A 53,755-nucleotide genomic window follows, 5' to 3' on the forward strand; every position below is an offset into this window, starting at 1 on the left:
TCACTCTTATGTTAATTTACTTCTTTTTTGCTTTCATTTACAAGTTTTATATTCTAATTAACAATCTATATTTTATCTTACACTTATTATCGGTTTGCATGTTTTATATTGCATTTGTAAGTTTTTGTTTTGTTTACCAATAATACACCAATTTACCACCCTATGTTAATTTACTTATTTACCCTCCATTTACAAATATTACGTCTTCTTTACATAATTTATGTTTTATTTTACACTTAACATTGATTTTAAGTTTTATGTTAAATTTATAAATTTTTATTTTTTTACTAATAATACGTTAATTTACCATTTCTATGTTAATTTATTTGTTTTACCTCTTATTTATAAATCTTATGTTTTGTTAACTTAATTTATGTTTTATTTAATACTTATTGTTAATTTACAAGTTTTATATTATATTTATACATTTTTGGGTCGAAACAAGAAAATTAATGACTACACTCATGCGTGTTTCAATCTTTAGGGAATTAAGAGAATTATATATAAGAAATTAATAATGAAAATTACATCAATTAATCCTCAATTTCGGGTAAGTCATCATAGAATTTTGCAAAGAGACTACGATTCATAATCAACTCATCGAGGTTTGGTATTGGTCCCGGAATCTCAAAATCCTTCAACAAAAATGATGAACGATTTTTGGACAATGATGGTAATGAAGATGTAACAAATTTCTCACAATCTCCTTTTTTTAGTTCTTCCTTTCTTATAATGCCATTGTGCCAAAACTTTCGTAGCTGCTTCGAAACCTAAGGGATGTTTAGGATTTTGTTTTACAATAAGTTTTTAGAGCATTTTTTTATTTTTTTATTTTGTTTATTCTTCAACAGTCTACCTCGACCACACTTAGTTTTTATCACAACTTCGCTCGACATAACCTAAAAAATAAAAATTAAGAAAATTATTAAATAAAGAGCACCAAAGTTATCGGAAAATATTTCTCAGTTCCAAACATATGTTATAATACAGGAGAATTTTGAGTTTATACTATGTAGTTTGATGATTAATCCTAATGAGACTCCAATTAGGAATCCTATACATGAGTTTAGAATATCGACGATCCCACTCCCACTTGATTTGGTTTTCTTTAAGAATATAATAAATAAAAGAATATATCGTATAATCTTAGTGTTACAAGGAAGATCATTATGGTTTGGATAAACAACTTCTTGCTTTTTAGAAACATATTTTTGTCAAGAGGAGTTAGGATTATTAATTTTCTGAAAGAAAATCAAATGCACATATTATGTTTTTCCTTTCAAGATTTGGAATTAGAAAATTGAATTAGAATTCTCTTACTCTCCTTAACTTAAGTTTAAAGAAATGTGAAATAATGGGAGCTAATTTATTATCATGAACAAAATACTTTAAATTTTTTTTTATAACTAATTTTAGTTGTATAATATCATGCCTCTATTAACTTATTAATTCTTACTAATGTCAAAAGAAAAAAAATATATAGTAATTTATTTAAATAACAAAATGATTTATAGTTAAAATTCTTAACAGAAGATGAATTCAATATCCTATCAAAAGTAAACAGTTTAATTAATTTTATTATTACTTATAATCTAATGGTAGTACACTGTAAGTTAAATTAAGCTTAAGCTTGCTGGCAAGTAAAAATTACATGAGTAAAATCAATTAATAAATTTATTATGGAGTTGGCCGGGTTGTGGTTGATCTTATTCTTCTCCCTCGCCACCTCCATTCACAGCTTGTCGGCAAATATCATCGATTTTGATGAAATGTGGCAAAATGCCACCATGTAGGTTTATGATCCTAATCCTAAAGCAGTCATCGATGACTTTAATTTACATAAGAAATCAGCTGAATATCGTCATAATTTGTCGATATTAACAACTACCAAAACTATGCCGAGATACACAAATTTCTCAGAAAACGAGATGTTTTAAACTTTTTAGCACAACATGCCCCTATTTTTGTCTTTTCATAAAACTGGACCTTCAAAGTAATAGCTTTTGCTCTTTGACTCGTTTACTTTATATTTATGACAATGTAGCCCCTATATTGAAGAGCCTGGTTTGCATTGGTGCGTAATATAATCGTGCCAAGAAGGCCGAAGCCCCTGCTGACTCGAAAAAAAAAATTGAAGTTGTTTTAACAATCAACTTATCATTAAATACCTTAAAATTTCCTTCCAAGATTATGAAATTTTTAAAATACAAATGTTATCTCTTTTAATTAGTTCTTTAGTTCTTTACTCTCTTCTTCTTGAAAAACAAAAAATCAAGATTTATCAATTATGTGTTAAAATAGTTTCCCTCATTTTCTCTTATTTGTTGCTTCTTGTATCATATTAAGATAATAATGATGATTCCTTTCTCTTATCTCTCTTTCAATTGTTAAAGAATTTATCACCATGACCAAATCCAATACTAAACTACATATGCAAGCCTATATTAGAGCTAAAATTAAAAGTCTTCAAGATTTTAAATACCAACGAACTGATAGGTTCAACTTACATCATAGGATAAGTAATTAGACATTAAGAAAAACTTAACCTATAATTAAGAATCATCATTAATGATAAACTAGTGTGCTTAAATAAATTTTATAATTTTGATGCTTTTCTTTAAAAGAAAGTAAATTGATTCCTGATAATTCTAATAATAATGGTATTGAGATTTATTCGTTCAATTAAATAGGATCTTAATTACTATGTTATACTATAACCATTAAGTGAACTTGGCTCTCATTTTTTTGCGCAGCAATTAGAACTTAGAGCCACAAAAAAATTTTCTCAAAATTAGTATATAAGCACACTATCCACATCTCATCAAATCATAAGCAAGAAGTTCAATCCTACAGACCTCGAACTTTTGTACATGAGAATAAAATATTTGAAAAAAAAATAAAAATGAAGCTAGCTAGGCTAAGATTAATCTTTCATTTCTCCTTTGCTGTTTTGATCCCTTGCCTATCGGCTAATATCGTCGAGGTTGACGAGGTATGCAAACCACCAAGTAGTACTATGATTCAAACCCTGTCGCTGTTGCCAGCAACTTGAACATGAAAGTTCAAGAGTACGTGAACAATACTACCAAAACTAAAAACTTCTACCTATAGGCGTTAGCACGTTTCAAAAATATAGATTTCGAACTAAACTGTTCTATATATATATATATGAGAATAAATCCTACTGCTTCTAGTCCTGGGATTTCCACTCTTGCAAACAAAAAACTAGGACATATCACTCAAATCATTTGTTCGATATTAGATGTAGCCTTTCCTCCCGACAAGATGCCTAATATTTACAATGCTCTTTTTTATGGGTTGCAGCTTGTCAAAGTAGGTTACTGTTAGAAAAGGGCTTGTTGAATGCAAAATTAGGGCAATGTGAGGCAACAAATCCAATTGACAAATGTTGGCATTGCAAAGAGAAACTGGGCAAAAGATCGATAGGCGCTGGCAGGTTGTGCGCTTGGTTTCAGCAATAAAGCTACCAGAAGGAAAGGGTGAAAAAATTTATAAGGTGACTAATCCTTCTGACAATTTTGACGATCCCACTCCCAGATTTGGTTTTCTTTAAAAATATAAATAAATAAATAAAAGAATATATCGTATATTCTTGGTGTTATAAAGAAAGCCATTATGTTTTTGGGTAGACAATTTCTTATTTTTTAGAAAAAGTAAGAGGAGTTAAGTTTATTAATTTTCTGACAAAAAGTCAAATGCATATATAATGTTTTTCCTTTCAGGATTTGGATTTAGAAATTTGAATTAGAATTCTCTTCCTATCCTCCACTTAAGTTTAAAGAAATTGTAAAACCATAGTAGCTAATTTATTATCATAAACAAAATACTTTAAATTTTTCTACAACTAATTTCAGTTATTTAATATGATCATCTATTAACTTATTAATTCTTGTTAATGTTAAAAAAAATTAAATTTATAGCAATTTACTTAAATAACAGAATAATTTTTAGTTAAAATTCTTAAGTTTCAACAAAAGATGAAGTCAATGTACTATCAAAAGTAAACAGTTTAATTAATTTTGTTATTACTTACTCACAATCTAATGGTAATACATTGTAAGTTAAACTTAAGTTTGCTGACAAAACTTGTATATATATATATATAAAGAGAATGTAAAAAATCCCACGAGTAAAATCAATTAATAAATTAATTATGGAGTTGGCCAGGTTAAGATTGATCTTGTTCTTCTCTCTTGCCACCTCCATTCACTGCCTGTCGGTTAATATCACTGATTTTGATGACGTGTAGCGGCAGCAAGATGAAAAGGCCATGGACACCACCATTGAGGCCTATGATCATAATCCTCAAGCAATTATCAATGACTTTAATTTGTACTAGAAGTAACCTGAATATCATTATAATCTATCAGTATTGTACCGTAACAAAACTATACCGAGGTTCACAATTTTATCAGAAAATGAGATGTTTTTAACTTTTTATACTTTCACCTCTATAGTAGCTATCAATTAATACAAAATCATCCGGCTAGGCTATGTTTGTCTTTTCATAAAACCGAACCTTCAAAGTATTATTATCTACACTTTGACCCACTTTAGTTTATAATTATAACAATATAGCCCCTATATTAAAGAGCCCGGTTTGTACAGATTCTTGGAAGTAAACAGTACAATGAGGAGCATGTTGAGGAGTGGGAAATATTGGGGACCATGCCAGGCAACAAACCCAGTAGACCGTTGCTGGCGTTGTTGGAAAGACTGGGCCAACTACCGCCCTAAGCTCGCTGACTTCGTGCCTGGTTTCGGCCACAAGATCACTGGAGGACAGAAAGGATCAATCTATATAGTGACTGATAGTTCTGACAATGATCTTACAAATTCTAAACCGGGGACTTTATGCCACGCAGTGATCCAAAACGGACCCTTATGGATTATCTTTGCTCGTGACTTGCACATTAAGTTGTCACAAGAGCTGATAATGACTAGTGACAAGACCATTGATGCTCGTGGAGCTGATGTGCACATTGCTTATGGGGGTCGAATTATGATACAGCATGTGAAGAATGTGATCCTTAATGGACTTAGCATTCATTATATTTTTCCTGCGAGTGCAAGTGATAGCTACGCACCAGATAAAATGATGCAAGTGACAATTGCATACAACCATTTTGGTCGGGGACTGATTCAAAAAAATGCCAAGAAGTCGATTGGGAATCTTCCATGTTGTGAACAATGACTACACTCACTGGAAAATGTATGCAATTGGTGGCAGCAAAAACCCAACCATTACGAGGCAGGGTAACAGGTTCATTGCACCAGATGACAGCTCAACCAAAGAGGTGACCAAGAGAGACTACGCTACAAATGAATATATGATGAATGGAAGCACTGGATTTGGAGATCAGAGGGAGATTTATTCATGAATGGAGCTTTTTTCAATCAATCTGGTGATACAAAACAGAAGATGCTATTCAAATCAAGGCCGGGAACATATGTAACCAGGCTCACACGCTTTCCTGGTGCACTTAACTGCTATTCTGGCAAGGAATGCTAGCACCTTCCTCTTGAATTAAGATAGAACCTGAAATGATTGATTTTAAGTGCATATTTGATGATTTTATATGTTTAAATGGAGGATAATAAGGAACAATTATTCAATTGTTTACGTTGATTTTAAAGGTCTGTGACTCGTGTGTTTATTACTAGTGCCTTCTCTTGTGTTTGCCATGGTGTCCAACTTTCCCTCTATGACGTGTAAACTTATTCTATTCAATATATCTGACACTAATAATATAAATAGATAACTCTTATACAAGATATAAATATACATCCTGATGGAACATCCACAATCTCTTATATCAAATAAGAGCCACCAAAAGAAAGCCTTTGGAGAAATAATCTAACCTTGATAACAGCCTTTCATCAAATAAAATCACTCCACGTGGTTCAAAGTTTCTATTTCATCACATTATTATTTATTACATCCATAACATATCAATTTTAAAATAAATAACTAAGGGAATAAATCAAAGTTGGTTGGTGTGAGTGGATCGACACTCTCACTCCTTAAGAGAGATCAGAAGTTCAAGTCTTGTTCTCGTATGGAGTCACCACTTTGGCCAGCACTTTACCCTTTACTAGCCGACCCGGTGCTATCGGGGATTAGTCTAAGTTGTGGTACAGACTTAAGGGTGACTCTCATAGTTAGGGTCCACTCAGAACCGCCTCGTAATTCAGACCAAAAAATAAATAAATAACTAAGGGGCTGTTTTTTTTTTTAATTTAATGATTTAATTAACTTAATTTCAATTAGTTAAGTCATTAAACTCATTTATTACTTAATTAATTGAAATTTTCAGTCATTAAATCATTTTTTAATTAATTTAAAAAGTCAGGATGATATCATTAAAAAAAAATTTAAATTATCGTTGTTTAATTAATTAATTTTCATCCTTACTTAAATACAATTTAATAATTAACATCATTACCTATCTCCATAACTTGTTATAATATAATAAGAGACTCATTATTTTATCTTTTTATTTTCTTCAAATTAACATTGTTTATCTTTATAATTTTTTATTAATATTTCTCATATAAAAACATCATAAACTATAATAAAATTAATTAACACATACTAATTTGGAATATTAAAAAATTATTTTCATTTAAACGTGATTTATGTAACAATAATATATTGATATGATATAATCATAATATATTACCTTATTTATATTCTTTAAATATTTATTATTTGTTTAACATTTATAATTTGTAACGACACAAATATAAAAATATTAATTTTTAAAATTTTTAAGTAAAAAAAACTTAATATTTATTTTTAACAATTTAAATAAAAAATAGATACATTATTTAAATTTAAATATTCAACTCTATTTAGAATTCAGACTAATTCAAGTCTATTTGGAATTCAAGCAAAAAAAAAAACATCCACCTAAATGTGGGTAATATTTTTTGGGGTGGGGGGGGGTGGGACACAGCATAGTATCAACTCAATACCCGGTGAATAATAAACACAACAAAACGAACGCTCGACGCAGGAAAATACCCCATTAATATTTAGAACTACTAGAACCGATTCCCCTCATGCCAACTATGAAATCAGTAAGCACATCATACATCCGAAGGATGTGTTGCTACCATAGGCAAAAATACATCAAGACTAGAAACAAAATGTAGAAGTAACGGTTTTTTCTCGTAATCTAGGCACAGTTAGAATCACCTATACAACATGATTGCCCAAGAAGCTTAAGGTAGATGTAAAATGCAGCCCATAATAATAAGATAGAAGTCCATCACAATCCTAAACTGATGATTTAGTGATTCTTTGCTCTTGGTATCTATGCACTGTCAGACTCATTTCCAGAGTCAATATCCATTGGCTTGGGATTCTTGTAACCACTGATTTCATCTTTGTAACGTTTTTTATCAGCACGAGCTTTGGATTCATATGGCTCTCTCTCTTCCACTGCATAGAAAATTTTTTCACATCAGTAAAACAGCCCAGATTCTAAAAGTTGTAATTAAGAATTCCATCAAAATTAAGTGCAGCTACAAGTGATGCATCACCAAAATTTATTACATACCGCTCATCTTTTTCCACCTCTCTCCGAGGACTCTTCCAACATCCGTAAATGCAATTCCAGGATTACTTTTCTTGATATTCTGTAAACAACATTAAAAAAATTAGTAATCACCCATCCTCATCCAAACTGTAATGTTAGACGCTGACCATTAATACCTAAATGACCTAATAAAAAGTAGATATCTTTGATACTTGAATAGTTAAATGCAATTCCAGGATTACTTTTCCTCATCCAGTTAACAACAGTATTTTCCTCATCCTGTTAACAACAGTAGAAAATTAGTAATCACCCATCCTCATTCAAATTGTAATGTTAGACGCTGACCATTATTTAAAAGACCTAATGAAAAAATAGATATCTTTTATCTTTGTATATTTAATACTAGTCATCATATATTTTCTTCATAATTTTTCAGTTAACTGTGATTGCAAAACCATGGTGGCAGCGTATAAGTGGACTTCTGTCATGTTCAAACACGAGTACTCGACAATCCATCAGGCACGCAAACCCTAACCAGATCATCTTACCCATTCTCTAGACAAACTGAAAGAACAGTGTATGGACACAATGAAACATTCCAACATGAACCAAAAATTTATCAAAAGTTATCTCATTATCTTCCCATAATTTTTAGTGGCCATATAATACTACAGTTTAGTGCTCATTGCAGTTGAGAATTTGACATCCAAGAGCAGTTACAAGAAAGAAACTACATCACAACCAAGCCTAACAGACCCATTCATTCCAACTATTTTCATCCATTTCCCAGAGAGGAAAGCAGTATGATCATAATGCCAAGAAATAAAAAGTTGACAGAAACTATAGAAGAAAAGAACCTACCTCTCTTTCCATTTGAGAGAAAAAAATAAAACCAGACATTGCCCTCTTTGGTGCATTCGGATCCTTCTTCTTTTTCTGTTTTTTCTTCTTCCCATCTTCATCTCCATCCCTGGATTTCTTCTTGGAAGTAGATGCCTTCACAGATGAAGACTCTTTCTTTGATTCCTTTTTGGCAGGTTTCTGGAAGAAACAATTAATTTCAAGTGAGATTCAGAAAAAATAAAATAAATAAGTTATAGTCCAAAAGATTTGAGATAAAATACCTCTTTCTCTCCTCCACTTTCACTAGCATCAGAATCCTCCTCCCCAGAATCATCAGTTGGTGACCCTCCATCGTCTTTATCAGCTACAAAATCTGAATCCTGCATAATTTCACAATGTCTTAATAAGCAAGAATAGTACAAATACAAGGAGATATGCAAAGCATTAATAGCTGAATCGCCTTCAATCAAGTGGAAAGAGAAATACAAAGAGAGGAAGGAAGGGAGGAGATAAGAGTTTACGTTTAAAAAAAATCCGCTTTATTGTAATTAATTCAAAGATCGGGTCTCAAAATATAAATATCTTTCCAGTTGGGATAAAATGTAATAAGTTATTGCCAAAGATAACAGAAACAAATGTATGGACAAACAGTATGAACTTAGCAGAAGCATCTGCAAACTTCATGAGCAAAAGCTTTAGGAAATGAATTGAAGAGTTTACCTCTTCATCACTCTCATCACCACCAGCTTCATTCTTAATTCGCTCAAGATGAGGATCAACTGCATCATCATCGTCTTCCTGAAGAACAGCAGCCACCCCATCTGTGGTTTTCATGTCTCCAAGGTTCATAATCTTCAAGCCCTTCCCACTGAATCAATAATTACAAGGTAAATATATATAAAAAAATCCAAATAATATATAAAAAAAAAATCCAAATATAGCAGATCGATAATTCAATCCATGAAAGAGTAAGAGAGACTTGTGCTGACCTTATGAAGTCAAAAAGGTTATGATATTCATTTCTCTGGATATTCCTAAACAAATGTTCTTGTTCAGTTTTAAGTCTGATAAGAAGATCAAAGTAATGCATATTTGAGCCACCAGCAGCATGCCTCTCAAATTCCACATAGTCAATCTAGTACACGAAATTAGAAAGGTCAGATACCACATGACTACAAAACTCATCTATTTGGAGGGGTTAGAAACTAACTTCCTCGTGAAGGATAAGAGTAGGTGGTTTAGGCAGAAAGAAGAAACTCTTCTCAAGGGGATACAGGACACCGTCTTCAGCTTTCAATGATGACTTCACTGCATAACCGTCTTGAGCGCTACGGAATTTTCCAGGTTTGGTAATTTTGGCACCAGACAGACCACGCAATATTGTGGTGAACACTTCATGGATGAGCCCCTGTTAGTTTAAAGCACCCAGCAATATATAAGGAAAAGTAACATATTAGCAACCCAGATCCCCATAGTTCAGTTATGGTCCCAATACAAAGGAAACCCCTGCAAAGCAATAGCTCAAAGCTTTGAGAAATTAAGTAATAGTAAAAATAGTAATTACTTTGTATGATAGCTCTAATTTGTCCTTGTACTTTGTGTTCAGAAGTTCTTCACTCATCAACAGCTCGCTTTGAACCACATAGTCAGTTTCAAACTGTACAAATCAATGTAAATGTAATTATTACACTTAAACACAGCAAAGAGCTGGCATCAATCAATGAAATGAATTATACCTGCAAGACAATATGCGGGTACAAGGTTTGCCCTTTACGAATTGGTGGATCAAGAGTAACAACAACAAAGGTATGTGGCTGATTAGACTGCTCAAAACACAAGACAATCCCATCAGCTTTTATAAGGACCAGTATTGAACACGGAACACTCGAATTCATCAAAGTATTCATCAAATAGTTATTCAACAATAATACTTGCAAAAGATTCAGACGTCCTTCTGTCCTAGGAGTTATAATAAATTGTAAGAAATATTTTCAATAGAACTGAAGCACATTCTAGAAAAGAAACGAAGAGAAAATTTACCTTTGGAAGCAAAAATAGCCGTACAACACTGCTATACTGAATTTTGAAATCATTAGCTTGTCCTTGGAGCCGCAAGAATGAAAGATGAAGTTCAACACTATACCGACCCCTTTAAATTTAAAAAAAAAAATTGCTTCCATCAGGAAAAATCGAAGCAGGCAAGAATAATAGAAAGGCCCAGCTGATAAAATGCATCTATAAATGTCACACACGAGTATTCTTATGTATACCTTGGTGTGAGGATTGCAATACCCTCAAATGTAACAACAGCTTCTTCGCCTCCAGCACCAACATCAGCCATTGACATAATTTTATCACGAAAAACCTGTCGAATGGTTTATTCACCAGACATCAGCAAGCAATTACAAGATTACCCCCACAAACTCATAACACGTGACAAGAGCAAACTCACTTGAGCAGGTGGATGATTCTCATCACCAACGAATTGCGTGTTGGAATTAGGGATGTGAAAACTTATCTCCATCAGTGAATCTTTCTGTTATATTACAAAGAAGGAAAATAAAATAAATAAAATACTAAGAAACACAATAACTTTGCAACTGAACAGCAGGCTTCAATGAACAAACAGTTGCGATTAATTATGCCGTCATATTAAAAGAGCCTAAATTTTGCTCCCCATTGGTAGCTAGGATCCCATCAGCATCAAATGCAGAAAAACTGCTGGGATCATTCAGACAATACGTGCTAAGCAACACAAGTTAACCAACCAACCTCATTAGCTCCAGTTGTGTCATCGACGTGGAACTCCAAGATGACATCATTTTTCCCTTGAAGTTGGGTTTGCGAGACATCTGCTAAAGATACCTCAAAAGCTTGCTTTTGACCAACCATAAAAGTCAGCATGTTCCCTGAAGATAGCCAGAGATTGGATTCAATGTCATCAAACTGACTTATGAGTACAATGGCACGGACCATACAACCAAAGAGACCAACTCCCAAAACATAAATGTAACATGTAACCACAAAAATGTTACAACTTTGGGAAATATTGTGCAAAATTTGACCAAAAGCACACAATAAGATAAAAGATATTAAGAAGCATAAAAATAAATAAAAGAAACCCATTAGAACCATCAACTTGAAAAGTTAAACAAAGCCACTGACCATTTAAATCAACTTCTCCCCAATTACGACCACTGACAGAAAGTTGCTTCTCTTCAGGTGATATTCCAAAATTGGACTGGAAAAAATTGGTCAAAGTAGCTACATCCTACAAGGACAAGGCAGAAAACAGTGAGACTAGATGGAATATGAAACTAAACTAACAGAAAACAGTGAGACTAGATGGAATATGAAACTAAACTACTATGAATTTTATAAACCCATATCAAAGCTCTCCATAACAGTCACTGACAACCACAAGGGATGTGGAAGACAAAACTAAAACTACTATGAATTTTGTAAAATGCAAACTATAAAGCAACTTTGCAACAAACTGGAAAATGATCATCAATGTCAAAATAGACTAGGTGTGACCAAGTGACCAAGAAGAATGAAAAAGGAATCATAAGAATAGGTATGTTAATTACATTCATTTACATTAAATTCATAACAGCTCTACATAGGATTTTAAAAAAATATACATCATAATAACTCTATAAAGTGACTAAGCCAACAAATACTTTGAAAACCTTCAATTCCAGCTTTCAGAATCGGAGAAAAAAACAAAATAGAATAGAGAGAGAGAGAGAGAGAGAGAGAATGTTAAAATACCTGGTCACGAAATCCTGTGAACTTGTAGTACAACCCATCTTTGGTTCGAACACCAAGTTGATTTGTGCGAGGGACTTTCATCCATGTAACCCCGGCAATATCAACTTTATCAACTTCCACTGCTTTACCACCTCCCAGCTTCTTCCATGAAATCTTTCCCAAGTAAATTTTAAGCTGCCCAGGATTCTGCATTACACAGCAATGGCAACAACAATGATGTTTAATATTCTAAAAAGCCACACAATCTCCAAATATTCACTCAATTTCCAGCAATGTTTCATAACCAAAATCAAAGCCACAAAAGACAGACATTAGAAAGCAAGCAATTAGGGTTCCTTTTGGAACAGAACCATACAAAACGTTATCAAAACTTAATTGTCCAGAGAAAAAGCCTTTCTTTAATGAAGCTGGATATAGCTTTAATATAACATTAAGGTTTCCTTTATAAAAAAAATCTGAAAAAACAAAATACAATGATAATCCTTTAATTTCTTCCCTCATTTTTCCTCTTCGAGAAAATTAAAAAAAAAAAAAAAAGCAGCAGGGACTAATTAGGGTTATGACTAAAAGTTTAGGGTTTCGAATGACACACTAGATCACCAACGTCAAGAAAAATCTAAAATCACTACACAACTTCCACTCGATCCTTCATAAAAAAGTCAAAAAACCAAAAATTTCCCTAACCAACCTACAATAAGGGTTTCGAAGAACTCTCGGGTAAAACGACAGCGTTTCAAGGAAACAATAAGAAAACAAAGCTTCGATGAATTGTTGAACGCCACAATGGGAGAATAGTACGTTACCGTGCCACCTCGGCCGCCGAGCGATATATTATTGAAGGAGGGACCGTCGGTCATCTCTGCAAATTGAGTGAACGATGATGAAACTGTGCGTGTGCAACTGCAAACTGAAAGAGCACGCACGATTGCCCTTTTATAAGTGGAAGGGAAGGGTCCGTACAGCTTTGTGGCGCGAAATGATTAATAATCACTATGCGTCACCGTTTAGTAGTCTACTTGGAAGTTAAGGCGGTATTGTTGTGCCGAGGCGGGTCAGGCCGGCCCAATTGAAGGCCCGTTTATTGGATTTTGGAACTGTATGATAAATACATTATCTGGCCCAGCCCACAGAAGAAGGAAATAAACATTGGCAGTCGTAAATTTTTAATTATATTGCGAGCAGAAAAATGCCAAGGGTAAGCATCTTTGCCAATTGCAAGTGTGATTTTCCCACGTCATTTAATTTAATTTTAATGAGGACAACAATTAGAAGATAATAAGAGACCATTTGTAAGTGGCAGCTTGCGTGGAAAATAATCATGCTGCTGGTTATGCTAAATTTAATATTTTCTTTTCTTTTACTACTAATAATATACATCATGATAGGAATCTGTCGGGCTTTAGCTCATGCTTAGATGAGCTCTGTAATGGGAAAACTCGAATATTGGTTTACGTTCTTATCGTTGTACGCTAATATTCAAGGGTTTATCAAAATTTTGTCTAAATTAAGTCTGCTGTGATACAATTTAAATACGTATGTGAAAAATGAGACAGTAACTTAAATTTTTTTCCATGAGTGTGTTACCATTTAATAGCAGGTTTCTTATGGAAGAATGCACGTAAATGGAGAAGCTAACAACATATTTTTAGGTGGATACTGATTTTTTTTTTCTTTCCTCTCTAATTCAATGCTTTTGTATTTTACAAGACAATTTTATTAATAAAAAAATTAAAGATACACCTAATAAAAAGGAGACATAATTAACCTTATTTCTTAGAATATTTGTTCTAAATGTCATTTGAGATTATTTAGATAAAACATATATCCCTCAAATGATGAATTCAATAAAATTTTGATGATAGTTGAAGAGGTGGCATAATTAGTTAAAACAAAAAATTTTATAGGGGTTTCAATAAGGATAATTTTATAACCAAATAAAATTTTTTTCCTGAAAGCGCATAGCCTATATCTAAAATCAAAAGAACCAAATACGGTGGTGGTAAGTAAGGATGGCAAAAAAATCTCTGTGGGTACAAGAGCTCGTTAATTTAGAATTGGGTTTAATTTCACTCTTGTTTATTAAAAAAAAAAAAAGGCATGGGTATGACTTTTTATCCCCAGCTAATTGGACGAGTTGGGTATGAGTATAAAAAACTAATACCTATAATATATACCCACTCACTAAGCCCAATCTATTGACGATTATTTCTTTTACTATTTATTTTTTTTAATGTTTTAAAAGTTAAAATTAACAACTAAATCAAATAGATATTAAACCCTAAAACATAAACATAAATGCTTAGTAGCTCAATAATCTGAACGACCATCTAATAGGATATTGTTCTAAACATTTACTTAGAGATTTTAATTGTATAATGGACTAGCCATTTACCAGACCGTCTAAAATCTTATCATAATTGAAAACAAATGACGATAAAAGAATGTTCAAACTAGGGTAAGTAGAAAGAAGTGAATGGTGGACAAGGAAATGTCAAAGTCAGACTTTTGTTTCCGATCCAAATATTTAGTATTACAATAGTTAAAATTGAACTTAACAATCATCAAATTATAATTATTATTTACCTAATATTAAAAAATAATTTTTTAAAAAAATTTTTTAGAAAAGAGTGCTATAAGTTCATCTAGAGTTAAATTGTTAAGGCATCATTTTTTTTCTTTTTTAAATATATACAGATGTTAGAAAATGGAAGGGGATGGGCATCTCTAATTTTTACGGGAGAATCCTGACTTATAGCTGTTCAAACCCACAGCAAGTAAGGGTGAGAGACGAGAAAATTTCCTATCAAATGGATGCGTGTAGACCCATTGCCTTCCCCTGAGTTAGCTACCATTTTTCTAATCCATGGGTGGTTGACGAAGTGCTTAATTTATTCTTTTTCATTGCAGTAAAACAGTAGTTAGATTTAGATACGTGTTGCATAAGAAAACAAATAAGACTGCTTCTGCTTACCTGCTACTTTCACAACACAATTCCAAAAGCACTTCTTGTTCATTCCACCAAATAATTTTATTTTATAAAATAAACAGTTCAAACAGTTTGCGGGAATATTTTATCTCTTGATTCCTTAGTAAACATCGCCATATTATAAGGCCCCGTGGAGGAAAGAAGCTCCATTTTCCGCCCACAAAAACTCAGCAAAACCAAACATAACGAATCCAAGAAACAGACAGTTCTTTAAACAAAATCTGGCGAAGAATGCAAGAAATTCTATGTTGCAGTCTCATATCGCCCGCGTTGACGTGCCATATTTTATAATGATTCTTTCATTGCTATTATCATGTAATTCTGGAGTGTTCTTTTCGACAGCGTGTGCCAGATTAAATTTGTTTCAGGGAAGCTTGTCCGTTTCGGTATCTGATATCATTTCTTATTACTTGTTTTTGTTTATTGTTTCCTGCATTTCCACAAGCAATCTTTCAAAAAGTGCTTTTGCTATGGTGGGATCGGATGTGTATTAAATAGCTTATGTTCATCGAAAGCTTACGCGGTGATCATTTGAAAACTTAAAAGTTATGTTATGAACACTGAACACTATGGACTTAACTGTTGGAATTGCTTCTTCATTGACAAGTTATATTGTTAAGCTGGCATTTTATAAATCATTATCGAGCACTAACCAAAAGCAGCTTCTAAATTTTTATTTTTTTTTTAATTAAGCAGCTTCTAAATTTTTTATTTTTTTTTAATTAAGCAGCTTCTAAAGTTAATCAGACTGACTAGAGGTGATTGGAAAAACTAAGTGCTTTTAAGTAAACCCTTTTTCATAAAAGTACTTAAAAGCAATTTTAACCAAGTGAACGTCATTGATATTTCTTCAGAGATCACTTCCAGTTTGTTCTGACCTCCAAAAGCACTTCAGTTGTAAACCATTGGAATTGCAAATGAAATTAACAACTTTCAATCAGTTAAAATGGAACGGGTGGATCTTCGGGAAGAAAAACAGAATATGGTCATCTAAAATTTGTATGTACGTTGTCAATTTGTCTTAATCTTCTTAGTAAGCATCGTTTAAATGGTTTTAATTTGAAAATAGTTGTAAGTTCAAACAAAAAATAATAAAGTCCAAAAACTAGACTTTTCTTGTATATATACACACATCACCAACTCTGTTCAGGTCAAGTAACCAAAGAAAAAGAAAGACGAAAGAAAGAAAGGAAGAAAAAAGAAGGAAACAAGAGATGGAAATGATGATGGTAAAACAAGAAGAAACTCAAGGGAGACGCCGGGCCTTGGTCGTGGTAGATGGCGAGGTTCAGTCAGCTAGATGTGTCAAAAGAAGGCGAAGAGATCCCGCTGTGACTTCACTTGGCTGCGATGATAACCAAAGTCAGCAGCAGCAGAATGATCATATTTCTGGGGCCGCGGCAACCACTGTCAAAAGAAGTTCAAGATTCCGCGGAGTCAGCAGGTAGAAACAAGAAATTGCTTCGTTAGTACAACTTAGTTTGTGTATGTCCATTGTGTGCAAATCATTAACTCTCCATGAATTATCTGAAAATGAATACAGGCATCGGTGGACTGGTCGATATGAAGCTCACTTGTGGGATAAGCTATCCTGGAATGTCACACAAAAGAAGAAAGGGAAACAAGGTACATAATAGCTATTATTATTATTATTATTCCTGGTTTCGTTTCTCTTCTTCTTGTATTTCCATCTCACGATACTAACTTTGAACTTTATTTCATCATTATCCGGACTGAACAGTCTACCTTGGAGCTTATGATGAAGAAGAAGCTGCCGCAAGAGCATATGATTTAGCTGCACTCAAGTATTGGGGCACATCAACCTTCACCAACTTTCCGGTACAAATACTTGTAAAATCATTTCAGCCATAAATGCATATATTCAGTGAAACATACACATAACATCAACATGTCTCTAAAGCCCCTCAATAATTTTAACAGATATCCGATTATGAGAAAGAAATCGAGTTCATGCAAACCGTAACAAAGGAGGAGTATTTGGCCTCTTTAAGAAGGTAACATAAGATTTTATTTATCAAGTATATAGATTAATATCAAGGTGTTCGTTAAAGTTGTCTAAATTAATAATATTTTTTGATTACTTTTGACAGGAAAAGTAGTGGCTTTTCAAGAGGTGTATCCAAGTACAGAGGCGTTGCAAGGTAATCAAAACGTTCTGAATATTTTGATGAACCAACTTGTTGAAATATTTCTGCTGTGAAGAAAATTCTGACGGATATTTTTGCTGACCTATGCAGACACCATCATAATGGAAGATGGGAAGCAAGAATTGGGAGAGTTTTTGGAAACAAATACCTGTACCTAGGAACTTACAGTGAGTGTTACAGCAATAGCACTGTCAAACAAACATATAAAAATTAACTTAACAGAAGGATTCTGTTTACTTAATCAACAAATCTTGTCGAATCACAGGTACACAAGAGGAGGCTGCTCGAGCCTATGATATTGCAGCAATTGAGTATCGAGGGATCAATGCTGTGACAAACTTTGATTTGAGCTCTTACATCAGATGGTTAAAGCCTGGAACAAACAATATCCTGACTGCTGGTCATGAATTGCCCACACTCACAGAGCCTCAGTCAGTGTTGCCATCTCCAACAGATTTCAGCCCAAGGGAAGACCCAAAATACTTGCTTTTCCAATCCAATCCAATTACTGCAGATTTCCTGAATTCGCCGCAAAAGCAAGAAGATTGTTTCCAAAGCAATGTCTCTGTCAACTCAGTCAACAATAACAACAAGCCATCAACACCATCTGCACTAGGCCTGCTCCTTCGTTCATCGATATTTAAAGAGCTGGTGGAGAAGAATTCAAATGTGTCTGAGGATGATAGTGAAGGAGATGAGAAGAAAAATCAACATGGCACAGCTTGTGATGATGAGTTTGGAGGGATCTTTTATGATGGAATTGCTGATTTTCCATTCATTTGCTCTTCCAACACGGGTAGCATAGATTTTCAAGAAAGAGAACATTTTATTTGAATTTTAAAATATGTTTTGTTTCTTGTCGACTTGAGTTTTGAAACTTAAGATGTGAATATTTGCAGTGGTTTGTTGTAAGAAACTTGTAAGCATAAGCAATCTTCTCTGAATATATATGTTTGAGGAAGAGCCTCCTTTTTTTGTAATTTAATCCTAGATTTTTCTGCGTAAACAAACCAACATGAGATGAATTTGTTTTTCCCCCAGATCAGAAAGCCTATTTATATATATATAGATAAATGAAACTAAAAGCACTTGCAACGACAAATAAGTCATCTGAAACGATGCAATGTGCAGATGTGCTCCCTCTATCATCTCATACCTAATTATCTATCAACTTGACACCATCACACTCTTAGTGCTGATGAAATACTTTTGCTAGCTGAGATCTCAAAAGCGTCCTCAAAAATCCATCATTGTTATCAAAACAATGTCAATAATAATCAAAATTAACAATTCTTTTCAGTTATCTTATCAAGTAACAACTCTTTCAATTGTACATTTAACTCCAATTGTGCTAAACTACCAAATTAATTAGTAGTTAATACCTATCAAAACACTGTACTGAATCTGAAAGAAACCAGGAGCATGCAAGAAGAAGAATTGGCTAAGGGATATAATAACATTTTGATCTCTAAGTTCAACAAAATCACAAATAAAAATATAGTTAATAATCTTTCTTCATAAGAGCCCCCAGCATGGCAGCAACAACTTTGTTAAATTCTTGAACAAATGTTAATAAAATTAATGGTTTAGTTGTTATACCCTTATAATGTGCTTTAGCAAGAAATTTTATGTCAGAAAATATACATACTTGTTTATATCTTAAATTATGAGTTGTGACTATTTATTTTGAACTTGGACCAAGCCAAAGCACTTTTATACATGTAATCTTTGCATTTACTTATCAGGGTGTCTTTCTTACCTCGTCCTACAAACATATGGAAGTATTGTGCATGGAAATTTTCTGATAGGGCAAGCAACATCATCTCTTTATAAGCTGGACTGTGTCATTCCTAATGTGAAATACTGTTTGAACAATAAATATTGGGGTCCAACCATCATTTTCTAATTATATAGAGTGGAAATCGGAATCGGAATCCAAATTCAACTCGAAATCTGAATGCAAGTAGTGAACTCCTAATCCACATAAAGCCCGGAATAGCCGCATAAGAATATTAAAGTTAATAATAACAACCACGGCCGAAACCGAAACTCGCAATTGGTATACTGCGGGATACAGATGTGGGAGGATTTCGTATCTTTTGCTGGTGTTTGCACTCCATGGAGAATAGAGGCAGCAGATCCGCAAAACAATTTCAGATACAAATGTTGTCAGCAGATTCCTTGGCTTATTAAAAATTCCCCTGATCTCAGAGTCTGTATTTTTCACCCTTTTTCCCGTCTTCTTCAACTTCAACAACCTGAGTTCCCAAGCATAAAGAAATTTGCATTTGAATATAGAATCAAACCCTTGCCAGACAAGACTAAGGACCTTGAATTTGGAATAGAGATATTAATAGATGCTATTCTCGATGTATACGCAAGTGCGCTTTATCATCATCATCATCATCGTCCAATCCGCCAGATTCGGGTTCGGCACCAGTGCTTATGATGATTATTTACGGATACTGTCACAGAGTGGCCTGTGCCAAAGCCAGGCCAGGTGACCGAGTTTGGAAAGGACTAAAAGTATATACAGGCACGATGATGTAATTTACTACAAAGAACAATTTTATGCTACTCGTCATGGGGATGTTATCCAAGGTAAGTGAAGGAAATTATGAGGATTCAAGAAGCCATACCTTTTTTCAAGAAATTAAGCAGTGGAATATTCGAGTGTTGGATCACGCAAATAGTCGGAAAGAAATTATAGATGAAAATCTTCCTCTATACCAGAGTATAAATGCCCTCTTTTTAATGGGTTGTTCTATGTTCTTTTGTATATTGAATAAAAAAGAAGTAGGAGAAGTCTCTGCCTTCGATAGATTAAAAATGTTATATTATACTTTTTTTTTAATTTAAACAACGGTTGGGGAAGTTGATTCAAAATCAATTTCCCTCTAATACTGCATACTTGGATCTGATCAGGTCAAACCATCATGGGCGACCGGTAAGGTTGGACGGCAAGTCCCGTTCCCCGATACTAGTCGAGGCTTCTTTTCCTGTCTTAGAAGAAAATGGTGCTCAAATAATTTATGCTTAAAACTGCATGATCTTACATTTTCTAAATGCTTAAGAGAAAGTAAAGATTTCTAACGTTGATTAGTCATAATCGGACTATTATTCCACTCTATGTATACTTGATGTGTCAATAGACGAGTATTATGGATCCGATCTATGACCCAAAATAAGAATCCTGCACTCGAAGCAATGTCCACGTATGGATCCTGGATATTGGTTCAGGGGAACAAAATACAATGCCATTTAAATTGGAGAATTTATAGAGGAAATCAGGTTTTAAATTTCTAGAAACCCCGTGATTTTATAGCCAAGGTGAATAGGCGGCACTGAAGTAAGAACAAGAGTTTCTAGCTTAGAATGTTAATAGAACGAGACTCTATTAATATCTTTCATCTTTCTATATATATTTCTTTCCTTATTTTTTGAACTTAATCATAATTTCTGATCCAATGATGAAACTGTTTGGTCTATTATTGGCCTGTGGGTATCATAAACTGTCTACAATGCGCCCACAATAACCTTAAGGAGTGGCGGCAAAGCTCTTGATTGATCAACGCGAGTGAACTGTGCTTAGACGCTTCGTAAAACCATATGATCTGAACTTCAAAAAGAGCGGATGAAAAGGGAAGGTTTTTACTCGATCTCCTTCTTCCACTTTTCAACAATGAACAATGAAAATAATGATTTTAAAACAGCATCCCTTCGGAGCCGTACATGCATCTTTTTTGCATACGGTTCAACAAAGCTTGCGGCTTGCCCAAAAAAAATAATAATAATAATCTGTAACTCCTAGCCCCTTCCTTTTTTTCTTCCGTGCGGGCTCCTTCTATGGAGGGGCCTTGGTCCTGCTGTATACCATACGCGTCCTGTGCCAGGGACCAATATGTAAATGAAAATGACAGTTATGTTTATTCGTAATTTTATCAAAAAATATGGATCTAAATGTAATTGATAAGACTTTGATCCCAGTATCATTTTGTTCTCGCGTATATCACCGTGAACAACTGGGATCAGTCATTAGTTCCGAAAATGCCTTGGACCACCGCGATCTCCCTCTTTCTCCTCCTCTTGACCACCACAAACTCCGCCTCAGTCCCCGGCCTCGACACGTTTCTAACTCGGCAATCCCAAATCGACCCACACTCATCCAACGACTCCTTCACCTCCCTCCCGTCCTCCCTCAAATCCTCCCTCTCCGCCGCCACGCCTCCCCCAATCCCATCACTCATCAACTCCCTCCTCTCCCTCTCGCTCCCAATCTCCATCCACATCCGCCTTGTGGGCCCCACCTCGTCCTTCCCACCATCGACCTCCTCTTCCCTCCTCCACTCCTACCTCTCCGCTGCCCAATCATCATCTCGCTTCCACGTCATCTCCCCCTCCGCTACCACCTCCTCTCACTCCCTCGCAATCTCCCACTCCCCTCACTTCGACATCTCAGTCTCCCCTTCGCTCGCCTCCCACCTCTCCCAAACTCTCGACTCCCTCCTCGCTTCCACTCCCTCTTCCCTCCGCTCCCCTCTCCTCTCCATCCCTTACTCCTCTATCGACGAAATTGTCAAACAAGACTTCGAAAAGGAGAAACACGTTAACGGAATTTACATTTACTTGCTCAATTTGGGATCCAAGGCCAAGAATTATGCTTATAGTTACTCCCCCGGCGAGTCTTCACCGGGGTTTACCAAGTGTTTGGGGAGTATCTGGACTGGTAAGGAACGTTACGTGTGGATTGATCTCGGTGCTGGTCCTGTGGATTATGGCCCGGCTTTATCCGGAGATGGGGTTTTGCCCAAAGGCGAGTTCCATCCTCTGGCGGCCTTTCACGGTCGTCCCAAGTCGCAAAAGGCGTTGCTTGCTGATTTAGCTTCACTCGTTTGGAGTGCTTATCAGGTAAAAATGCTGTTACCTTTGAGTGTTTTTGTGATTGGTTTTGAGTGTTCTATTGAATGAATGGTGGTTTTGGGTTGTTGTTGCTGTCGTTCAGGTGCTCGTTGTGCCTTCTTTGAGGATTCCTGTGTATTTTGAAAACTCGTTGATTGTTCAGTTTATTCATATTTATGGGTCGGAAGGTACTGATTCCAGTGGTTTGGATTGGAAATCGATTGAGAGGACGTTTATGGATGAGGCTAATGATAATGGGTTATTGGTGGGAGATCAGTCTTTGAATTTCAGAACTTACAAGGTGAATTTTGCTGACTGTTCTGTTTGTTCCTTTGCAATTTCCAAGTCAATTAATTCATATACGTCAAGGTTCTTGTTTGATAATTATACCATGATTGTGAGTGAGTATTTGGACTCTAAGAAATTGCATCAGATAATGTCTGAGTTAGCTGAGGAGTTTAGGAGGGTGGCAGGGATCCCTGAGGAGGATTCTGGTCGGGTCCTTCCTGTTTATGTGTTTGACTTGGACTCTAATTCACTGTTGTTGCTTGACCGGTTTCACCAATCTGTTGCATTTAGAGATATGGTTATTGCGGTTAGGACAAGGAATTCTCAGACTGTGAGTGATTATAGCTGTAATGGTCGTCATGTGTTTACGCATACAAGGGAGCTGGAGCGACCACTTGTTGGTTCGATTCTGCAGAGCATGTGGGGGGTGTCGCCCACCCATTTGTTGTGGAGTTCGATGCATAACAATACTTTAGTGGATTACACGTGGAGTATTGGGCAGACACCATTTGGGCCGTTTTCAGAGATTTCATCATTGTCTTTTGTACAGAAGGATGCAGCTCGGAGGAATGTTCTTTTGACATCATTGAATTATAGTATATCGAGTGCTGTTGATGTTCTTGAATCCATAGCCGCACATGGTGGAGAGAGGAGACTTCTTAAACAGAATCGATATCTTGATTTTGTTCAGAGGTGGAACTTGTTCAAGTACAAGCTGGACAAAGCAGTTACTGCATTATCGCATATGGACTTTGAAATGGCGTTGTACTACTTGAGGTCGTCAGATCATGATCTGTATACCATGCACTCTCTTGTTCACCATGCGACTCAAGAATTGGAAGCATCACTTGTTTGTTTCAAGGACCCACCGGTTCCATGGGCTTCAATTTCAATGTCTGCAGTAGTTTTCCTTGCTCTCTCCTATGTTTATACAAAAAGAGACCAACTCTTTAGAAACAAAAGAAAGCAATTTTGAATCTTTAGAGGAACAAAGGTTTTTAGTAGTTGAGCACAAACAACACAATTTTTCTGTGAGAGATAAGTAAAAATATCAAAGTTTCTTAAAATATTTGATGTGACTCAAGCTGTCCGTTGCTCAAAACTATTTTGTAACTTCTAAGATATGTCAGGTTTTTGTTGTAAGTTCATGATTGCTGGATGAATGTTTGTAGAATGCATGCGGTTCAGTGTGGACATCTATGATGGTTGTAATGCAGTTTTCATTTTTCCTCCTTTCACTGAAATCAGATCCTTGGAAGGTGGGAGCTATTTATTTACTCTTGAAATTTGTGTATTTCGGTAGCTACCTGATGCTAGTTTGGCTTTCAGCTCACACACCACAAATGAGAAATCACAGAACTAATTCCTATGATTGATAGAACAATGATGGTACCAGCTTGCTGCAGCAGATATGACAGAAATTAATCTGTTGAATCTTGGTTTCCAACTTGGAAATAGCTTGAGCCTGTAGGTCCGATCCACTGCTTTGATTGATGAATGCAAGTAGCTAGTTATTTCGTAAGAACTACATGAACAAGTCCCATTTGGGCTTGCAGAAGGAGAACCTATATCAACATGTCCGCTGTAATTGCAGGAAATTCATCCTGATATATCTTACATGATGTATTATTTAGTGTTCTAAACTTGGGAGTGAATTTATTTAGCATGGGAAGCTATCAATCACAATCGGTTTCTTGCGATGGGCATGAAATAGCCCCACCCTTTGGAAAAGCTTTAGGCCATGGCTTTATTAGAATGGGCTTTTACTAAATAATTCCAATTTGCCGTGAAAACGAAAAGTGTGCAGCTTTGATGCTCTCCGATCAAGTAAGCTGCCCATTTTGAATGCCAAACATGTGTTTTGAGTTAGAATCCACCAAAATTCAATCACAAACCCTAGATTTTGAATTTGGAATGGAATTTCTTTTTAATGCGGATCAAATTTTGTGCCTTAGTATTGCAACATGACAAATTTTTTAAAATTCACCAAATTACTGTCAATATTTTATCTGTTTTGCCTGAAGAACTGTGTTACGAATTTGTAGCATTTGTATTATTATTTTGCAGGAGACGGAGATGAAAGTCAAGATCTTGCTTATCCTTTTTAGTGATTCACATATTTATCGTCACTATGATTGATTTCTTGATTGCTGAAGTTTTTAAACTTTTATTGGCTAGCTTGTGGATTGTTGCTATTTGGGCTCATTTGATTTTAAGCTTTGATTGATTCACGAAAATCCCATATTACCTTACTAGTACTGCATAAGAAAACGTGAAAGAAATTTTACTGAAGTTACAGTATTCTGGTAAAGAGTTGATAAGATTATGCTGAGCAAACACCATATTTGTGTTTAAGCTGATATTCAGAAGTTTAATTACAGTTTTCCTTCTGTGACTACTGTTTAGACTTTTAGTTTGCGGTTGTAATTAGGCGTATACTTCAGTGTAAAATATTGATGATTTTTGCTCAATTAATATGCTGCAGGATGACATTATTATTTTTATCAATCACTTTGGATAGGACGTTTGTTGTGTGTCAAATATATAAATAAAGAACCAGAGTTTCTCCTTGACTTGCTTCCTTTCTGAATGCCCACCGGGCTTTAACCAGAGTATGTTCTCTTCATTTCTCCCATATCCAAACTATTTTCAGCACAGCATTGATCAACTTGCATATATTGTTGCTTGGTGTGCTGCTATATCATAGCTTGGTTTCCACGTTGAGGGCAGACATGACTTTTGTGGCTTGTGAAACTAGGTGGCATGCTGTTGCATCATGGACGTGGGATGCACATGATGAAACATGTGGAATTTGCCGGATGGCTTTCGATGGTTGTTGTCCTGATTGTAAACTCCCTGGTGATGATTACCCATTAAGCAAATAAAAAAGTAGCTACTTCTTGCCATTCAATTGATTTAATGTGCTACAGTTTGACCATTGATCAGTTTTTTCCATTTAGTTAACTTCAAATTCCAATGAGGTACACGAACGATTACTGGTTATTATCTTACTGATGATTGTTGTGTGCTGTCATAACCTTGCAGTTTGAGGTGCTTGCAACCATGCGTTCCATCTTCAGTGCATCGTGAAATGGGTAAATTCTCAAACTCCTCAAGCTCATTGCCCCATGTGCCGGAGGGAATGGCATTTCAAAGGATCAAATTGAGTAAGGTTGAAGAGGACTCTCCAAGCATCTGAACCTGCCTGCTATGAAGCCTTCCAATTTCATCTCTGGCCTTACTTTCTTGATCTGGATCTTGTCTTCCATTGAATTTCACATTGTATTGCTCAACGTATGATAAAGCAATGGCAGTTATATCACTTGGGCAAACTTGGGTGCAACTTGATGTATTGTACAGAAATCTTCTCCATTTCTCAACGAAACACAAGCAAAATTGCACTATTAATAGGAAAAAGAAAAAAATTTGATACAAATAATCCTTTCTACCAATACAGGCAAATATGTTCAGCCATCCGAGCAATCAGTGTCACTATAGCATTGTGGACCCCAAAACTTTGAATCATTTTTAACTTCATGTTTCAAAACAGGACAAGTAGCATTAGAGAAATCTCTAAATTGTAGAAGTCCGGGTTCACCATAACTAGCGGTCACAATTCGACACCCACTAACAGCCATGGCCGAACACCCTGTGCTGATATCTGCTTCCTCAGGATAATCGCAAAGCAAGGAATTTGCTAGCATACCAGTGTCCGTCTCCCATATATTGACGCGCAAATCATCTCGCCCTCCTGTCACTATTTTGTATGGATCCATGTGCAATTGTGTCACTGAACCCACATGTCCATCCAACTCAGCCATCGGTTGTGGTTTTACTGCATCCTGGCTTCTCCTAATATCCCATGTCATTGCTCTGCAGTATCAAGCATATGTTTTTCTGAGACTAAATTAACATTGAAATCTGGTAACATTATCTTCCAAACACAAAGTTACAAAATCTCCAAGATGGCAATTAGCAAGGCCTATTTGAGAAAAATATGATGAAGTAATTGTATTGTACCGAGCAAAGTCTCAATGCAGAAGTACTTAAGTAGAAATAATTGGTTACTTTGTCCATTCCAGTGGTGCCTTATGATGCTGCACAGCTTGACAGCAAATTTATTATTATTATTAGATTCGACAAGTAGGAATTTCAGACTTTGGGTATCCATGAAAATGAATTGAATCGTCATATTTTAGAATATATTAATTTCCATTTGTAGCATCAAACGAATATAAAGGTACTTTCACGAAGACTATTTGGTATTCATTATTCAATCATGACCTAAATGAACTGAAAAAATCATAATAAAGAAACTAGATATGAATCTTATTAGAAACTATCTTACTTGCCAATTCCGCCAGTGCAGATCAAGGACTTTGAGGGCATAATTGAAAAGGAGTGCAATATTGGTTTACAGATTGCTGGAGTCATAACCTTTTGCATTGTCCTTAAATCAATTGTTACAACAGAGGAACCAGAAGCAATATAAAGCATTGATTCATGGCATTTCATGTCCACTGGTACTCCAGGTACAGAAGTCATTCCCACACAACATGAAGAACGAACAGCAGATGATGTAGATGTATCCCAAACCCTCACCTATATAGATTTCAGCTCATCAAACAAGAAGCTAATAACAAAATAGAAAAATACTAGGAAACAAAAAACTCAAAAACATAGAAACTTGTTTTTTTAACTTTATCGACATATTTAGTCAAACAAATCATATTTATGCAATCGTTATTTCACCCAAAAAAAAAAAAAAATTCAGTTGGAATTGACAATTCATATAAATGAATTAATAGCACAAAAGCAACTAAGAAAATAGTTTGCAAACTTAAGAATGGAATAAATTTCCAGCCATATCATAACAGTAAGCTATGATACGGAGAAGGCACAATTTATTCATCCATGCAGTAAGAATTATAAGCTTGACTGTACAGTCCTCAGATGTAAAAAATAAATAAGGAAATTATGAGAGACAGTAGTTCATAAAGGAAAGAGAAATGTGAATAATACCTTGGAATCTTTTGAAATGGTCACCAAAAGAAAAGATTTGTGCCTGGAAAAAGAAAAATGAAAACATGAATCAATATAGTGATGATAAACCTTGAGGACAAGGCGCTCCAACAAACTAGAGGCAGTTACCAGCCTCTTGAGTTGATAAAATAAATCTGGGGTTCGATCCCCGCTCATATGGATTGAGAGAAGATTTGATTACCAGTTGTGCTATGCTTTAACTAACAAAATATTCCTTTAAAATGTGCTAGTGGGACATTATTAACGAATCATTTAATTTAATGACCTGACTTCTCAGTAAGGGACTTTCACGTTAAATTTGTGCAGACCTAACAACCCTAACTATATTAAAAGATAATTTAGTAAATTTTAATGATTAGGTTGAAATTGGGACAAAATGAACCTAAACTCCTAACAAAAATCTGCGAGTTCACAAAGCAGTATAGTCTATAAAAGATGTGCGAGTTCACAAAGCAGCTTCAATGTCAAACAGTATAGCATAAGGTGGTCCACCTAAACATAAGCAAGTGGCACCTACTGAGGCCTAATAGATTCACAAGTTTCTATTTTCAACAGTTCAAAAATGAATTGCTAAAATATTTCTTCAAAGAGCCAGCTCATACCCTGCAACTGACATCAACTTAATGGGTTTCTCATGCCCATAAAGTGTGGCCTTCAAAGCCTGTTGGCCTCGTTTTCCACTTGAGCTAAGAGACCATAAACGAACAGTAGCATCTTCCCCGCCACTTGCCAATATTTTGCCACTACCATCACCAAGCAGTTTATCTGACAAGGTAGAAACTGGACCATTGTGACCTTTAAAACATCGTTGGCAAGAACCCTACAGGAAGCACGAGAAAGAGATTCAGGGTGTTGAGACGATGTAAAAAGAAAAGTCTAGAAATTTAGCATTCTTTTATGGAAAGCAGAATTGATATAAGTGCTGTGTGTAATTCACTCATTGATAACAAGTATCGGTTAACATATGCTTCAATTAAACAGATCAGCCAAAAAGTGGGTTAATGAGTGCAGCGGTGGTAACACGACAGTTCATAAAATACCTTCCACCATAGACGAATTGAGTGATCACAGCTTGAAGTTACCAAAACATTTTCGGTTCTTTGTGGCTCACTTCGAAACAAAGAAGTTTCATGAAGGGGAAACAATCTGTGGATAAAATCACATACAGCAAGCAACTTCCTTCAGTCATAGCATACATACATTAAGAACATAGTATTTATAAATGATGTCAACAGTACCATAAATAAAGTTATGAATATTAAATGGGATAACTCTGGAATACAAGAAATCCAACAGAAGTCTCACCTCATGCAAGTAATTCTTGCCTTATGATCACTTAGTGTTGCACGATAGTAACTTTCACTCAGAAAGTTGTCGATCTTAATATTTTGTATCGACGATCCCTACAAATACCAAAAGAATAGAAAGTCTCAACCGACTGGGGGGGGAAAAGTTACATTAGCGCATAGCACTTAATAAACCTCAACTTTCAGCAAAAATACAAGGAGTGTCAAACCTGAAATTAATACCTGAGTAGAAAAAATATCATTGTTGTCTAACAGTATATGGTCATGAGGTTTTGCAACAGAATAGAAGCAGACGTCCAAAGGATCAACAAATTTGAACTGATGCAATGCAATTCGCCTCGCCAAATATGCTTCCCTAACTCGCACTGTTGGTAACGACCCAGAAACTAACACTTGTGGCCATTGTTCCCTACATAAGCAAAAAATGAAATATACGACATTAAACAAAAACGCCCTGACCAATTTTTGGCCCCTATAGCATAATAAGCCCTTCAGCAAAAGTCCTCTACTTTCCAAAAGAAAGCTAATTTATTGCCTAAAAAAAATCAGTATTTTTCAAAACTAACACATGGGCAACATGCAATTTTACAGAAAACTAATAAAAACCAGAAAATTATCCATGAAAACCTGAAGAGACGTTGCCAAACGGAATCAGAGTAAGCAACGTGTTTGAATAATTTACAGGACATGGCCATGTTAGAAATGTCTTGCAGGCTCAGGTTAAGGGCACAGTGGGCCACTGCGTCCTCGTTCAAATCCGCAATTGCCGTCGTTGACGGTGACGGCGATGCCTCATCGACCGCCGGTGACGGGTCTGCCATCTTTTAGGAATTTGGTTCGAGCTTTTTGTACTGTATTTTTTTAATGCAATTTTCTCGGGAGTTATTTTGTGTCTCAGCGTCTCATTTCAGATAAATAAACCGACTTCAACGAGATTTTCATTGTCTTTATATTTTTTCCCCTTTTCTCCCAACATGTGGTATTCAATTAAGGAACAAAAGGAAAGAGAAGCAAGTTTATCATTTTCATTGTCTTTTTTTTATTTTTCCCCAACATGTAGTATTCAATTAGAAAACAAAAGGATATTGAAGCATATTTATTATTCTCCACTGCGTTTAAAATACTTCAGATTATCTTCAAGTGTACTGCTAGAGTTGAGAGTATCTGACTTTTAATTTTAGGTCGCAGCTCTACGTGAAACACTGATGATAACCGTCAAATCATAATAAATTTAATATTTATTTTTATAATTATATCGTAGAAAAATTTTAATATAATTAGATTAAGAATGACAATGGGCGCCGCTTGCAATCGATTTATCATTATCAAACTCACACTTGAAAAATTTTAAATTATTAAATTCACTCGCATCCTTCTGTGGGTTTTAATATTTTTTTTACAAGAAAAATCATCCACGATGGATTTTGATAATTTCCAAACTCACACTAGTATCATCTTTTGTGAGTTTCCACATTTAAAATCACAAATGTTCAATATGTAAATTTATAATAATAACCTCAAATTTCACATAACATACTCAATTCTAAATTTAACTGATGTAAATAAAAAATTAAAATTTTAACATAATCCAATAAAAATTCTTAAATTTAAGTATAAAATACAGAAGTCTACAAAAAAAAAAAGACCACAAACTAGGATATAAAAATAACAATTATCATTTCATATTATCATTCAACACAAGCTCCAACAAAATATCTTAATTTCATTCACCATCATTAGCACACATCCAACACAAATCCCTTTAGTTTGGATTTCCTTTAGTTCGGGTTATAACTTTAGTTAGGACTTCGACTGTTACGCACGTTGCAACTTGCACACACGCTTACACTTTACATTATTTACTTTATATATTTTTACATTCAAATATTTTTTGAATCAAAATTAAATTAAAAAATAATTTTAAAAAACTATGGATTAGCAAATACTCATTTGATTAATACCAAACTCACCTGCAGCCTAATGCTAGTTTTAATTTATAATATCAAACCAGCCTATAACCTACAAAATTACCTACATCAGGTAGATTTTGACAGACGGAGTTACAGGTACCATTGCCACCCCGAAACCAGGCCCTTAATTTTAATAAACCTTGTCAACAACTTTCTGAATTAAAGTTATACAAATATATCATTATTGAATGGCAACGATAATAGAAGATAAAATTGCCCTTATGCTTGCTGTTTAGGCATCAAAATTCAGAACTTGTTTCTCAAATTTCATTTAAATTTAAATAACAATTTTCTTCTACATGTCGTTTGGCATCATAAATATTACAGAATCTCATTTTCATTGCAGCAATATATTGATGAACTAATACGCGATCTCCCCATTAAGAGAACAAAACGCAGATAGAACACCAAATGACGTTTATTATCCAACAGACCAATCTTGCAAGCGGTGGAGATAGGTCGATAATATCCACAACTGATGCGGCCCAAGGTGATGAATAGAGAAGGAGATGGATGATTTACAGCAGATTATGCAAAATATCACAAAGATTATTATGGGTTGCGATAAAACTAAAATATGAAAACGACACTGTCATGAACTCTAGATTTCTGGTTCTGAGCTACACATTCGGATATCCACATCAGGTTCCTGATCTCCTGCTCCCTCAACCTCATGTAGGCGAAAAATACCCCGTAATGGAACTGCAAGTTGGAAGATGAAAAATTACGTCACGCGTAAGCGGAAAGTGAGGAATACAGGAAATGAAGAGAATGCTGCCTCTAAATAAACAGGAGCATTTGACTGAAATACTAACTTGCTGCTCAAAAGCCAAGCAAAGCCTTTTCACCTCCTCTTCGTAAAATGCCTTGTCAAGCATTTGGCTCTCTCCATAGGACAGTTTTGAGAAAATAGATTGATAGGGAGGATACTTTTCCATGACACCACGAACCTACATCAACAAGGCAACAGAAACTAAGAGCTATAGATGCAGTCACACACTAAAAGGAAATACAAACAAGTGAGAGACAGACACATGCATGCGGCATGCCTGTGACAGAAATTTTTTTTTTTTCCAAAGATGCTGAACTTCATTAGCAACCACCAGCTAAACATTAATCATGTCCAGAGAACAGATGGCCCTCCAACACACCAGAGTAGAAAAACAAGCAGCTCTTTTCAGTTGCCTCTAAACTAAAACTGAAAACAAACCTGATCTATATCCTCACAGACAGCAAGTTCCTCATGACCATAGGGATAACTGAACATAAGCAAGCCTTTGTCAGATAAACATACCAGAGAAGCAAAATACCCAGAGTTAAAGCATGACCAAGATTGAGCAAAGCGCTTACAGTAAACCAAAGTTGGAGTACAATTTACGACGATCATCTCGGGTGAGCTCAGTGCCAATGCTGCACAGCATAAACTGAATCAGTAACATCCAAAGAGTCCTTGAAGATGACAAATATTAAATTTCACAGCAAAATAGGGAAAAAGGAAAAACATATGAGGATTTTTTCTGAAAGCAAAATTGACTACAGTAACAACACCTGTTTATGGTGATATTGACAGCTCTTCTGTCGGCCTCAAAAGCTAGAAGGTCAGACATGATCTCAGCTGTTGCACCACCCAGTTTCTATTGGAATAGTCAACATAAAAGTTGATCAGATCAGAAAATAGGAAGTGAGAGGACTTTGCATAAACACAGGTAAAAAGTCCTTCTTCATTCAGCAAACAGCCCTAACCTGACAAAACTTGTAAAAGTCTTCTAGGTATGCCTTGTAGAGAGTATTCCTCATTATTTCAATGTTCATGTCATCCAAGTCCTAAAAAAATTTAAATAAATCACTAATCAGAAAATATAAAACCAGAGGTCTTTTAATAACAAGACAGTATAGAATAGCCCAATGTCGACAATGACGACTATCATTATATTAATAAAGAAGAGTCCAATTATGGCATAAAAAAAATCAACAGCAAGTAAATAAGATTTACTGAAACTCATAATTTGTAAAATTAGCAAGTGTTATAATCCGTACCTCTGATGTGATACATTCAGAAAAGTATGGTGCTAATGGTGTGTCAACAAGCACCAATCTATAAAGCTCCCGCATGTTCTGAGCAACCGCCAGTGTAGCAATGCTGAGGAAGAAAAGAGAGGGTTTTAAGAAAAATTTAATAAACTATAAAAAATTCCAAAAGAAAAATTATGTAGGAGTAAGCTTACCTGTCAAACATGCCCAAAGGGTGACATTTCTCCAACAGTTCTTGAACATCTCTCTCATGCAAGGTTCCAGTAACAATCAAGACAACATTGTCTATCATGTGACCATATCTGGATGAAAAGACTGAAAATGTTACTCTTTTTCTCTCTAATAATTTACCACAAACAAAACTTTAGAGACCAAGTTAGGCAGCCAAACCCAACAGCTACAACACACAACTAAATGTTTTAGCAGGTTAGATTGGAATTCTCAAAATTACAAAATTACACTGACTTTTATGAGCAAAAAACTAGCCTAACTTTTCTTGTGTCATGAGTTTTTCACCAGGCATGCATCAAGCAATTATTTTTATAAATAAGTATTAAAGCCTTGATGGGTATTTGGAATAATGATTTTAGTGAATCACATATCCTAAATATATAAGATTGTTATAAAGGATGGGTTAGTGACCAATGTTTAACAATGAATTAAATGGGACAGCATATAAATGAAAACTCTTAGGACAAAGCTTTGTTTGAAAATCCTCAAATGAAGACAGAATCAACATTACAAAAGAGCAAAGACAACATACGTGATATACTCTAAAAATGTTGACAGGGGCTCAGTGGCTTGGCACAGCATGTGCTTATACTCATCAACCAGTTTCAGAGTGCATTTCTCCACAATTGTTGTAGTATGCAATGGGGAAGGTTCTGCAAGCAAGAAACAAAAATAGTAAAGTGATCAATGACACTAAAAATGGCCACTCTGTCACACGCATGTCAAGTTTAATTAGTTTTTAGTTCATAAAAAATTCAGCTCAATTCTGCATACAAAAGTACAATTACGTCCCCAATCCTACATTTCACAAAAAAAATTACATCTAAATGAAACCTTAACCCCAAAATTCAAAAACACAAAAAATAAATTAAACAACTGTTCACACACACAAACGCACACATATCAAAATCCAAATGTAATTAATCTGCATTGAACACTCAAACCTCCAACCACCATAAATTAAACTATTCATCAGAACTTTCACCTCAATTCATTCTCCAATCAACCAAAACAATAATAAACACACAAGTCAGAACAAAATGAACTATTCACGGACACCAATTAACATAAAAAATCATCAAAAATCGAAACTTTAGCATCCGTTATCTAAAAAAAAATGGAATTGAGCATAGAGAACGCACCGTTTTGGAGGTAAGGACCATATTCGGTGGCGGAGAGGTGCATCTTGATGTCGTCAAGTGTTTCGCACTGGCACAAATTGTTGTAATCGGCGGCCGTCAAGAGCCCCGCACGGTAGCCCCTCACGATCGCCTCCAAGTATCCGCCGTGTATGTTAAACGTCATCGCTTCGAACCCGTACATCTTCGCGAATGAGAGAGCGGTGCGATTGTTTGTTCGTTGTGATGTGATCTGAGAAATTTACAGATCAGATTTGCAGCACAAAATGATCTGTTTTGATTAATAATTGTTTTATTTTAATTTTTAATTTTTAAATTTCTGAATTTAATTTTAATCTCTTTTTTTTTTTTTTGGTTGGTTGGTTTTGTGGCCGCGTGAGCTTCTGTTTTGGTCTTGGGCTTACTTCACACTAGGCCAACTTTTGAGATCTTCTATGTAGCCCTCACGTTTTCTCTAAGTACACTCATCCGAGAAAAAAAAACGCGGAGCTAAATAGAAGCATTCCCAATTTCATACTTAAAGCCCACATTTGACCCAACAGACTGACGACTACTTGTAATTAGGCTTCGGTGGTAGTATTGCAGCTTCGGCCATTTTATTTTCAGCTTGAAAAGTAAATTGCATTCAGCTCCACTAAGTTTTCAACTAGAAATATAGAATAATAAACCAACAGAGAGTAACCTGCAACAAAAATTAGACGATAGTAAGTGAATGAATTTACAAAAAGTTAACACTTCTTTTCTTTTAATATAAATTGTTGCCCATCCTTTTTCACTTGAAACAGATATTACTAATTCAGACAATAAGGAAAGACGTATTAAAGAGGCTTTGGATAAATTTTGAGAAATCTCAAAAGCAATCAATGGGGAGAAAAAAAAAAAAAATCACCTCCACACAAAACGGAACCTTGAGACTTTTATTTAATTTTAAAAGCAATTCATATGCTAACTAAGCAAATAATAGTCCGCACATGTTGTAGCATCCAAGTTGTACAACGTTGTTGGCATTAATAAATTGTGGGAGAATAAATCTTGATAAAATATTGCCACATTGTAGTCTCAATGTCTGATCGAATCGTTGGGGTTAAAAAAAAAAAATACTTATCTTTGGTTGGAAGCAGAAGATTTTATTTTTTGCTTTATTGTCTTCCAAGGACACATACAAAACATCTACAATATATAATTTTATAAGAGAGCAAGCACATGGTGGGTCTAGGGTCAACTTTTGCCTCATCGTGTGAAAAAGAAAAAAAAAAAAAACTCAATGTGTCTATTCCTTAACCAACTTCAATTTTCACCACAAGTGCATTAACCCATCTATGGGTTAAAAATTATGTAAATAAAAGACGTCCAAATATTAATTAGGCTATACATTATTCACATTTAGTGAGAATAAATACGGTTATATCATTAATTAGTGCGATGTTTTCACAATATACAAACTTTTTTTTCCATAACAAACACTAATTTTTTTTTTACTATGAATATATATTTTGATATAATGATATAAACATGACAATTCAGGATGTAGAGAGGGATAAAGTGAATTTTACTTGTGAAATATTATCACAAAAAAAAATTTAATATAAAGAAAGATAAGAGAAAAAAAAAGAGAAAGAAAGAAATAAAATGGATGAATAGAGAAAGAGAGAGCCATCTTTCTCTACACCAGCCAGAGCCACTAACTCTTATATTATAATGATGTAGCCTTTGCCACTTGAAAACGAAAGAGACCCAGTACAAGAAGGAAAGAATCAAAGACCAAAACTGTTGACTTTATTTCGCTTGCTGACGGGATTAGCCGCAAGCAAAATTCCGTAGAGCATCCGCCTTATTAATTTTTTTAATGTAATTAAATTTATTCGTAACGTAGCATCAATGATACATTAAAAGCATAGGAAAATGAATTATCAATATCTCGGACTTATCAAAAATCATTAGCAGATTGCGTAACAAGTTGATATCATACGCGTGTTCTTGGACTCTGTGAAGATACGCGTTTCTTTTCAATTCTTGAATTTCGACGATGATGCATGGATGGATGCAAAACAAAGCGAATTTACATTCCATCACTTCACATACAGAGATAAGACACGGCCGCTGCACACATCATTTTTATCCATATCAAATTAATATATCCAAATATTAATTATATATTTATGATATTAAAAAAAATCAGTTTATTACTAAATTTAAATCGCATTCGTCCATTGACAAATCACAAGTACGTCAGATCCCGCCACCTGTGGATCAGGAAAATCTCTTATATCCGAGGATGACGTACGCATAGTAGATAACCTGAAGGAGGAGGAGGAGGAGGAGGAGGAAGCTTCTTCGACATTCGATGGTGCCTGGCGATGAGGAATAAAAGCGTTTGCATGTTGCGGCCAACAAACTAAAGTTCACATAAATCGAGAAATTTTTATGAACGAAAGCGAAAGCAACGCACACGCACGGCTTCTAGCGAAGAGAGAAATGGGCTCGCCTTTGCTTTTGCTTTTTACGTTGTGAAGAAGAATATAAACGTTGACAGACAGAGACATTGCATCATCCTGTTTATTATTTTGTTTTTGTTTTTGTTTGTCTTTCCTACGTATGTATGTGACCTTGACGAACCAAACGGCTGGGGCTAACTAAGCCTATAAACCAAATACGTGGGCATTGACAAAAATCTACCTTCAACCACCTCCCATTCTTTAACTGCTTCATTTCTTGAATTTTTCTCTTTTTCGACATTACGTGTGTGTACGTATATATACATCTATATATACTGTGTATGTTTGCACGTGTCTATGCAGTAATGGTTCGTTTGAAATTGAGGTGCTGTAACTTACTGTGGAAAAAAAAGTTATGACTATTAAATAAAAATTAATAATATGTAGTAAATATAAATTTTAAATAATAATTTTGATAAAATTATTAAAAATATAATAGATTTTTCATTATACAAGTGAAAAATTATATTAACACATCTTCTGAGTTACAGCAGCTAGTGTTTACCAAACACTTTAGTGCTGTAACTTTTAAGCTACAGCTACCCAATCTCAATCCCAAATGCACCCTAAGAAAAATTTAAACAGCATCATAAAAATTATCAGATTATCTATCTTGCATGTTCATAATAATTAAAAGAAAATCGAATTCAAAAATTTATATTAGTAAGTACATGAAGGTCCATCAAAATTATACTAATGGTTTATGATTATTTATTTATCAGTATAAATGAACAGCATGAGTTAACATTGAGCTTCATGTTTTGGAAAAAAAAATTACAAGAAAGAAATTTACTTTTTATTCGACTTTCTATTCATGATTTTTTATGTGTTGGTTTCTGAATTGAGAAGCCATACATTTGGTCTAACGTTTTTTGTATTTCTATCAAATAAATTGGACTAAAATGTGTTGCTCAGTTGAGTTTTTGTTGAGTAGTACTGAATCAACATTCAAAATTTAGTCAACATGAATTTCTCATGGGATTCAATTAACTCCTAACCAATGATCGAGTGCTTAGCATAAACTCACTAAATTAGCATCGGATTCATTTTCATTAGATTTATTCTTTTGACAAATCTTGGCCTTTATTTGTGATAAGATTGATGCAAAAAAGTCTGTCATTATCAACTAAACTTTCTGACCACAAGGAGGAACATGAATAAAATTATAACATGACGCACAAGTGGTTGTATTTACGTATTCAATTTTGCTTAAGTAATTAATGAACAGGACCAATAGTCAAGGCGTTATTGGTTCTGTGACATTAATTTTGTCAATAAACATTTGTGGAAGCATGCAACCTAAGAAAGAATTTTTGGGGTCAAATTTTATTAAGCAACAAGTAAACACTCTTTTTAGAAGGAAAAAAAAAAAGCTGATTACATTTTTGGTTAGAGTTGAAATTATCTTTGAGAGTTATTGATAGCGTCTTATGTTTCCCTGTTACTTTTGTTTAGAAAGTCCACATTGTCTCCTTCAATTGTGCCTTGGCTTTATACTAAATTTGCTTCAAAAGCACTGTTGCGATTGCTAGTGTTTTTGGTTTTCTTTTTGTCCCCTTTTCTTAGCGAAACCAGCAAAAGAATATAAGTAAAGGGTGAAATATCCTTAATTTATATATGTATGTACATATAGGATCGGGGTGCGATTTCTTTTTTTTTTCTTTTTAAATTAATGCCTATCTTACAAAAGAAAACTAAAACTAAAGAGACATGCCTAGTTAAGGGGAAATTTTTTTTTAAATAATTGAGATACAAAATTTTGTATTTTGACTGATGTGTCGTTTGGCATGGTATTATTATTAATTGCCCTACCTTAAATAGTTATTTATCGGACTATTTCAATTTTTACCTAATGATTTGTATGAAGATTATGTTCAACATTAATTGTAGTTAAATCCTCTTTTAACATGAGCTTTTACAAGCTTGTGCCATGTGGGCATTATATTTATAATCATTGTATGGTTAAGATTTAATCATTTTTTAATTTTATCATGTAAAGACTTCATCATAGGCTTGCATTGGATTCCAAGAAAAAGCTCATCAATTGGAAATACAGATTTTTTAAATATAATGTTTCTTTTTTAGTTATTGTTAGTGAATAGTGTTACTCTATTCATTAGGTTATTAGCTTGTTAGCTTGTGTACTTACATGACAAGAATCTACTGTAGAGAGTGTAACACACTCAGGGTACCCAAGACTCCCCTCCTTATTCGCGATCGGGGAACAATCTCTGATAATTAAAAAAGGGTCCTATAATCCACCCTAAGATTTCCCAAGGTCATCGTTAAATTATAGAGGATAAATATGAAAATCTTTTCCAGCAGAAACCATCCGAAACTGAAGAAATATATTCAAAAGGGCCACAACAATTTTCTCCAGGCAAATCTATCCAGCTATGTGTTTAACCAACAATGGCCTGAAATTTTTCCAGTTTCGGTTTTATGAAACTTGACGACTGAACCAGAGACCATAATGTGGAAACAGTGAGAGTGTTTTGTGTTTTTGTGCAGCTTGTTGCGTGAATCGCGTGAAGCAAAGCTTAAAAGTCATTAATCTTTTAGCATAAAAACAAGTCAGATTCACCAACTTATTCTTTTGGCCATTTGTTTCTTTATTTTACAAATTATAATACAAAGTTTACGTTAGAAAAACGAAACACAAGATAAGTATGAGCTTAGTTTATGTGCTGTCACTGCTGTGCATGAGTCCAAAGTGTGCTAGGGTTTGTTTTCTAGTAAGTTTTAAAATCAGTAGCTATAAACCGTTCGATATGTTAGAGAGAGCGCTCCTGGTTTAGTAAATGATCACTGTAAATGATGTGATATTCCCATCTTATCCGTGGGTTTTTGACATATAATCTAATTAGAAAATGATTAAAATGACTTTTGTATGCGGGTTTTATTAACAAAGTGTTATTTGTAGTCAAGGAAAATTAATTATTCCCCCCCCCCCCCCCCCCCCCCCCGAAAAAAAAAAAGCTATAGATAAAGCGATTGGAATTTTGATTATCAGCATGCATATGTATCTTATACTTTTTCCAGAGTACCATATTAACCAATAAATATAACAAGATAATAAGTTTCCGTACATCTAAAATATTAAAAGATTCATGTTAGAAATTACGTTACACTAATTTGATTATGAAAAAGCGAGTTGACATAATGCACATATGCATCATGGGAGTCATTCGCCAAGTTACCCATATAATATATGTTACTTCGTGCTTTCTTACTAGTAAGGTATAAACTTGCTATATTAATAGAAAAAACCATGCATGAATTCTAAAAGGAAAAAAGAAAAATGATCAATTGAATGAATATCTTCCGGTAACATGCATGGTACGTACACCTAACCTAAGTATAGTATACTAGCTTTATGTAGATAAAATATTTTGACCCTTTTGTATATATACGTTTTTAAAAAATTAATCACATGTTTGGCATTTCATTAACGTTAAAGAGTTACGTGTATCAAAATTTGTTTTGTAACAAGCATGACCGCCACGTGTTCGCCCATTTCGTACGTGTTATTTTTCTTTATTTTTAAGTCTTTTTACTGTGTATATATCAGCAAACTTGACTTAATTTCATCGTCTTACAACATATAGGAAAATTAATTATTAGTTGCGCATTAGCAATTTTATTTCATTGTTATTTATAATGTTTGAAATAAAAAAATATCATGCATAATATCAAGTGTTTGATTTATCGGTTGAATTTTGAAACAAAGTTTCTCTTCATCTGTATCATACAATATATTAATTAATTAATGATGATAATTTTTATTACATGTTTTATCATGCTGTATATATGAAATATTCTCATTGGCATCTTTCTGAAATGTGTTGAAATTAATTTGCTAACGTATTAGGAGTGTTAGTAATTTTATTTTTAATCTTTTAATGATAAATTATTTATTCACCTTTTTCTTATGGTTTATTTGTCGATAGTATTGCTCAATAATATTTTTTTCGTGGATGACCTCGCCTGCAACAGAAGTTTCGACAAATTTTAATCAAGATTTCCAACAATATCCAAGAAATCCAAAGGAGATTATTACGAAATTCGCAACCAGTTCATTCCATTTGCTTTTTTATTGAAAGGTAAGGGAGTTTCCTGAAATTTGTCTCACTTTTTAACATCTATCGATATGTTGATTTTTTTTTTTTTTTTTTTGGGTTACTTTGTGGAATCGTTTTTTAGGATGAATAAATCAAGTAGAAGATTTGTGAAATATAGTTGTTGTATTTTGTGCGAAATATTTGATTGTTCATTGATATATGTAGCTGTTATTAATGCCTTTATGATTAGTGGCTAAAACTTGAATGAGTAATGATAATTAGGCTAGGCCACTATGGTGATTTGATTGCATTGCCAAGTAATTAGCGTGGAGGTTAACAAATAATTTCACACCCGGGAGATTAAGTATAGACTATGTTCGGTTATACCATTCATGTTACATAAAATTATTTTTTAATTTGAATAAAAAAAATCCTAAACTTGATTTTCTTACGACATATTTTTTCTTTATTAGAAATTTCAACTTCAAAAAGGAAATAATGGTTAACTAGTTGATATATCAGTTAAAATTTTAAGAGAATGTTCTATAATAATGTTTAAGTTAAAAATTATATATTAGTTAATGGCAGAAACATAAAAAGGTATGATGGACCAAATAAACTAAATTTACTAAAATACTTACCATTCTAATCCACTTCAATAACATGAGAAAAATGTGTTATCTAAGCAAGGATACGTTATTCTTGTTATCTAAAGTATGTAAGTAGCAAGTCAATTTCCCAATTAAATATGCCCCACTATATACTTATCTTTTTATTTATGGATTTTATATTATTATGTGCAAGGAATATCCAACTCTACAAGCTAAACACTCCAATAGTAAATAAATATTCCTCTCAATACGCCTCCAAATACCACATTTCTATCACAAGGGAGGTAACATTGTAATTTACACGTAAACACATAAAGCAAAATGTTTTTGAAATAAATTATATTGTGTTTACAAAGATGTACATAACTATAAGAATGGTATTAAATCTTTTCGTTTTTCAAATATTAGGTTATAAACTACGCCTTTCATTATACATTTGTAGTGCTTAACTTAATTTTGAAAAGTGCGTTTCAAAAAAGAAAATTATTGAAGAGAGCTTTTTGAAATTACAAAGAGATCAATTCAAAGCCTTTTTTTTGGGGGGGGGGGAAGAGAAATTTTGATTTTTTTTTTTGTAAAATGCAGAAAAAAAAAACACTAATGTTGTGTTTTAAATGTCAGTATTATTCAAAAGTGCTTTTTACCAACAATTTTATAAAATCAAGAAAAAAAAGGCTAAAAAAATAATTAACAAGTAAACAAACCTCATGATGGAAGTGCCAGAAGAGGGGAGAAAAAAATCTGTTCCTGATATTTTATCATAGGACAAAACTATGGTGTAACCGTGGTACCACCGTACCACAGCTGTACCTAGCCATTAGATTTAACTACACACCTATACTATAGCTGAATCCAATGACTAAATACAACTGTAGTATAGTAACATAATTGCACCATAGCTAAACCTTTTATCATAACCCAAATATGGAAATAGAATAAATTGAATTTACTAATTAGCATAAAATTGGCTTTGGCAGATGTCATAATAGCAAGAGTGAAGGGCAAAGTGAGAAATACAAAAAAAATAGAGAAGAATGGATAAAAATCCGGTATTGGAAATATAGCCCATAGAATTAAGGAGACAAAACATGGCCCCTGGTTTTCTCTCTCAACTGTATTTCCCTTTCAGCTATAACCCTAAGACCACCAAACACTCCCTTTTATATACCTTCAGAGCTTCAATCTTTCTTATATTCATAAGCAACATCTACAGAGATGCTTCCTTTCACATCTCTGTACTTGCTCTCTCAAACAAAAAAGACTGTAGAAAAAACAGTGCTTTGTACGTGAAAAATCTACCCTTTTTATTTCCTCTGTTTCCTCTGTTTTTTCGTTTTCTGTTTGCTTATAATGTAAAGGTTTAGTTTTTGCAAATGCCCAGATCGTAATTTGATGTTTTAAACAGTTTTGTGAATTACCCATCTCGAGTTAGCTTATGTTTCTGGTGATTCTGTGTTGGCTCCCCTGTTTTTGAAGTGAATTTGATTGTAATTTTGAGTTTTGGAGAGGTGAATGGGGATTGAGTCAACGCTGGCTGATTTAAAAGGGAAGCAGTTGAGTGAATTACCAAAGGTGACTGCTGCTGGAACTTCGAATAGCAGCAATTCAGCTGCTAATAGGAATAGGAGTAGGAATAAGCAGTCGAGGAAGAACCGCCGTCGCCAGAAGAAGATAATGGTGTCACCGGTTCAGAGGCTATATGAAACTTGCAAGGACGTGTTTGCCAATTGTAGCGCTGGGATTGTTCCCTCTCCTGAAAAAATTGAGCGGCTGAAAGCCGTTTTGGGTATGTTTTCATTCACTCATTATGTTTGTTTTTGTGGGACTGCGGTGCAAAATTTGATATTGTTATTGCATTGTTAAGGTTCTTTTACAAAATCAAATTGCTTGTTGTTTAGTGTTTTGGTATTTTTTTTTTATATGCAATTATGTTTTCTGATTTAAGTGCTTTCTCTCAGTTCTCATGGTTTTCTGATCATTTTGTAACCATCCTCAAGTAATAGACTGTCCTTTGACATTGATTTTTTTTATGATATGCCTATGGTCGGAGTATGTGCTTCTCGGTGATATATATATATATATATATATATATATATATATTTATATCATCCTATCATGTTTTACTCCTATATGGTGCATGCATTTTCTTTTTGCGGCTTTATACATGCACATTTGTGTTCTATTGTGTGCTAGACTATGTGTTTTTAAATTAAAAAAATCATTTTATCAATACCGTGTGTTTTGTATGCTCAGTTGAACATTTGTCTTTTATCAAGGCTCTTTATTGTTGCAGCATAGGAAAAGACACCATCCAGCTCTATGCTGAGTCTGAATTTTTTTATTTTGAGAAGTACTGTCATCCAAAAGTTGTACCATATTCTGACATATGGATATGAAAGTACAGAGGCACAGCTACTCGCTCTGTGGTGTCTTTAACTTTCTTATTGTCCCATATTTGTTGCATTTGATGCTAATTAGGCTAGATCATATTGTTTAGATGGCATAAAACCAGAGGATGTGAGTGTGATGCCGGAACAGCCATATTTCCGTAGACAGGCTGGCCGGAAATACCCTGCGATAACATACCAGCACATCTTTGAGTGTGAAAAATTCTCTGTAAGTTACTTTTGTTGAGTTCCTGTGTGCAAAACTTCAGAAAAATGGGACATTATAAATAATATTTTTATTCACTTCTGATTAATCTTCCATTTGTAGATGGGGATCTTCTGCTTGCCACCGTCAGGTGTCATTCCCCTTCACAATCACCCTGGAATGACAGTTTTCAGTAAGCTTCTTTTTGGAACCATGCACATCAAATCGTATGACTGGGTGGTCGATGTCCCTAGCGACACATCGGCTGATGCGGCTGGTGTCCCTGGCAAAGACACATCGGCTGATGCGGCTGGTGTCCCTGGCAAAGACACATCGGCTGATGCGGCTGGTGTCCCTGGCAAAACATCTGCCGATGCAGTTGATGCCATCCCTGGCGAAACATCAGCTGCTGCGGTTGATGGCATCCCTGGCAAGCCATTAGCTGCTGCTGTAGATGCCGTCCCTGACAAAAATTCAGCTGATGCGGTTAACGACAATGGAAACACATCTGCTGATGCGGTTGATGTCCCTTCGAAAATGTCAACTGATGCTCATCCTTCAAAAAGTAAGTATTTTCTTCTAGTTTTGTGGATATGGTAATTGCAACAAATTAATGCAGCAAAGTAAATGCTTCTTAAAGAATAAAGGCAAGTATGATGCCACAAGGAAGTATTGACACATAACACAAAAATAAAAAGCAACAGGTTCAGCCTTAGCCCTTGGCAATGAGAAGCAAATAGTAGATTTATCACAGAGATTATCCATGAAGGCAATAGGAGCCTTACACTCTTAAATCTAATTGTCTAAAACCGTATGAGAATTGGAATCTGATAGGAAACTATTTTTTGATAAGAATCTGATAGGAAACTATTGTTCCAACAGAGAAAGATCATCTCCAGCTGCCTGTTTTGTGTCCACAACTTCAGGGCTTGTAATAGAGGTTGAATTTGAGAGAACATCAGAATTCAAAATTGATGGTGTCCTCTCTTTAGCATTATTATGCATTCCATTTTCCTTATTGAAAATACAGCATGAGTTCAGAGTGGAGTAAGGCTTTAGATAAACTAAGGTATTGCAGTGTTAGTTTAAGTGTGAGAATAGGGATATTTTCTGGTCCCGATAGTTTTTTACTTGGTTTTGAACAGTGCCTGCTACATCGATGCAAATTAAATTGTAACACCTTAAATTAAAATTCTTTTTTTTAATGACCATTGGAAAACCTTCTTGGAATTGGCACTTTTTCAGCTGCCTAGATTTGAGTATCCATATCGACAGAAATAGCCCTGAATCCATAGAGAATCCTCTAATTTTTTTCCAGAGCATTCAGTTTACTTACTTTTGTAATATATTCTGTTGGTTAAAATATTATGATGTTGTCTTACTGCAGCCAAGAAGCCTGGAGTGCGGTTGGCAAAAGTTAAGGCCGACTCTGATCTTACAGCCCCTTGTAACACCTCCATCCTTTATCCTGCTGATGGTGGCAACATGCATTGCTTCACGGCAGTGACGGCATGTGCCGTGCTGGATGTGCTTGGCCCTCCATACTCCGATTCTGAAGGCCGACACTGCACGTACTATCAAGACTTCCCATTTGCCAATTTCTCAGGTACCCATATTCTTCCTTCCCTTCACCTCAAATAATAATCACTCATTGTTAGAAGAAGACTAAAATGTTGATTATTTGATCCTGTCAAAAAACCCCAGTTGATGGAGCATCAGTCCCTGAAGAGGAGAAAGAAGGGCATGCATGGCTTCAAGAGGGTGAGAAACCTAAGGACTTACTTGTTATTGGATCTTTCTACATCGGTCCAGAGATAGTTGAGAACTGAGCTAACTCACACATCACACAGTTGAAAAATGAGCTAACTCATCACCATCACCATCAATTTCCCTTCCCAGGTTATCAACGGCTTCTTGGCTTGCTAGCTGCTTCCAGTTCTTTGCACCTGTAGAACTTTCTATGTCATTTTTCTTTCTGCTTTTTAAAAATTTTTTTTTTTTCAGTTTTTTCTTTTGTGGGTCGTCAAGCACCCGGTGCCTTTTCAGTTTACAGTTTTTAGTTTCTGTATATAAAAGGAGGAAAAAAAAAAAGGGAAAAAAGAAAAAAAGAACATAGCCTGTAAGTGCACTGGAAGAAGTTTCTACTTTGTAGCTCAATGAAAATGAGTAAATGATGAAAGTGCACTTTTTTGGTCTACATCATCGTCTATCATCTTTCAGCTTGCAAAATACTTGCTTAAGGACAGTATTTACACTAATAACGGAAATTTTACTATGGACAATGGAAACCTTGTGGTCACCACTTTGCATCAAACCGTGCAATCTGATCGCCTACCCCCGAACTGGTGATGGTAGCTAATTCGCAACGGTGATTGCGCCACATTGTTAAAGGGTTTGTGCTACGGCGTGCACATGGTAGCTAGAGCAAAGTTGTTAATTAATAATTTGAAGTACTTTTGGGACGGACAAAACGTTTATCACACTTTCCTACTTTAGTGTCCTTTGGGTACTTTTGCTGGAGACATTAATATTAATGTTGGGATCTTTTGGAGTAATTTTCTTACTTCGTACTAATTAATGTCCCAAGTCTCCCATGTCAATGATGTCATTTTCTTTGAACTGTTTTGTGTCCATGAATATTGAATCATCATGTGCTATGATCACTTGGACTTGGCTTTCTGTCCATCTTTCTCTTTCCATAAAAGATCCAATGTTGTCTATTTATTTAAATCTTTAAAAGCACTTCGTGAGCAAAGCAATTCTGGTGAAAGTGATTTTTCAAAGAAGTGATAACTTGCCTTGTCCCTGGAAACTGTTAAAAACATTTGAAACTATCATCTCATTATTTACAAACATGTGTATCAGACAAAGCCAGAAGCCGGCTGTAAATACGGCGGCCAAGCAAACAAATGCCAAGTTGATTAAGATTTGTATATGCCTAACACAGATTACATATAGAAAAAGTCCCAGTAACCATCAAACTCCATTAGAAGAGTTCCTTACATGTACTCGTAACACTATAAAGAAATTAAAATCTATCCGATTCTCTCATGGCTCTCCGGTTTTGTCTTTGTTGGTCTTATTCATTAGCATGTCTTGTGCTGAGCTGATAATGAGACAGGATAAAAAAATCCCTCTCACGATGATTGCTAATCATTCTGCTAAGGATTTGAAGCTGCTTCCTCTTAATCCTATGCTTCTTGGTATGGTAAAATGCAGGCATCTAGAAACCATAATACATCTGTATTAGGCCCTTGCCTAATAGCTTAAGTTTTTGAGGTCAAATATTTGATCTAATATGATATCGGAGTTAAACATGCTGTGTTCAAACTCTTACATGTTCACTCTATCTCAAATAATTTTTCTATCAATTTATGCTTATAATTGAGATCTATCTCAGTTTTTTAACAGTAAGGGGTTTGAATTGGAGAATTGAAACTAATTTCAAATTGAATTTATAAACCAAACTAATCCGATTTGATTTGGTCTGATTTAGTCAGACACCTACCTTTCTTTAACTCGTGGAAAGTTAAAGTTTACTTTTTAAAATATTTTGATAATACATACATATATAATATTTAAATTTTAAAATGTGAAATTGATTGTTGAAAACTAACTGAACCAAATCCAAAATTTTAGTTTAATTCGGTTTGGTTCGTTTTGGTTTGATTAAGGTAAAAATGTATATTGCCAGAGGATAGGCAAATGGTTTTAGATAGAGAGTGTTCGTGTCTTCATTTCAATAGAAATTAATTGGCAAATAGTTCAAATCATTCCAGTTTAGCCTCTCTTAATTAAAATTCTGATTAATGGTGGACATTATGGTACCTTAACGACAAATCGTCCATTTTTTCGATTTTTCAAACAAGTTTCCTGATATTTTACCATTTGTCCCGGAACAAGAACTAAAACCGGCAAAGCTAGTGCTACAAATTCGAAGCCATCATCACATCGTTTACAAAGAAAACATGTACATCAGACAAAACGAGAAGCCGGCAGTCAATGTGGCAGCTATGGAAACAAAGCAAGAAATATGCCTTATAAGCCTTGATTGCAACGAAAGCAATACAGTCGACAATGAAACTCCAGATCAAAAATCGTATATATACTTATAACACTAAAGAAATTAAATCTGTCTCAATCTGTCATGGCTTTCTGGTTTTTCTCTTTGTTGCTCTTATTCATTAACAAGTCTTGCGCCGAGCTGATCTCGGCTTTGCCAGGGCAACCCAACAATGTTCCCGTTAAACAATATTCAGGATACATTTTGACAGATGCCAATCATGGCAGAGCTTTGTTCTATTACTTTGTTGAAGCTCAATCAACCAACCCTCTTTCACTTCCCCTGACCTTGTGGCTCAATGGAGGTTCATATTCAGAATTGAATTTTTTTCTTGTGTCATATTAAAAAAAAAAAAAATCTTATGATATAAAAGTTTGATTTATTTTTGAAAAATTGTAAAACTTGAAGGCCCTGGATGCTCTTCACTCGGTTTTGGTGCTTTTATGGAACATGGTCCTTTCCAGCCTGGAGAAAATGGACAGCTTCTCAAGAATGAATATTCTTGGAACTTGGGTAAGACTTGTTTTAGAATTTATCAACTGTCTGATGATTGGTCTTGTTATGCCGTACTAACAAGTAAAAATTGGGCAGCATCGAATATGTTATACGTTGAGTCACCTATTGGTGTTGGATTTTCATACTCAAACACAAGCTCAGACTACAACTTATGGAATGACAGCAATACTGGTAGGCATTTTGTTTTGATTAGCAGGGAACCTACATTTAACATATTAATCAGTTTCAATAACGGAGGTTTGATTTGGGTTATCGCAGCTGGGGATAATTTGAGATTCATTGTGAATTGGTTGGAGGAATTTCCACAGTACAAGGATTCTGAATTTTTTCTTACTGGTGAAAGCTATGCCGGTAAATAATTAACAAAGTAGCTTTGTACTAATTCAAATTCTAATGTTTTCGATAAAGATACTTATAAGATTATTCTTCTTAGGCCATTATGTTCCACAGCTTGCAACCTTGATATTGCAGTACAACAAGCAGCCTAATGTTAAACCAATCAAGCTCAAATCCATTGCTGTAATGACTGAATGATCACTAGTTTTTCAATTTCCAAACTGAATTTCTAAAGATTTACAGAATTTGAGTTCAAATTTGTGTCTTTTTGTAGCTTGGAAACCCGCTGTTAGACCTTGACATCAGTGTGTTAACTGGAGATTTTATGTGGTCACATGGGGCTATATCGGATGAAACACTAATGTTGGAGAAGACTGTATGCAATGGGTCTACGTATCTCCGCGAATTAGTTAACAATCAAGAGTCTAAGGGATGCAACGATGTGTTCAATCGAGTTAACGAAGAATTTGGTGACATCGACTCAGGAGACTTGCTCTTGCCCTCATGCTTGACAAGCACCTCCGCGCAGCAATTTAAACTCTTTGGCAAGCATGGGAAGATGCCTAATATGGTATGCAAATATATTTGAGAACTAATGGTAATGACCATGAGATTCAAATGTGCATTTATAATTAAATAAATATTGCAGATGGTGAATTTTGGAGCCAGTGGTGATCCTTGCATTGGAGATAGAATATTTACTTATCTCAACAGTCCTCAAGTTCAAGAAGCACTTCATGCCAACACAACTCATCTGCCTTTCCCTTGGGAATTTTGTGGAGGGTCTCTAATTTAACTGTTCTCTTTTATCCTCCCTAGTCATAATCTATTTTTATTGCTACACATTCATGGGAATTTTTTCTTTTCTTTTGCAGGCCTCTTGATTATCAATATAAGGATTTTGAGCTGAATATTATACCCCAAATCGCAGACCTTATCATGGAAGGCGTTCCCATTCTGCTTTTCAGGTTTTACAAATTTTCAATTAATTGTCATATTTAATTAGCAAACTAAGTTTCTGGCAATACAATGTTAAATTAATATTGTAAAACCATACAGTGGAGATCAGGACACAAAAATTCCTCTCACTCAAACAAGGATAATTGCTAAGAATTTGGCTAATGACCTGAAGCTGTTTCCTACGACAAATTATGCTAATTGGTATGATAAACAGCAGGTATGTCTAAGGGTCTACTAAAGTCTCTACTATTTCATTTTTCAAAATAAGTAGATTCTTGTAAAACTGTATTTTTTTTCAAAAATTCTTCTAGTTAATCCTGAAAAAGATAAAATGATTAAATCTGCATAATTTTTAAAAGCACAACTGTTAAAATGTGTAATAACAATCATTTATGCTCAACAATTAATAATTTCGTGTATTCTATCTTTTTTAATAAAAGAAGGGTTTTAGAACTCGGGATAGTAAGTCAATCGGCGATTGTTCATTAAATTAAAAATTGTATTGCAGGTGGGAGGATGGTCACAGTCCTTTGGTGCGTTCCGAGATGGCAAGAACATAACATATTTGACGTATGCAACTGTTAGAGGAGCTGCTCATGAGGTTCCCTACACAACTCCATCACCAGCCCTCACATTGTTCCAATCATTTCTCACAGGATCCCCGCCTCCCAATAGCCCTAAACATTGATTTCTTGATCATGCCCAGATTGCTTGAGTAGATTTTCCTTTGAACTTTCTACTCTATTTTCTCGGAAATCTACTGGAAATTGTACTTTGAATTTGAATAACCCTGTCCAAACTTGAAATTGTCATTGGATGGCAGAAGGATGTTACAAGCAGAAATTTCATGCTTCTGACTAGTGTGAATTTCGTTGCATTTGCATTATTATTTTTTCTTTTTTTACATTCTTCCACTAATAATTAAAATTACTACAGTATCTCTCTAATTATCATAAAATCATTACTAATAGTTTTCTTTAAAAAATAATAATAATAACAATAATTAATTTCTTGCTTACGTGCCAATACTTTGAACTATAGTTGCTAAACTGTGAACTTGCCAGCGCCCATTTAACTGTGACACCTACCCTATTAACTATGACACCAACCGTATTGGGCTTGCGGGCCAGACCAATTAAATTGCTCTGGTCAAAAAGATTATGCAGCTTCAATTCTCAAACTAAATTAACTAAACTCCATGGACTAATTCATTAATTAAATAATTTGTGCATTAAAATATATATCTAATACAAAATCACCATGTTTGACCTGTTGCTAATTACGATAAGCAAATGAACCCTCCTAGCTAATCATGTTAGTTATAAAATATGTTCAGATTAAGCGTGCTATATATTCAATTCACATATTCACATTGAAGAAGTAGTTAGCTCCTGGATTTGAGGGGAAACAAAAATAATTTTAAATTAACTTTAGTCACAAATACAAGCAGCTGATATGTATAAAAATTGATATCAATTGGGTTTTGGAGCTCAATTGCAGCCTCAGTGGTAAAGCTCAATCAGGATTGGGAGCAGTGATTAGAGATGCAACGGGGAATGTCATAGCTGCTGCTGTTAAGACTTCAAGATTTCATGGGGATGTATCATATGCGGAAGCTGAAGCAGTAGGATGGGGTTTACAGGCAGCTGTGGATGCAGGTTTATCCTTATTAATTATTGAAACCGACTCTCAAATGGTAATTGATTTAATTAACAACAGAAAGGGCAGCAAGAATGAGATTTATTGGGTCATTTCAGAGATTCAAAACAAGTTTAAGGATCTCCGTAATGTTAAATGTCATTATACACCAAGATCTTTTAATGCGATTGCCCACTCATTGACTAGATTAGCCTTCGATCACTTAGGAACTGTAGTTTGGTTGGGTTCTTTTCCAATCGAAATTATGAATGTATTCAACTCTTTTGTTTGAATGAAAGTTAGTATTCCTTCTAAAAAAAATAATTAATTAACAAAATCATAGAAGATAAATCCATAGACATTAAATCCCTTAAACCTCAACCCATCATTTGTTTATGACATAAAAACAAGTCCTATACCTGGTGTTTTATATTTCCTAGACGGTTTCTACCATTTCAATAAGTTTACGAACAACGCACATCTTGAAGTATCTTCTTGAAACAATAAAATACGAAATTAAGATTTAATAATCTTATCCGAAGATTATATAGCATCCAATTCAAGAACAAATTATTTTTTAGATCTGAATTTTATTGATTCCTAGTCCATAATCTCCAAATTATCATGCATGCCATAAGAAACCTTCTCTCGGGACATTTTTTTTAAAAAATTATACTCTCTCTCTCTCTTCCCCCACCCCCCCCCCCCTAAAGATTATGCAGCCCCCTTCTTCTTCTTCTTCTTCTTCTTCTTTTGATAGAAAATTCAGACCTTCATTCGTTCAGAGAAGAGACTTAAGTACAATACTTCTAAATGAAAATCTCCCAACCAAACAATAAACTTACATTTCTCTAAATATATTTCATAAACACTCGCTTATATAGTTATACTTCACAATTAGTGGTTCCATCATTCGGTGTGCTTTGTCCTTGAAAGAGTCTGAGATTTCGAGAGAATTGAGAGATTGGGTTATGATTTGTCATTACAATGAAAATGGAACTGTAGGTGGTAGAATGGTCACAGTCATTTGGCGCATTCAAAGATGGCAAGAACGTGACATATTTAACATATGCAACTGCTAGAGGTGCTGTTCAATAGGCTCCCTCCACAACACAACTCCCTCACCAGCCCTCACATTGTTCCAATCAGTTCTCAAAGGATTCCTTCTTCCCAATCGGCTTAAGCCTAACAATTGAGTAGATTTTCCTTCGAATTTTCTACTCCATTTTCTGGGAAAGATCCTGGAAAATGTACTTTTAGTTTGCACTTATATTTGAACAACACTGCCTAAACTTGAAAACTGTTATTGACTCTGTATTATCGTCTGCCTTTGATCAAATATAGAGCCAACAAAATTCATGCATGACAAAAGGATGTTACAAGCAGAGATTTCATATATGACCATTAACTATGTGATTTTGTTTTATTTGCATGATTCACATTATTATTCGTGTTGTAATAATTAAAATTACTAAAATATCCCTCCAATTATTACAAAATCATTGTTGATTTTTTTTTTAAAAATTAATTAATTGCTTGCTTAGGTGCCGATATTTTGGGCCATTGTGGCCAAAATGTGAACCCAGCCAGAGCCCATTAAACTCTGATACTATCCATTTTGGCCTTGCGGGCACGACCCATTAAATTGCTCTAATTAACAAGGTTATCTCAAAATACTTAATTAATTTGTGCATTAAAAATAACTAAAACAAAGTCCCCATGTTGGACCTAACCCCTAGGTTGTACAGATTTAGTGTGCTATTTATTCAATTCACTTATTCACATTGAAATAGTTAGCTCATGGATTTGGACCAACAAAAAAAATTAAATTAAATTAACTTTAGTCACAAATACGCTGCAGCTAAGATATATAAAAGTTGATATCAATTGGGTCGTGGAGCTCAATTGGCAATTCCAGCCCCAGTGGTAAGGCTAAATCTTAGAATAATTAATTAATTAACAAAACCATAGAAGATATAGAATCCATGGATATCATTTGTTTATGATATAAAAAGAAGTCCTATACTTGGTGTTTTATGTTTCCTAGACCTTGTGTATCATTTCAAGAAGTCGATCTTCTTGAAACAATAAAATACAAATTAAAATTTAATAATCTGATCTGAAGCTTAAAATGTTCTGTCACACGTGTTTTTTTTTAGATAATAAAGAAATTATATGGCATCGTCCACAAAATCAAGAAACAATTTTCGGAAATGAATCAGTATGATCATCTCCTGAT

General features: G+C 34.6%; 8 protein-coding genes across 11 annotated transcripts; 5 read left to right on the forward strand and 3 right to left on the reverse strand.

Moving 5' to 3' along the window:
- The first annotated feature begins 4,550 nt into the window (after nt 1-4,550).
- LOC102610086 (probable pectate lyase 9) lies at nt 4,551-5,215 on the forward strand. Its single transcript, XM_025100130.2, has one exon. It carries the CDS (start codon nt 4,652-4,654, stop codon nt 5,213-5,215), a length of 564 nt encoding a protein of 187 aa, XP_024955898.2. The 5' UTR covers nt 4,551-4,651.
- Nucleotides 5,216-7,037: 1,822 nt separating this feature from the next.
- Nucleotides 7,038-13,154, reverse strand: LOC102622679 (FACT complex subunit SSRP1). Its single transcript, XM_006482482.4, has 16 exons — nt 12,986-13,154; nt 12,183-12,368; nt 11,574-11,679; nt 11,181-11,317; nt 10,861-10,944; nt 10,679-10,773; nt 10,449-10,557; nt 10,145-10,231; nt 9,973-10,065; nt 9,619-9,816; nt 9,398-9,543; nt 9,129-9,276; nt 8,690-8,788; nt 8,427-8,606; nt 7,587-7,665; nt 7,038-7,468 (listed from the first exon to the last, which is right to left on the reverse strand). The coding sequence occupies exons 1-16, from the start codon at nt 13,037-13,039 to the stop codon at nt 7,341-7,343; spliced, it is 1,929 nt and encodes a 642-aa protein (XP_006482545.1). The 5' UTR covers nt 13,040-13,154; the 3' UTR covers nt 7,038-7,340.
- Nucleotides 13,155-16,263: 3,109 nt separating this feature from the next.
- Nucleotides 16,264-18,299, forward strand: LOC102610406 (AP2-like ethylene-responsive transcription factor At1g16060). The gene is made up of 7 exons (XM_006482607.4): nt 16,264-16,612; nt 16,712-16,794; nt 16,910-17,007; nt 17,110-17,183; nt 17,280-17,330; nt 17,427-17,503; nt 17,602-18,299. Exons 1-7 carry the CDS (start codon nt 16,383-16,385, stop codon nt 18,168-18,170), a joined length of 1,182 nt encoding a protein of 393 aa, XP_006482670.2. The 5' UTR covers nt 16,264-16,382; the 3' UTR covers nt 18,171-18,299.
- A 3,045-nt stretch (nt 18,300-21,344) lies between these two features.
- On the forward strand, nt 21,345-23,761 carry LOC102622976 (uncharacterized). The gene is made up of 2 exons (XM_006482483.4): nt 21,345-22,244; nt 22,339-23,761. Exons 1-2 carry the CDS (start codon nt 21,384-21,386, stop codon nt 23,497-23,499), a joined length of 2,022 nt encoding a protein of 673 aa, XP_006482546.1. The 5' UTR covers nt 21,345-21,383; the 3' UTR covers nt 23,500-23,761.
- A 2,112-nt stretch (nt 23,762-25,873) lies between these two features.
- LOC102623264 (uncharacterized) lies at nt 25,874-30,005 on the reverse strand. Of its 3 annotated transcripts, none has more exons than XR_008055683.1 (9): nt 29,501-30,002; nt 29,096-29,282; nt 28,872-28,969; nt 28,607-28,712; nt 28,169-28,386; nt 27,546-27,588; nt 26,872-27,125; nt 26,544-26,628; nt 26,255-26,396 (listed from the first exon to the last, which is right to left on the reverse strand). XR_008055683.1 is itself a non-coding variant. In XM_025099753.2 (9 exons), the coding sequence occupies exons 1-9, from the start codon at nt 29,692-29,694 to the stop codon at nt 26,389-26,391; spliced, it is 1,185 nt and encodes a 394-aa protein (XP_024955521.1). In that variant the 5' UTR covers nt 29,695-30,005; the 3' UTR covers nt 26,255-26,388. The 3 variants fall into 3 exon arrangements, 2 of the variants coding, with proteins under 2 accessions (XP_006482547.1, XP_024955521.1); XM_025099753.2 differs by having other exon boundaries at nt 26,544-26,620; nt 29,501-30,005; XM_006482484.4 differs by lacking the exon at nt 26,544-26,628 and having other exon boundaries at nt 25,874-26,396; nt 29,501-29,998.
- Nucleotides 30,006-31,088: 1,083 nt separating this feature from the next.
- On the reverse strand, nt 31,089-34,522 carry LOC102623564 (V-type proton ATPase subunit d2). The gene is made up of 10 exons (XM_006482485.4): nt 34,248-34,522; nt 33,638-33,758; nt 33,069-33,176; nt 32,881-32,983; nt 32,587-32,667; nt 32,392-32,477; nt 32,194-32,253; nt 32,054-32,102; nt 31,659-31,793; nt 31,089-31,545 (listed from the first exon to the last, which is right to left on the reverse strand). The coding sequence occupies exons 1-10, from the start codon at nt 34,426-34,428 to the stop codon at nt 31,414-31,416; spliced, it is 1,056 nt and encodes a 351-aa protein (XP_006482548.1). The 5' UTR covers nt 34,429-34,522; the 3' UTR covers nt 31,089-31,413.
- Nucleotides 34,523-42,495: 7,973 nt separating this feature from the next.
- Nucleotides 42,496-46,200, forward strand: LOC102623849 (plant cysteine oxidase 2). 2 transcript variants are annotated; one of them, XM_006482486.4, is made up of 6 exons: nt 42,496-43,197; nt 43,909-44,027; nt 44,127-44,258; nt 44,331-44,568; nt 45,391-45,609; nt 45,708-46,200. In XM_006482486.4, the coding sequence occupies exons 1-6, from the start codon at nt 42,924-42,926 to the stop codon at nt 45,830-45,832; spliced, it is 1,107 nt and encodes a 368-aa protein (XP_006482549.1). In that variant the 5' UTR covers nt 42,496-42,923; the 3' UTR covers nt 45,833-46,200. The 2 variants fall into 2 exon arrangements, with proteins under 2 accessions (XP_006482549.1, XP_052299411.1); XM_052443451.1 differs by having other exon boundaries at nt 44,127-44,568.
- Nucleotides 46,201-48,121: 1,921 nt separating this feature from the next.
- LOC102610704 (serine carboxypeptidase-like 45) lies at nt 48,122-50,843 on the forward strand. The gene is made up of 10 exons (XM_015531600.3): nt 48,122-48,370; nt 48,475-48,579; nt 48,658-48,753; nt 48,841-48,933; nt 49,016-49,101; nt 49,193-49,489; nt 49,568-49,701; nt 49,794-49,886; nt 49,978-50,095; nt 50,387-50,843. The coding sequence occupies exons 1-10, from the start codon at nt 48,151-48,153 to the stop codon at nt 50,564-50,566; spliced, it is 1,422 nt and encodes a 473-aa protein (XP_015387086.1). The 5' UTR covers nt 48,122-48,150; the 3' UTR covers nt 50,567-50,843.
- The last annotated feature ends 2,912 nt before the right edge of the window (nt 50,844-53,755 follow it).

The sequence above is a fragment of the Citrus sinensis genome, chromosome 6 (genome assembly GCF_022201045.2).
Source record: "Citrus sinensis cultivar Valencia sweet orange chromosome 6, DVS_A1.0, whole genome shotgun sequence".
NCBI lineage: Eukaryota > Viridiplantae > Streptophyta > Magnoliopsida > Sapindales > Rutaceae > Citrus > Citrus sinensis.

Bases quoted from the DNA above. Each gene is read 5' to 3' on its own strand.
- LOC102610086 (XM_025100130.2), top strand. From the start codon at position 4,652: ATGAGGAGCATGTTGAGGAGTGGGAAATATTGGGGACCATGCCAGGCA.
- LOC102622679 (XM_006482482.4), bottom strand. From the start codon at position 13,039: ATGACCGACGGTCCCTCCTTCAATAATATATCGCTCGGCGGCCGAGGT. The intron at 12,369-12,985 runs GTAACGTACTAT...TGTGTAATGCAG, and splicing joins TCGGCGGCCGAGGTGGCACG to AATCCTGGGCAGCTTAAAAT. The intron at 9,817-9,972 runs GTAATTACTATT...TTAAACTAACAG, and splicing joins AATTAGAGCTATCATACAAA to GGGCTCATCCATGAAGTGTT.
- LOC102610406 (XM_006482607.4), top strand. From the start codon at position 16,383: ATGGAAATGATGATGGTAAAACAAGAAGAAACTCAAGGGAGACGCCGG. The intron at 17,184-17,279 runs GTAACATAAGAT...TACTTTTGACAG, and splicing joins TATTTGGCCTCTTTAAGAAG to GAAAAGTAGTGGCTTTTCAA. The intron at 17,331-17,426 runs GTAATCAAAACG...TGACCTATGCAG, and splicing joins AAGTACAGAGGCGTTGCAAG to ACACCATCATAATGGAAGAT.
- LOC102622976 (XM_006482483.4), top strand. From the start codon at position 21,384: ATGCCTTGGACCACCGCGATCTCCCTCTTTCTCCTCCTCTTGACCACC. The intron at 22,245-22,338 runs GTAAAAATGCTG...GCTGTCGTTCAG, and splicing joins TCGTTTGGAGTGCTTATCAG to GTGCTCGTTGTGCCTTCTTT.
- LOC102623264 (XM_006482484.4), bottom strand. From the start codon at position 29,694: ATGGCAGACCCGTCACCGGCGGTCGATGAGGCATCGCCGTCACCGTCA. The intron at 28,713-28,871 runs GTGAGACTTCTG...TTTTATCCACAG, and splicing joins GCAAGAATTACTTGCATGAG to ATTGTTTCCCCTTCATGAAA. The intron at 28,387-28,606 runs GTATTTTATGAA...TGCTTCCTGTAG, and splicing joins CAATTCGTCTATGGTGGAAG to GGTTCTTGCCAACGATGTTT.
- LOC102623564 (XM_006482485.4), bottom strand. From the start codon at position 34,428: ATGTACGGGTTCGAAGCGATGACGTTTAACATACACGGCGGATACTTG. The intron at 33,177-33,637 runs GTATGTTGTCTT...CTTTTCATCCAG, and splicing joins ACATTTTTAGAGTATATCAC to ATATGGTCACATGATAGACA. The intron at 32,668-32,880 runs GTACGGATTATA...AAATTTTTTTAG, and splicing joins CTGAATGTATCACATCAGAG to GACTTGGATGACATGAACAT.
- LOC102623849 (XM_052443451.1), top strand. From the start codon at position 42,924: ATGGGGATTGAGTCAACGCTGGCTGATTTAAAAGGGAAGCAGTTGAGT. The intron at 43,198-43,908 runs GTATGTTTTCAT...CATATTGTTTAG, and splicing joins GCGGCTGAAAGCCGTTTTGG to ATGGCATAAAACCAGAGGAT. The intron at 45,610-45,707 runs GTACCCATATTC...AAAAAACCCCAG, and splicing joins CCCATTTGCCAATTTCTCAG to TTGATGGAGCATCAGTCCCT.
- LOC102610704 (XM_015531600.3), top strand. From the start codon at position 48,151: ATGGCTTTCTGGTTTTTCTCTTTGTTGCTCTTATTCATTAACAAGTCT. The intron at 49,490-49,567 runs GTATGCAAATAT...TAAATATTGCAG, and splicing joins ATGGGAAGATGCCTAATATG to ATGGTGAATTTTGGAGCCAG. The intron at 50,096-50,386 runs GTATGTCTAAGG...ATTGTATTGCAG, and splicing joins ATTGGTATGATAAACAGCAG to GTGGGAGGATGGTCACAGTC.